The sequence below is a fragment of the Erigeron canadensis genome, chromosome 1, assembly GCF_010389155.1.
Source record: "Erigeron canadensis isolate Cc75 chromosome 1, C_canadensis_v1, whole genome shotgun sequence".
In the NCBI taxonomy this organism is placed as follows: Eukaryota; Viridiplantae; Streptophyta; class Magnoliopsida; order Asterales; family Asteraceae; genus Erigeron; species Erigeron canadensis.
The window spans coordinates 24028381-24100469 of NC_057761.1; the positions used below are offsets into that span (position 1 = coordinate 24028381).

The window sequence follows — 72089 nt, forward strand, 5'->3', positions numbered from 1 at the left end:
GCCCAAAGCACATCGTTTCAATGGTTGAAGAATATTGTGTTGGACGTTTCAAGATCGTCGACCAAGAAAAAGATCATCATCATCTGGCAGAAAAGTTGAGGCAATTCGATTCCGAATTTGTCCGAGATAAATCATTATCCGTTCTTATTCTTCTTTGCAGTGTACATTTTTCCCCTTCTAGTTTTCTTTTTATATATATATATATACTACTATATATCTTTATTTTTCTTATGAATATGTTGGTTGTTTAATTTGCGGGAGATTTACATATATGTCTCATTTTAAACACATAATTACATATATGTCCAAAACATGCTTTAAAAGCATTGTATTTATGCATTAAAACTTGCACTTAAGACATATATGTAATTATGTCTTTAAAATGGGACATATATGTAATATTTCCATTAATTTGCTTCACAATATATATTCTCTTCTCATGTGGGGCCGCTTTCCAATTGAAGATCAAAAGCCTCATGAACGTGGGGCATAATGCTATCGCGGAGATGCATGATGGGGAGTTTGCTGTCAAGATCCCTTATCCTATTAAAAGATCTAGACTCTTATGCTATGATAAGTCATAATTGGATATGTATTAAATGGTCTAAAATGATTATATAGATTAATTTTCTATTAGAATAGACTTACATTTATATATGTTATGTGTATTTCAGGTTTGAACTAAAATGATGAAATATGGCTTAAAATGGTGATAAGTGGATCAAAAGTCGATAGATGACGTACAAGTCTTTGAAGTATAAACCATGTACAATCATAGTGAAAAACTAATTCCATGGTTCCTGGTGGTTTACGAGAATTCAAGACAACAAAATACCAAAGATATAATTAATCATTCACTATTTGGGATCATATTTCTTAATGGGCTACATCACATGAAAGACTAAAGCTTAAGCCCACTTCAAAGTTTGTTTAAGGCGACTGGACATCAACAAAGAAAGGCCCAATTCAATTTTAGTAATTCATTATGGTTGTTTTAGTTTTGTCGGTGGGACTTGGAATGTATGTAGAAAACAAGAAAGCTAGCCTATATATATATATTTTATTTTATGCACTCATGAAGGGGGTTTGACAAGTGCCAGGGCTTTTCATTAAATTCGAAGAGGGATTTTATTCGAGAGATCGCATATTAATTCGTAGCAATTAATTACGGAGGGTTTTAAAGTTCGCAGCAGCTCGTTATTGAAGGAGTTGACATATATCACATATTCTAAGTCGACACATATTTGTGAGCGAACGAAAAGAAAGAGCGGACGAACAGAAGCAACTTATTCGACATCACCATGCAACAACGAATTTCTACATCAAACCATGGTGACTTGAAGATGACTATGTCCAGCTAAGGTTTTTGCAATCTCTCCCGATGAACAATTGTTAGTTAATTTTATTTGATGAACTTTACTTTCAGTCTAGTAAACATTGTTCTTTTTAGATTATAATTCGTATGACTGATTGAGTATTTATTCACTTTTATTTTATTTGGATTTTCGTAAGACAACTTATTGCGAGTTAATGATTTGTGCCGAGTGCACCTAGTTTAGGGATTAAGACAGGTCATATAATTAACATAGGTTGTGCCCAAAACTATTCTTGTCAAGTAATAAAATTATGTCTATGTAATTTAGAATAAATACTCGGTAAAGTTTATTAAGTAAATTAACGCAACTTTTGGGATTCGGGAGGGATGCACTTTTTATTATTGTTTAGAAGTTCTCTTTTTAATTGTCTTGTTTTATTAGTTAACTTTTTATTATTGTTTAGAAGTTCTCTTTTTAATTGTCTTGTTTTATTAGTTAAGTCTAGTTAATTAATTTTATCTTTGCTTTAGTTAATTAAAATTACTTTTAGTATTGTCTTTAAAATTTACATAAATTGTTAAAACTTGCCTATAACCACAGACGCTCCTCGTGGGAACGATACCCACTTACCCTATCTAGTATAAGGTATTTAGGTTTATTTTTGATTGATACTTCGACGTCGATCAAATTTTGGGGCGCTTGTAGTTCAAGTTTTATTTTTCTTTATTAATCTTTTCTAGTTAGTTATTTTTATTTACTTTTAAAATTTGAAAAAACCAAAAAAAATTATAAAACCCAAAAATAAAAAAAGATTTTTCCTTTTTATTTTAGTTTATTTCCTGCATTTATTATTTCTTGTCCTATTTTACGCGTTTGTTTTTGTTTTTGTTGGTTTCAGTTACTTTTAGTGCATGCATACAAGAAATTCCAGTAAGATTTCACCATTGTTACACGATCCATAGATTGAGAAAACTGCTAGAGCAAACAGAAAGACGGCAAAAGCATCAAGTAGTGAAACTATTGAAAATTCACTGGATGCAAAGGAGTCACAGTTTGATTTCAAGGATTTAGAAGATTCATCATCTGACGAAGACATGGGAGATCAAGAAGCACGTGGAGTGGATTCATACTATCGGGCGGGAGTATACACGGATGCATCACCAATTGCTTATTCGGCTTCTACTGCTAACAATGCCAACCGGAGGTTTGAAGCTCGACCTCAACTGATTAGCATTTTACCTGCTTTTCGAGGGACTGCGTCGGAGGAACCATATGAGCATCTTACAGAGTTTGTGGAGATTTGTGCTACTAATCAAGTTAATGGGTTCACCGAGGATGAGGTAAGGTTACGTCTTTTTCCTTATTCACTTAAAGATAAAGCAAAAAGATGGTTTTTGTCATTAAGGGCGGGGAGCAGTAGAACTTGGGCGGAAATGAAAAAACAATTTCTTGAAGAATTTTATCCAATAAGTAAAACTTCTGATGTTCGAAACCAGATAAAATCTTTTAGACATTTGCCTAATGAACTTTTTCATGAAGTTTTTGAATGTTTTAAGGAATTGTTAAGGTCATGTCCTCATCATGAAGTGCCAATGTGGGAGCTTGTCAAAATTTTTTATGATGGTCTTGATTCAGCAAATAGACAACTCCTACTCGCTGCCAGTGGTGGCGTATTTTTAACTCGCACTAGTGAAGAGGAATGGACATTTTTTGAGAAACTAAGTAAGGGTTCCAAAACCCAAGCTTCAGTTGATCGACGATCATCTAGTACTGCTCCTGTACATGCTGTCTCTAATTCAGGAAATTTTGATAATAGTATTCTCAATGCACTTAATAAGAAACTTGATCTTGTACTCCAAAATTTCGAGAGTGGTAGTGCTAATGTTTTGCAGGTACAAGGTGTGTGTGCATCATGTGGAGATCTGGATCACTTTGCTAACTCATGTCCCATATCCATGCCACCCATTATGGAAGAGCAAGTGAATGAAGTGCAAGGTAGGAAATATGATCCATATTCCAACACTTATAATCCGGGTTGGAGGGATCATCCAAATTTCAGATGGAATGGTGATAATGCAATGAACTCTCATAATCTTAACCAAACAAATCAGCAGTTCACCCAACCACAAAGACCCTTTCAACAAAGGTCTCAACAAAAATTTCAAAATCAGGTTAACTTTCAGAGGCAACCTCAGCAATATGGTCAACAACAATACCCAAACCAAGCACATCCATATCAGAACCAAAGTCAAGGGACATTCCAAGGGAAATATCATAATCAAAATGCTAATCAATCATCTAGCATAGAATCACAAATGCAGTTGTTCATGAAAGATATCAGAAAGAAGACTGAAGTCTGGGATTCGCTAATTCACAGTAGTAAACAACAAATTGAGACAAATTCCAAATCTATTGCTGCTTTAGAAAGACAAGTAGGTCAACTTGCTGAGCAATTGGGAAGGAGAGAAGATGGGAGGCTTCCAAGCTACACAGATTTAAATCCAGCACACAAGCCTCAAGGTCAGGGACATGTAAACATGATTAGCTCACTTCGGAATGGTAAAGTGTATGACAACAAGATTTAAATCCCAGACATGCCTACAAACAGGTATGATCAAGGTAAGTTTTTTTTCTTCTAGTAATAATGATGATGATTTGGAAAATGATGACGGGTTTCCACTTGAACATGGGGAGGGTAATGAACATAATGAAACTTGTGTGAAATCTCCTATTAAGCCAAAAGTTGGGGAGGATGATGTGGATGTTAACACCACACCGTTCCCCGCAGCTTTAAAGGCACCAGTCTCCTCTCCTTATGGGAAGAAAGGACTAAAATCTGATGATATGTGAGAAATTTTCAAACAAGTTAGAATTAATCTTCCATTAATTGATGCAATTAAGCAAATTCCAGCTTATGCAAATTTTTTGAAAGACTTGTGCACCCAAAAACGGAAACTTAAGTCATCATTGCCCAAAAAGGTGAAATTAACCGAACAAGTTAGTGTTGTTATATCTGGCTCACTTCCACCTAAGTTGAAAGATCCAGGAACGCCTCTTATTTCTGTAACTGTTGATAACGTTTTTATCAAAAAGGCGTTGATGGATTTTGGTGCAAGCATCAATATACTTCCATCTAGTCTAGTTGATCGGTATGAGTTAGGTACTTTAAAACAAACTGATATTATTATTCAACTTGCCGATCGGTCAACAAGGATTCCAAGAGGTATTTTAGAGGATGTGATTGTGAAAGTAGAAGACTTTTATTATCCAGTTGATTTTATTGTTATGGATACTGAGGCATCGTATAGGGATACCTCACCGACGATCATTTTGGGTCGTCCATTCTTGGCTACAATTGATGCATGCATTAATTGTAGAACAGGGGCCATAGATATTTCTTTTGGTAACAAGAAGCTAAGAATCAGTATTTTTAATACATTATCGGCTTCTATTACTAATGATTGTTATGCTATTGATGCTATTGATGAACAGGTCCAAAAGCATGTAACTCGTATGCTTAAGGACGATGTTTTTGAGTGTTTTTATGCAGATGATGAAGATTTGCTAGAGGTGGAGGAGGTGAATGCTATTGAGAAAGCAGTTGCTAGCACAGTGGATTCTCAAATGCCACCATGGTCCTACAAATTCGAGTCATTATCTCATAGCATCGACACAGCCACCAAGCCATCATTGGAGACACCTCCTATTCTTGAGCTTAAACCTTTACCTTCTCATTTGAAATATGCTTTTCTTGGTCCTAATAAAAGCTTACCAGTTATTATTGCTTCCGATCTTTCAGGACTGCAGGTGGAGGCATTAATGGAGGTGCTTGGCAAGTACAAAGCTGCTGTTGGATGGACCATTGCTGACTTAAAGGGGATAAGCCCATCATTGTGTATGCACAGGATTGTAACGGACCCAGATGTTAAGCCATCTCGCGATGGTCAAAGGCGGTTGAATCCCAATATGCGAGATGTGGTAAAAAAGGAAGTGTTAAAATGGCTGGATGCAGGTATTATCTTTCCCATTTCGGACAGTCAATGGGTCAGTCCGACTCAGACTGTTCCGAAGAAATCTGGCATCACCATTGTTGAAATGGAAGATGGAGAGCAGATTACTACCCGTCCCGTCACGGGATGGAGGGTTTGTATAGATTATAGGAAGTTGAATCTTGCTACTTCTAAGGACCATTTTCCATTATCCTTTATTGACCAAATTGTAGAGAAATTAGCTGGCCAAAAGTTTTATTGCCTTTTGGATGGGTATTCAGGTTACAATCAAATACCCATTCATCCTAATGACCAGGCCAAAGCCACCTTTACTTGTCCATATGGCACCTACGCTTTACGAAGGATGCCATTTGGTTTATGCAACGCACCCGCTACTTTTCAACGTTGTATGATGAGTATTTTTTCTGACATGGTGGGTGATTCTTTAGAAATTTTTATGGATAATTTTTCTATATTTAGTCAATCTTTTGAAGCATGTCTTGGTCAATTAGAAAAGGTTTTAAAAAGATGTACCAAGACAAACCTTGTTTTGAGCTGGGAGAAAAGTCATTTTATGGTTAGGGAAGGGGTTGTGTTAGGGCATGTTGTTTCTGAACGTGGTTTTGAGGTAGACCGGGCCAAAGTACAACTCATTTCCACTCTTCCACCACCGACCAATATTAAGGGTGTCCGTTCATTCTTAGGACATGCAGGTTTTCATAGGCGATTCATTAAGGACTTTAGTGCTATTTCTAAACCCTTGTGTAGTTTACTTTTAAAGGATGCACCATTTATTTTTGATGAATCTTGTCTTAAAGCATATCACTTGTTGAAGCAAAAGCTGACCGAGGCCTCAATTTTGCAATCACCGGATTGGACAAAACCTTTTGAAATTATGTGTGATGCAAGTGATTATGCAGCGGGGGCGGTTTTGGGACAACGGGTTGACAAGAAGCCCGTTGTGATTTATTATGCAAGTAAAACTTTTTCTGAAGCTCAATTGAATTATACAACAACTGAAAAAGAATTACTTGCTGTTGTTTTTGCTTTAGATAAATTTCGGTCTTATATTTGGAGGTCTAAAGTTATTGTATTTTCTGATCATAGTGCTTTAAAACATCTATTGGAAAAGAAAGATGCAAAACCCAGATTGATTCGGTGGATTCTTTTGTTACAGGAATTTAACCTAGAGATCCGTGATAAAAAAGGTTGTGAAAATGTTGTTGCGGATCATCGGTCTAGGATTCCTCCACCGCCGTTTGACCCCACTGAATTGATTCAAGAAAACTTTCCAGATGAAAGTTAATTTAATGTTTCTAATCTACCTTGGTATGCTCACATTGTTAATTATTTGGCTACGCAAAGATTACCAGAGCATTGGACCAAGCAGAAAAAGGATTACTTTTTCTCTCAGATGAAGTACTATATTTGGGAGGATCCGCAGCTTTACAAGATGTGCCCGGACCAGGTAATTCGTAGATGTGTACCCGATCATGAGCACAATGATATTCTTGCACATTGTCATTCTTTTGCATGTGGTGGTCATTTTAGTGCAAGAAAAATAGGGCATAAGGTACTTCAATCTGGTTTTTTTTGGCCAACTATTTTTAGAGATGCCCATTTATTTGTTAAAGCATGTGTTAGGTGTCAAAAGGTTGGTGGGATATCTAGACGTGACATGATGCCCTTGAACCCTATACTTGTTTGTGATATTTTTGATGTCTGGGGCATTGACTTTATGGGTCCCTTTCCTACTTCCTTTGGGTTTGAATATATTTTAGTGGTAGTTGGCTATGTTTCTAAATGGGTGGAGGCTAAAGCTACTAGGACTAATGATCATAGTGTAGTGCTTAAATTTGTTAAGAAAAACATATTTGCTAGACATGGAATTCCCAAAGCTATTATTAGTGATGGTGGATCTCATTTTAAGAACTTAAATTTGGAAAATTACTTAAGCACTATGGTGTGAATCACAGAATTGCTACACCTTATCATCCACAAACAAGTGGACAAGTTGAAGTGTCAAATAGGGAAATTAAAAGGATTTTGGAAAAAATCGTTCGACCCGACCGCAAGGATTGGTCACAACGATTGGATGATGCTCTATGGGCATATCGAACGGCATTTAAAACCCCTATTGGCATGTCACCTTATCGACTTGTTTATGGTAAAGCTTGTCATTTACCTGTTGAACTTGAGCATCGTGCAGAGTGGGCTATTAAGCAGGTAAACATGGACTTGGATGAAGCTGGAGTGGCAAGGAAACTTCAATTGTCAGAGTTAGAGGAGATGAGACGAGAAGCTTATGAAAGTTCTAAGATTTACAAGGATAAAACCAAGGCTTTTCATGATCGACACATAGTGAGGAAGTCATTTCAGGTTGGTCAAAAGGTATGGTTATTTAATTCTCGTTTAAAGTTGTTTGCAGGTAAGCTGAAGAGTAAATGGACCGGGCCGTTTATTGTCACCAAAGTTACTCCTCATGGAGCAGTGGAGATTAAGAATTTGGATGGTGGCGAGCCATTTTTGGTCAATGGTCAACGGTTGAAGTTATGTTTTGAATTGGAGAAAAGTGCAGCTATGACTATGGATGTGGTACATTTTGTGCCATCTCAATCTATCAATTAGGCTCCAATCAGGTATCGTCAGGCTAATGACGTTAAACTAAGCGCTGAATGGGAGGCAACCCATTAATTTAGTTAGATTTTGTGTCTTTTATTTTAAGTATTTTTTTTCTTAGTTATGTCACAAATAATACAATTGTTCATCATGTTTGACCAACTTTGACAAAGGTCAAAGTTGGGGAGGGGTTTGTATTAATTTGTTTTTTGTGTCAATCCCCGGGAGAGTGAAAGAAATGGATTTTTGATTAATAGACTTATCTCTAGTTTTGAGCATTGAGGGCAATGCTTGGCTCAAAGTTGGGGAGGGGAGTCAAATTTATTGTTTTTGTTGTTTGTTCAAGTATGAGCAGGTTCAAAAGAAGAAAAGATGGATGGTGCAATAGAAGAAAAATCAAGAAGGTTGATATGCATTTTCAAGTCAACCAAGCATCAGATGCATCATCTAAACCCGGGAAGTTTCGTTTTTCTTATACTTTTATTTATTTTCCCTATTTTTCCATAGTTTTAATTTATTTCATTATACAACTTACATGGAAAGGGAAGTAAATAGGAAAAACTGGGTAATTTTGAACTTTTGCAATGTTTGTCTTCATAGTTTGATTACTTTTTTGCAACATAGGTATAATATTAGTAAGTAATTGAACTAATTCCTTTTGGTACAAATTTTTAATCGGTAAATGTAATCTCAAATGATTGATAGGGAGATCCCTTCTGGATTGATAACATGACTAGCATACTTATATCCCAAAACACCAATTATGTGAGCTCTTGATCCATTTATAGATATGCTAGGTGTTTACGGATTTGGATTGATTGGCCTTGTAAATTTGTCCCTCTCATAGGCTTTTGAATTTATTTAAGAGTAAGGGTTCTACTAAGAACTTTGAACTATGATGTGCAAGTTTGAGGTTGGTTTTTCCATTTCCGGCTTACTTTCTTCTTTGATATGAGTGTGCCGGTGATTGCATTGATTCTAGAACTTGTCCTAGTTGATCATTTTGAGACCGCAGTGAGATCACTTTGGTGATATAGGTATGACTAGAAGACGTAGAGGCAATTTAGGATTAACCCTTTCTTTGAATTTCACCCTTTGTTTTGTTTTGTTATGTGCTTGTTTTTAGTAGCTAACTACACTGGTTAGTGAACCACCCTTGTGAAACCTTTGTTACACTCATTTTTAGTGTAAGATACAATTAGAAAACCTGTTGAACCTAGCCTATTTCTTTTGTTTTAACTCCACCCAAATATTTCACCTATCCTAGCCATACCGATAGTCGAAATCCATGGTGGGTCATTGGTTGCTTATGCTAGTTGGATGGTTTGGGTTTGTTAAGTTGTGTCAGTTTGATATATTCGCGACTTTTTGAGAATAGGTTGAGGTGTCATAAAGTTTGATCAAGTCTAGATCATTCAAACTAGTGAAAGTATGATTTGTTAATGCATTGTAAAGTTCAAATGAAATACCAATTAGACAGGGTAAAAATAGTTAAAAAATAAAAAAAAGGGGAATAAAACAGGAAAACAGAAGAAAAAAAAAAGTAAAAAATGAGAAAAAATGAACTTGGACTGTCAATTGGTATTTCTTACATTTAAGTCAAATTATTGTAAGTTGGTATGTTAGTTAAAGCCAACAATGGTATGTTATAGTTGTTTAAGTCGTCTTGAATGTAATACACCACAATGGTGTCAGTTTTTATCGGTCTGTTGAGTTGTATTGCCGGGATAATGTTTTATTGGGTTTATGGATAAAATGGCAACTAATGACACGGGTTGTGTTGGACTAGACTATGTTTTGAAATTTTGAATTTCTATTTTATTTTATATTTTACAACAATTTTCCCAAATATTCCATACCCTTATTTTTAATGACCATTTTCACAACATTACAACCCTTTAAAAGTCCTCTTCTGATGGTTGTACCTGGTGCTTACACCACGTCGGTGGAGATTTGATTCTAGAACAAGCCTATGGTAAAATAGTATGCATCATACTAGGCGTTGAATGATTATTCATCATACAACCCAATAGTTTGTTAGTTGGAATGTGATAGTGAGATATGTTTCGTTTCATTTGAGCGGTGCTTAGTCGTGTTTTATCGAGGCTTGAGAATCATTTGAGTATTCACAAACATTTCAGTTTTCACTTAAGATTAAAACTGCCTAATCATTTTAATTGTTTTCAACTTAATGGTTTAGCTTCTTTTCGTTAATTGTCACGTTTTTCATGCTTGTGTACCGAAAGGATAATTGATTTTGAAAGATGGATTTGCTTGAGGGCAAACAAAGCTTAAGTTGAGGAGATTTGATAAGTCATAATTGGATATATATTAAATGGTCTAAAATGATTATATAGATTAATTTTCTATTAGAATAGACTTACATTTATATATGTTATGTGTATTTCAGGTTTGAACTAAAATGATGAAATATGGCTTAAAATGGTGATAAGTGGATCAAAAGTCGATAGATGACATACAAGTCTTTGAAGTATAAACCATGTACAATCATAGTGAAAAACTAATTCCATGGTTCCTGGTGGTTTATGAGAATTCAAGACAACAAAATACCAAAGATATAATTAATCATTCACTATTTGGGATCATATTTCTTAATGGGCTACATCACATGAAAGACTAAAGCTTAAGCCCACTTCAAAGTTTGTTTAAGGCGACTGGACATCAACAAAGAAAGGGCCCAATTCAATTTTAGTAATTCATTATGGTTGTTTTGGTTTTGTCGGTGGGACGTGGAATGTACGTAGAAAACAAGAAAGCTAGCCTATATATATATATATTTTATTTTATGCACTCCTGAAGGGGGGGTCGACAAGTGCCAGGTCTTTTCATTAAATTCGAAGAGGGATTTTATTCGAGAGATCGCATATTAATTCGTAGCAATTAATTACGGAGGGTTTTAAAGTTCGCAACAACTCATTATTGAAGGAGTCGACATATATCACATATTCTAAGTCTGACACATATTTGTAAGCGAACAAAAAGAAAGAGCGGACGAACACAAGCAACTTATTCGACATCACCATGCAACAACGAATTTCTACATCAAACCGTGGTGACTTGAAGATGACTATGTCCGGCTAAGGTTTTTGCAATCTCTCCCGATGAACAATTGTTAGTTAATTTTATTTGATGAACTTTACTTTCAGTCTAGTAAACATTGTTCTTTTTAGATTATAATTCGTATGACTGATTGAGTATTTATTCACTTTTATTTGATTTGGATTTTCGTAAGACAACTTATTGCGAGTTAATGATTTATGCCGAGTCCACCTAGTTTAGGGATTAAGACAGACCATATAATTAACATAGGTTGTGCCCAAAACTATTCTTGTCAAGTAATAAAATTATGTCTATGTAATTTAGAATAAATAGTCGGTAAAGTTTATTAAGTAAATTAACGCAACTTTTGGGATTCGGGAGTGATGCACTTTTTATTATTGTTTAGAAGTTCTCTTTTTAATTGTCTTGTTTTATTAGTTAAGTCTAGTTAATTAATTTTATCTTTGCTTTAGTTAATTAAAATTACTTTTAGTATTGTCTTTAAAATTCACATAAATTGTTAAAACTTGACTATAACCACAGACGCCCCTCGTGGGAACGATACCCACTTACCCTATCTAGTATAAAGTATTTAGGTTTATTTTTGATTGATACTTCGACGTCGATCATGCTACGTCATGGAACTTGGACGGTGGAAGGAATTCCTTTTCCACATGGATGTGTCTGATAGTTCTTCTAATAACGACTAATCGTTTTTTAATCTAGCTAGCATATATGGAACTATATATTTTGGAAGTATGTTTATTTTGAAACTATGTATTTTGGGAATGTTAATGTCATTTCTATATCCCTCAAACACCATTCAATTATCCAAAAAAATGGGTGTATAAAAATGCAAAATCACCATTTAAAGTCATTTGTTTTTTCTCAAATGCTCTGGTAACAAACTATTAACATCCAACACTTTTAGTGACACGCTTCTGAAATCCAACATTCTGTGACCATCTAGGTGCGCACTAACTAACCACGTATTTGACTTTGGCCCGTCTATGAATCCTTTCTAGAGTAATGATGACTAACTTCCTTTGTTCTACTGATGTTAAAATTCCTTTATATATTGAATTTGGGTCAAACGGAGTTAGCTCTCTAAATGAACAATTGACCTAAAAAATATGTTATATCTCTTAGTTTTCATTTTTCATTCCATCGTTGTTGGGTTTAATCTTACTATGATGAACATAATCACAGGTAATATATGAATATACTTTCTATTAGATCGTAACTTGCAATATTTGTTCACACAAAATTACATACGTTCGACCCCTATATATACAAACCAAACAGACTCCATGAAAGGTTGTGTTGTTTCCAAACCGGTGCCTATTCCCCAATATGTGACAATAACTGACTAATAACCGACACCCCTTCTTGCTTGTGTCTATTGCTAAGAGTCATACCCTTTATTTATTTACATAATACATACTAGACTTTCTAACTTAACATATCTAAACCAAAGATTTGATTTAATGTTCAATACTCCCCCTTAAACTAAACTTTGGTTTAAGGCAGGTCTTCAATCTTGCTTGGATCTTGCTTTTTACAGCAAGGTTGAATCTTCATCGGAGTGATAAACGAGGTGTGATACTTCATTCTTGTCTTTCTCCTTCCATTTGGTACATTCGTAAGCAAGGTGACCAAATTCACCACAATTATAGCATCTCATTTTATTCTTGCCTTGTTCTCCTTGCTTCGTATCTCTTCCTCGTCCCTTTCCTACTTTGTTAAAGTTTCTCCCTCTTCCTTGATTGCTTGAACTTGCCATCAAAAGTTTGTCTTGATAATTTTCTTCATGTTCGTCTTGACTTTTGAGTCGTTCTTCAAAAGCAATTAGTTTTCCAACGGCTTCTTCAAACAACATTTTGTCCAAATCTTCACATTGTTCAATAGACGCCACGATAGGTAGAAACTTCTTTGGAACAGAGTTAAGTAGTTTCCTTACTAGCACCTTATCTTTCAAAGTTTCACCAAGGCCCTTAAACTTGGCTTTTATACTACTTAACTTTCCTTCATAATCGCTTACTTTTTCATTTGCCTTCATCCTTAGCGTCTCTAGTTCAATCCTCAAGGTTTGCAGTCGTGCCTTTTGAACTAGATCCGCACCCAGATACTTGACTTTGATCGAATCCCATACTTCCTTTGCACTTTCGTATTGTGCAACTTGCGTTAAGACATCTTGTGGCAATGTTTGAAAGACCATTGCCTTGGTTATATTTTCTTTCTTCTCATCCACATTATCTTCGGTACTGATTTCAAACAAACCATGAGCCTTTAAGATTGTTTCCATCATGATTGCCCATGTTGTGTAGTTTGTTTTGGTCAGTTTCGGGCATTGAAGTGCTATGTTTTGCTCTCGAGTTGGTGTAGATGATTCTCCCGTTGTTATGCTTGTTGCCTTCTTACTTTATTTCTTTCTTACTTGTGATCGTACGGTCGATTCTTACTTGCTTTGAAACTCGAAAGTTTCTCTTACTTTGATCAAAGTTGGTCTTTCTTACTTACTGTGAAACATTAAAGTGTCTCTTTGACCAAAAATGATCTTTCTTACTTACTTTGCAACACTAGCGTTTTTTTCTAATGTACTTTGAAAATACTAGAGTTTGCACTTACTTACTTACTTTGGAAACACTAACGTTTTTCTTACTTACTTACTTTGGAAACATTAGAGTTTTCTTACTTACTTTGAAACGCGAAGGTTTCGTCAAACAATAGGTTCCTAAAAACGATAAGTTTCTTCTAACTGTGAACCACAAGGGTTCGATCTTACTTCTTACTTTTTGAACCACGAAGGTTCGGTCTTACTTCTTACTTTGTGAACCACGAAGGTTCGGTCTTACTTCTAGTTTTGTATATTCCTAATTTAAAGGAATGATTTTCTTCCCTTAAATAAAAATTATAGAATAACTTTAATCTTACTCTCTTACTTTTTGACTAAGCCCAAGCAATTGGATGTTATAAGAAAAAAATAATTTTTAAATAAATCTCCTTTTATTAAGGATAACTTAATTAGTAAAATCCTTCAAACTTATATAATTAAGAATGAGTTTGAGTAAAGGAAGACTTATTCAATATTGTGGTATGTCCTTTTGGTGGCAGTAACAAACGTGTCCCTTCTTATTCTTTTGACTTTCTGGTTCTTACAAAAATTAGGGCAATTTAATACCGGGGGGTGTTATTTGTACCCAAAAGTCAATTCATTTTTCAATTTAAATATAATTTCTGACAACTTTTACTTTGGCAGGTTATTTTACTTTTTCAATTTTATTAAACATAAAATATTTTATTATCTTTTTAATTTATTTTTCTATATACTTGTTAAAAAATATAATTACAATCTTGAAACAATAAAATACAGTTTGAGACTTGAGAGATGACTTCAAAATTTTTAACAGCCTAAGTTTTATACCAATCCCTTTAGTCAAATTATTGAAAACATAATTTTGTTAAAAAGAGATTTAATTTAATTGAAATCTTGAAACAATACAATACAGTTAGTAAAAAGAATTAAATACAAAGATTAACCAACAAATAAAATACACTATAAATAATGAATTACAACTATTATTTCTACAGAACAAATTAATAGTAACAATTCTGGCAAGCATAAATTTCCCGGCGAAATTTCGGCAAACATACTTTTTCCGGCAAAAACGTAAAGAAACATAAATTTTCCGGTGCAAATTCCGCCAGAAAATTCCGGCAAGCATCTATTCCCAACGATATAAAACTTGATCCTTATATATATTTATCTAAATACATATATTCATATATGTAATAAACTTACTAAAAATCGGCCGCCCCTTGTGACAACCTCTGGCCGCCCCCTGTGACCACCTCCAACCGCCACTATCAATTCTGAAAAACCAGCGACCACCACCATCCACAGCCACTTTCATCAACCATCACCGACCACCGCCACTTTCATCAACCACCACCGACCACCGCCATTTTCATCAACCACCACCAACCACTGCCTGTTTCAGATCTAAACCGCCGCCATCTTCAACAACCACCCCGTTTCAGATCTAAACTGCCGCCATCTTCAGCAACCACCCCGTTTCAGATCTAAACCGCCGCCATCTTCAGCAACCACCACCAACAACCGCCGCTTTCAGATCTAAACCACAGCCAAGACCAACCGCCAGTTTACGAATCTAAAATTAATCACCACCAACCGCCGGATGGAGGATTAAAAAGAGGGGCGGCAGTGGTTAGAGAAGAGAGAGGGTGGTGGCCATTGAAAAAGAAATAACAGGATGTTTTTTGGGGGGAGGGAGGAGAGACGTCTGGTTTATTAAAGATGGAGGATTTTTTTGAGGATGTTTTTTGAGAATGGAGGATGTTTTTTGAGAATGGGGAATATCTATTTTTAAGGGATATGGGAAGGTTGGGAGGTGTGAAGGGATGTAAACTGATTTTTAAATCGTCATTTTAGTAAACTGATTTTTTTTTTTTTTTTTGTCAAACTCATTTTGTAGTAAATTGATTTTTATATGTCATGTTACTCTAAATATGGACATATATTTTATACGTCATTTTTTACTCATTTTTAGTAAACTGATTTTTATATGTCAAACTCATTTTTTAGCATCCATTTTTTACTCTAAATATGGACACATTTTTGATATGTCATTTTTAGAGTCGCTTTTTAGGGGTTAAACTTTTATTAATTATTTTTAAGGGCTAAACTTTTTTTTATAAAATTATACTATTGTTATAATTTTTACAATAAGTTATATTATATTGTTTTTTTTCCAGATGTTTGATTCTACCGAATATGACTCGAGCAGTGAAGATGATTTTTTTATGAGAACACCCGAATTTGTCACTAATGAGGTATAACTTTTATAAAAAACTTTTATTATTTTATGTTTTAGTTTTGTTTGTAAATTTATTATTATTATATGCATTTATTATCATTATTTTCATATGTTTATATTAAAATTTTATTATTAAATGCATTTGTTATAATAATAACTGTTTTAAAGTTTATTATATTTTATTTAAAATGTAATTTTTATTATTTTTAAAATTCTCAAAATTTAAAAGTAACACGTATAACTCGTTTGTAGGTGTTCGGATCTCGTGAAGAATTAGTCGATTGGGTACAAAAGTTGGCATACTCAATTGGTGTTGTCATCGTAACAAAAGGTCAAATCCAAGACCTTGTGGTTTCGTGTATAGGGTTGTACTCAAATGTCAACGTGGCGGCAAATAACAATATAAGGATTCAAGTAAAGATACTGGCACCAGGAAAACTAATTGTCCATTCGAATTAGAAGGAAGATATTCAGATGAATATGATTGTTGGATTTTAAGGGTGATATGTGATGAACACAACCATCGACCTATATTGTTTATGGAGGGTCATCCATATGCAAAGCGACTTTCCGCGGATGAATTTAATTATGTTGCAGATTTAACAAGGATGCATGTGCCACCACGTAATATTCTATCGCTACTTAAGAAGCGAAATTTAAGTAATGCGTCTACTCCCAGGACTATTTACAACGCACGCAATAAAATTCGCATGGTTGAGTATGGTGGAAAATCTCAAATGCAGGTTCTCATGTCCCTATTGCATTCTAACAATTATGTATACGAATTTACTACAACTGAGTCAAATGAGTTGGATAATTTATTTTTCATTCATCCAACATCATTTGATATTTGGCTTGCATTTCCACATGTGTTGATTATCGATGCCACGTACAAAACGAACCCTTATAATATGCCTTTCGTTGAGATTGTTGGCGTAACTTCAACCAGCAATACATTTTCAATAGCTTTTGCTTTTATCCATAGCGAAAAGACAACTAACTATAAATGGGTCTTAGATTGTCTAAAGCTGACACTAGACGAGTGCATGGTCCCACGGGTTATAGTTACAGATAAGGAGATGGCACTAGTGAATGCATGCAATGAAGTTTTTCCCGATGCCGCTCAGTTACTTTGCAGGTACCACATTATTTTATTTAGTTTTATTAGTTTTATTTATTTATTTTAATATACTTACTAAAATAAAATTTAAATTTACTTTATAAGTGGCATATTGAGCAGAATATAATTGGAAGGTGTAGGCAATCTTTTAAGTCATTACATGATTGGGAAGAATTTTTTTCGTTATGGAAGCTACTAATAAAATCTACAACGTTGGAATCCTACACACACAATTATGACAAACTTGAGTCATTGTTGATCAACTATCCACGTATGTCTACTATTTTTATATTTCTATTTCATATATATGATTTATTTATATATACATAATATATATATATATATATATATATCTTACAAGTTTACTTTGAATTTCAGGTGTTTTAAATTATATAAATAAAAGTTGGTTAAACAAATATAAGGAAATGTTTGTGTCTGTTTGGATTGATCAACATCTCAACTTTGGAAATAACACAACTAACAAGGTAGAGAGCCAACATGCAAAGCTAAAGATATATATGGACAAGAATGCAAAATGTAGTTTGGATAGACTTCTAGGTTGTATTGACGAAATTGTGAAGTCGCAACTAACATTAATCAAAGAAAGCTTGGAAAATAGTAGAGTCGTTCGCATTCATAAGCATAATCTTCGATGTTTCAAACTATTGCGTGGTTTTGTTTCAAATGAAGCTCTCAAAATAGTTCTTGAGGATCGTAAGCGATGGAAGGATCATAAGGGAGACTGTGGTTGTCGACTTCGCACTGCTTATGGGTTACCATGTGCGTGCGAACTTTCCATGCATATAAGTTCACGTAAGTACTCTCATTTACATGCAATTTATTGTTTTAAACTAATTATTACAAAATTTTAAATGAAGTAATACTTAATTATATATAAATATAGGTCAATATATTACTTTGGATTCGATTGACATTTTTTTGGAGGAAGCTAGATCTTTCACCATCATCTACGCAAAAAGACGATGTTAACTATGATGATGTACTGCAACATTTTAAAGAAAACTACAACAAGCAGTTCAAAGTTGGGAAAAAAAGTTGGTTAAGAAAGTTGATGAATATTTTCAATCCAGATACAACTGACATTCGGGAACCTCGAGTTCAAAATAAAACTCGTGGACGACCAAAGAAATCGCAACAAAAAAAACGTACCGAGTTTTGTTCAACGATATTTAGTTGTTCAACCATGCCCGATTTTGTTGAGCCGATTAGGGAGCCTGCCAGACAAAGTACATTTGAATTTGACTTGAACAAGGAGCCAAATATAGATTTGAATGAGGTCCCATATGAGTTTCAGGGTCCACACATGTTGGACTTAAATAAAGCGTCACTGAAGTGTGGTTCAAATTTAATGGACGATATTCCACAAGTATTTCATCCATACATTACGAATATACAAAATGTTTTCGGTGATGGAAACTGTGGATATCGAGCATTAGTTGTTGGTCTTGGACTTAATGAAGACAATTTTTATGAGTACATTCGGCAACAAATGAGAGAAGAGTTGCAAAATCGATATGATTTATACTCGAGGATTTTCGTTATCGACATAAATTCAATGTATCAAGACCTGTGTTTCTTTGGTTCCCCTTGTCCACCGGAACATTGGATGAAAATGCCCGAGGCAGGTGTTTTAATTGCTAATAAGTTTGGTGTGATCGTCCATTCTTTAGACAAGAGAGGCAGTACGACGATTTTTCCGTTTTGGTGTGGTCCGGAAGATGTTCAACATCACAGACCTCTTACAATTGCCCTTGTAAATGGAGAATCACATTTTGTCATGGTGGGGTTACAAGGCGAGTACCCAATGCCCGTTATCACGCCATATTGGACATTTCACCATGGCCCGTGTGCAGCCGGATGGGAAATCATGTATAGGTCGCGTCTAGATCTATATATCAGTCTTTGTCGTCGTGAGAGTGGTGTTATTAATATATTTGATTAATTAAGTTAATGTTTTTGTACTTTTATTATTTTATTACTAGAAATTTAAAATAAACCTTTGCATTTTGTTAATTATTTTAGTGTTTGTACTTTTATCTTGTTATTATTAGAGATTAAAATAAACTTTACATTTTTATATTTTCATATTATCATGTTGATACATAAATTATGAAAAAAAAATGAAACATTAAAATATTAATATTGGTTAAAGATAAATAAAAACATAATCATTACTTTAAAAAAACATAATCATTACTTTTTATTATATCTAACTAAAAAATTAATAAAAGTTAATAATTATTATGAAAAGTTAGTCAAAGGTTGAATTTTGGATACAAATGATTTTTTTTATGGGTCTAATTATCAAGCCCCTTTAATACCCCCTTTTCTTCTCTGATGGCCGACACCCAAAAAGTTCAACACAAATCTCGCTTCTGTAAGACACAGTCACGAAATCTTTCTTCTTTCTCCTTTCTTCGATTTGTCAAAACAGCCCAAATCCGTCAATGATTTCTTTCTTCTTTCTCTTACTGATCGGATGACGGTTTTGTGGTAGTGATGTTTATGATAATAATTTCGTTCGGGTTTTCGGAGATGGTTGCGATTCCTGATTTAGAGAAACGTGCAATTCCCTTTAAATCGAATCTGGCTCTCATACCAAATGTTGGATTTAATCTTACTATGATGGACAAAATCACAGGTAATATATGAATATACTTTCTATTAGATCGTAACTTGCAATATTTGTTCACACGAAATTACATACGTTCGACCCCTATATATACAAACCAAACAAACACCATAAAAATTTTCTTAGCAACGAATACGTTTTGAACCCTTTCGAGTGAGAGCTCAGGAATATGATTCCCAGAGATAATTTCAATCTCAAGAAGGCAACTCATCTCCTTAGCAAGAAAGGTTGTGTTGTTTCCAAACCGGTGCCTATTCCCTAATATCTGACAATAACCGACTAATAACCGACACCCCTTTGATGAATGGGCGTGTCTCTTGCTTGTGTCTATTGCTAAGAGTCATACCCTTTATTTATTTACTAAATACATACTAGACTTTCTAACTTAATGTATCTAAACCAAAGATTTGGTTTAACGTTCAATAATCGTTTGTACAGAGATAGGAAGGACAAATGCAGTCAGATACACTAAGATGATACAGAACTCCTTTGAATGCTGCAATAAAGATTAGCAGATGACAGAGCTTCCTTAACTTCATTTTTATCAAATTATTCCTATCCCGTGTTACAGAGTTGCAAAGCCATGAGAATCTGAGATAACTTTATATCGCCATAAGAATTAAACATTTAGTCTCATAATCCGAGAGAAGATGACATATAGACTGGCAAGGAGAGTTCATCACAAAAACAATTCTGACTGCTGACTGATCTGATAGCAGATTAGAACAGAGTACTGCAATTATGTTCTGGCAATCCAAAAAGGGAAATCACTAGTGAAGAAGATATGCAGAATTGATAACGGACATTATATTAGCTGAAAACGAATACAATCATAAAGGAACAAATGATCTAAATCCTCCAACACAACGAGATATTAGACTATTGACCCGACAAACCGATATTAAGATCATGTAACATATTTCAGGGGCGATTGATCCAAATAAATAAAAACAGCAATTAAGCAAATTAAATCTTCTTCCCTGCTGACATCAAATTCTTCTTAAGCATTTTCTTTTCCCTTTTTTGGTCATCAGATTGATAGTTACTTTGTTGCCTCCTCCATCAGATACCTTTTATGTTTCTCAACTCTTTTGTCATCAGATTTGTCGACTTCTCAATCTTCATCAGATACCTTTTATGTTTCTTAAGCAAATCTCTCCTCGCTTCGTCCTCGAGTATGTTTTCACCTGTATGGTCAGCTTCAACTTTAAGGATATCTTTGTCCTCTACAAAGGCTTTTCCAAAATGCGACGATACTTCATAATCTCATAGAGGTGGAGCGTGAAGCCCCTGTTGCATTTGTTGTTTAGTATATGAACTGATCGACCATTGACGAAAAGAATGAAAATGTGTATGGATTCTTCCAAGATTCTTCGTATACATTCTCGGCCTCCTTTCCATTCATTTCCCCTATCATCGCTCTTCAACAACAACAGCCTCAATTCGTTAATAATAATAATAATAATAATAGAGTGATTGAACCGAGATGAATTGCAAAAACAAAACATTATTATCAATCTATATATAGTAGTCGTATATATAGAAATTACTACAATAATACTAGCTAGATACTCACAATTCTTCCTTGTTCAAGTATGTAGAACAGCCACCGGCCATTTCGTATTCTTTCTTCCCTTAAGAATCTTACATTATCGTTAAGTCTACAGAGAAACAAACAAACACTGATATAGAGTAACTGTACTTGAAACAAATATTGTACAACTAAAACTAATTTGAATTATGAAAGTGATAGAAGGAAAGGACGAATAGACTCTCACTCTTGGATAGCGAAGATCGCCGCTGTTATGCACACAAGTCTGCAATCAATTCAAAATTCATAACCCCCACAACAATTAGAATTAGGCAAGCATGCTTACATTCAAAAGAAGAAATTATAGGGGCAAGGCTAACTTTTCATGAATAGTTAGAGTTGAAAACTGATCAGTCTCCATTTTCTCTATTATTTGAATGAACAACCCCACATGGATTTTTTTTTCCCCTGCTACAACCATGCAACAAATCAATTTGTTAATAATCATAAAAAAAAAAAAAAATTGTATTATTTGGGGGTGTTATTACTTTGTGCGAAACTTGGCATGACGAGCTAGATAAAGCATATCTTGGTGAACTTGTTTTATATCTTTCACCAGCCGTCTCCGGTGTCCCTTCATATCAAGTTTTGATGATTTCTTTTGCAATTAAGCTACAATCAATCAATCAAATTGTTTTCGAGATTAATATTAACAACAACAACAATAACAATTCGGAGGGAATTGAACTACAAAAACAAAGAGAAAAAATATTAGTTGATGTCAGAATGAGTGGCGCTATTTTTAAGTTCACGCACCCCTGTATATACTGATAGCATATCTTTCATCAGCCGGTACAAGTCCTTTTCGTCTGTACGTAAACTGTATTTATCTCGTTCTTCAGTACTTTCATATCTCCCATGAGATGAACGTTGGATCCTTCATTTTGCAACCTAAATTCAATCAATCGATTTGTTAAAAAAAATTTTATATACATATACATATATATATATATATATATATATGAAAATGGAGTATGTAGCTGTTAGATACCCAAGTTTTGGTGTAGAACCCCTCATATACCAATATTTTAATATATATATATATATATACATGCTTGGGCCTCATGCTTTTCATGGATTAAAAAAAACATGTGAGGGGTTCTAAACCCAAGTTGGGTATCTAACAGCCACATACTCCATACCCTCATATATATATATATAGGGTAGAGATCCAGAAAGAAGGTTCTTAAGGAGTGAAGGGACAGAAGGTTCGTTTTTTATTTTTTTTAGCTTGTTTTTTTGATTATTTTTCTTTTTCTCACTTTTTTTAATTAATTCAATCCATATAAAAATTTAAAAAAATATATAAAAATAAAAAATTTCTAACCCGAGTTAGTGAGTTATATATGTAAGGGTACGGTACGGGTTTTGCCCTTAAGGATATTAATAAGGAGTAGCTGGTGGGAGTGATTGGTCATAGAGGGTGATAAGTCATAGGGGTGATCGGTGATGTGGTGATCTACCTAACGGGCTTCGCCCTTAGCTATTATGGCTCCGCCATAAACCGAGAGGCTTCGCCTATAGCTTACGGGCTACGCCCTTTGAAAAAAAAAAAAAAATTTTTTTAAATTTTAAAATTTTTATATGGAATAAGTTAATTAAAGAGAGAATGAAAAAAAGTGGAAAAAAGGAAAAATGTTTAAAAAACAAGTTTAAAAAAATCAAAAACTAATCTTCTCACCCTTCTCTCCTTAAGGTACCTTCTCATTTGATCTCTATCCTATATATATATATATAATCAAATACCATGAGCCGATGGTACTAGGTATTCCAACCTAGCTAATGCCGTCTGGAAATTATCAAAATCCATCTATACCCGATGACGACGACATTAATTAGTACTCGTATAAAAAAATAATTATACCTCTAATATAACAACAACAATTGAGATGAAAGTATTACTATCTGTGTTTGGAGCCAACTGACATTGATATACAAAAAAAAAAAAAAACACAAAAACTAACCGACTTCGTGAAAAGGTATGCTGGCGGGACAAATAGAGACACAAACACTGAATAAATACACCGTAAAGAAAGAAACCGGGTATCATTATATATTAGGTAAATTACACTTTTAATCCTTGAAGTTGACGTATATTAGGTAAATTATACTTTTAATCCTTGAAGCTCGACCCCAGTCCCCTTGGACCCCGCTCCCAGGGACGCTGCCCTCGGACCCAGTACCTTAGGTCATAATAAATTCAAATAGGCGTGCACTTCGCACCTCCAATCCTATATGATGTATTATTATGACGTCACTGATCAAACAAGTTAAACCCAATTACACTAAAATATATCCAACATGGCTAACTTTTGCTTATAAGTTGCTTGTCTTTCCATAATCAATCAATTAATCATCAAACCAGATTTATCTCGAGAGATGATGGTCTGTTTTTCTTCTTCTCCTTTTCCGAGTAAGGAAAAGAGAGATTCATGATCACCACCGTCTATGATACTTCCAGTCATCTGGTCAGGATCAAAACTGATGAACTATGGTAGCTCTATAAACTTGAGTTCATCTTCAGCAACATTGACCATTAGGTGATCTTTGTGTCGTTCCTTTTCGGACATAGTGATTTGCATACCTTTTTTTTATCATTATTATCAAATTTGATCTTGAATTCGTCTTCATTAGCATATGGATCGAATTCTGAATCTAGAAGTATCCCTTCATATCTATACACAAATTGAAAAATAGCGATACCTAATACATAAAAACAACGTTTTTAGCTGTACACTACCAATTTTTAACCATACACCACCAAACATGCTTTAAGATGTTCTACAAACAACTTAAAACATGTAAAATGGTGTAAGCCTCATAAATAGTGGTATACATAATACTTGCAAGAAAGGAAGATAAAGGTGTGTGAGGTAAAAAAAAATAATAATACTATAGGTGAATTGAACTCTGGCCTTTTATCATTGAGAAATTACCGCTACTACTCTACCCACATAAGGACGACCACATATATTTGAGTACAAAGAAGATGATTTAGGATTAAATTGTTGAGATTTTCTTACCAATAATCGAAGAATGTCTTTTACAGATTTCGATATTTTATTGATGAGCGTCCTTTCTTATATCCCTTTTATCGATACATGTGATTATGTGAATAATAATAATAAATAATAAAAAATACATCTAACATATAGATATAGAGATATCGAGTTAGGGAGTCTTTTTCCACAAAGCCATCCGTAATCCGTACAATAATAGTTATCTTTCATAAATGAAAACCCGAATGTAATTAAATAATTAAAAAAATCAATTAATTTGTCTTGTCCTTCAAGAAAACTTGAATCCATATAATAAATTATTATTAAGGACTAAACATAAAACGGATCCAATTGCGCGCCACCTAGCTAGCTAGGTTCTTGGAAATCATTATTAATCTAAAATCTAATAATAATTAAAAGCGTGGGAATGGCTTGTTCTAGGTTTGTATTGACTAAACTTGTTGCTTCCACCAGATCCATCGTCGCTCCATTCCGTGGTGCAGCAATGGCAACTAACATTCGTCGTGGTTTTGCGACTACTTCCATCCGAGGTAATTACTTACTTAGGGCGGTTTTGGCATTCCGTTGTCAAAATTAATTTTGTGTTTCGGGCAAACACTTTTACTAATTATTTGTATTACGCAAATTCAATTCAAATGGGGGCAGTGGGAAGTTTTGTCCCTTGAGTAAGGTCTTCGGTTCAAGCTTCGAGCTATTCCTTGAAATTAATTACAATTAGCTATCACCGATAAGCTAACCCCTTTATTATCATCTAAAAAAATGCATCAATGTTTCAATGCTATACAAAATTGCAATTTTATGAAATTTGTTGATTAAAAATCTGATTGTTTACATTTTTATTGTTGTTACCATTTCATCGTTTCTTAAAATAATAACATTCTTAGTTAGTTGATTACAACACTATATATATTCAGGTTTTAGGTAAAATAAAACAACTATTAAAGTAAAACAAATAAAACAATAGGTCTTGCTTCATTGAAAATCATCGTGCATCAATTGCTTCGTGAATCTTCGTGCATCAATTTAATCATGATCTAAGGGTCAAGATCTTGTCTTATTTGTTTTACTTTAATACTTTACAATATAACCCCTATATATTCAACCGTTCTATTATTTGATGAATGAACATTATTGTTTTCAGATATATATGCTGAACCTATGTTAGGCCCGATGTTACGCGGTGTACCTCATACCTTGTTGTATACAACCCATTTGAGTACTCCTGGTGAAGAAGAACTATGTCCTAACCTATTATCGCTGATAAAAAGAAACAACCAAGCGCTTAAGTTTTCCGTACATCTTCCTGGAAACGAGAGGATGAGCCTTAATAAGGCCGGAATATCGATATGTCTAGATTTGGGACTGGATTATCATAATGATGGTACTTTTGATGATCAAATGGTGGAAACCAAAATTATCAGTAAAAACAAGGCGTTTTTCATCAAAGGGTACGTGCAGAATGACGACACCCGTAACTACTACTATGCCAGGATTAATTTACCTGATCTGACCGACGAATTGTCTGACTCTATCAAAACAAAGATTAAAGATGGATTTATGAATGTAACCATTCCATGGCAGATCGAACCGGCCACTTGACTCTGACTCAAGAGTGTAGATGTCACTAATTAATTATGCTTGTTCCCTTGTTATTTGCTATTTTATGATTAAGTTACTTTTAGTTGATTAACGAGATTTTAGACCCGTGTCTAACACTGGACACGGGATTTACGATATTATCAATATTAATTTTTCATATATTTAAGTCATAAAAGCTTATAATTTTGAAAATATATGGTTCCAAGTGTTATACTTTGCAAGTTGTAGTACCATAATCACAGGTTTGTCACTGTCATTATTAGTTGAGACATATTGATGAAATTGTTTTCCGTATTCATTCCATAAGGCACATGCTATAATAATTTCTCTATCATACAATTTTTTGAAACCAGTTTTACTGATAATGTGATATTATTATGAAAGATAATTAAAATTTAAAATATAAACATACTTGTGATCCTGTAGTTGACATTCAAGTATATGTATTTGATCATGATACGGGTCTATAACACGAATAGCTTTAATTCCAATCATCTGTTCTATGATAATTAGATAACAATTATGATTGTTTTCATATTCTTTGATAACAATTAGGACTTTTGATTTGAGTGATCATTGTAACTTTAAACATTAATACACAAAGTTAATATATAAAAAAGGATAAAACTATGTACCTTTTTTATTAAGAAATTATGTTGAAATTTTTTAAATAATTATAAATTTTAAAAAATTCTTTCAAGTTGATGGCTAAAAATAAATATGAATTAAGTATTCAGGGCTAAAAAGTGTAAATTATTGATGGAAAACAAAAAAGTGTAATATAATAATATATTTGGATAATAATTATTAAAATTTTTAATTTATAGTTTATCTACATAATGACATAAACAAGAGTCAATTTGATGAAATCGAACGATTTGATTGGTTAATAAATCATTAGTTCAACTGTCTTATATTATATTAAGATTAAGATAGTCTACCGGATCGGGCAGTTCTATCCGGGCCCGCCGATACAGTAGTCACTCAATGGCTATATATGCTCCAATGCACAAATCTACCAATATATATATATATATATATAACAAGGTCATAAATTCATTCCTAAACAAATAGGAACTCTTAGATGAATTCCATCTTTGATTTAGAACTATTAGATCAAATTTAATTATCGTTAATTAATGACAATAATAATACTTTTACTTTATATATTTTGTCAAAATATACCCTTTTTAATTATGTTAACATACCATAAATAATAACATCATAATAAAAATAATAATTTTATAAAAAGATTACTTCGGGAGTCATAGTCTCATAGATCGATCGATTAGTAACATAATGAAGTAATATATATTCATAATTAAATAATTAAGGTGTACATTGGTAGATATCATAAATAATTATGCCAACGTATAGTGTTTTCTTTATCTACTAACCAATCAACCCGGATTCAATCCGAGAAGTTATAACTATATTTCGTTATACATACAAAATAATATTTGTTATAAGAGGCAAACATTTATCTTAACATTATCAAACATTGAATTCAATAATGAACAAATTATCATAACTATAAATTTAGGTGTTGACATATGCATATTAATTTCAAAATAAATTTTTACTTGGAGATAAATATATGAAATATCCTTTATTTTAATTTATAAATATTTTGTCAATTCTTAAATGGAAATTTTAAACTATGATGACTAAATAAAATAATGCTAAATTAGAATAATTATATTTATGTAATATAACATCATCTTTAATTATGTAAAATATAGGGAAGAATTACAATATGACACATAAGATTTTTTCTTCTGGAAACAATCTTTTTTTATTAATAATAGAGATTATGTCAAGGTATACATGTTTAATTAAGTGCTAGAGGTGTCTAGCATGTAATGATATAGTCTAATAAATTATTAGGAGTGGAATCCGTTAGGTATATCATCCTATTATCGATTACCCCTTATGATATATCACTTTCTATAACCTTTTAGTCTATCACTCCCATCAGCTACCTCTTATTAGTATCCTTATATCTTATATGAATAGTTCACTAACTCAGATTAGAGAATTTTTCTTAACTTTATTTTAAAAATTTTTATAGATCGAATTAATTAAAAAAAAAGAGATGAAAAAGGTGAAAAAAATAAAAAAGACAAGTTACCTTTCTCTTCTTAAGGACCTTCTATCTTGATCACTTCACTATATATATATATAGGTTGAGTATTGTAAAACAAGTATTAAAGTAAAACAAATAGGACAAGATCTTGACCCTTAGATCATTGTTAAATTGATGCACGAAGATTCACGAAGCAATTAATGTCCGACGATTTTTATGATGCATAGTGATTTTCAGTAAAGAGAGACCTATTGTTTTATTTGTTTTACTTTAATACTTGTTTTATTTTACCCAAAACCTATATATATATATATAGGATAAAATGGTCTTAACTATTTTATGTAGAAATAAGGACCATTAAAGATTTAACTTTTAATTCGAGCCTTTAGTCAAAATGATAATGTTATTTTTTACTTTTATTGGTCAATTATAACATTCGCCTTTATACTTTGAATATTTAGACCAAAGTTTTAACTATATTTTATTTTTTTAAAATGTAAAATATAATCTTTGCTACGTGTAATGATCTTTTGACATTTGCATAAAGAGAATTTTTTGATAGTGATCTTTGTACTATTGGTCCCCTATAACTAACAACAAACTTTTTCAAGGCCAATTAGAGAGAGAACAAGCTAAACGTAAATCCAAACAGACTTCTACACCAACTTTGTTTTCTATTTTTGTTCTTCGTTTTCAATTTAGATCAAATGTTATGATATACATTAATGCATCTTAAATAATCACTTCTTAACTTATTACATCAATATATGTGAATATTAGGTGAGATTCAAGATGATCTAACTTAAGATAGTTTACCTAACTTAAAGCTTACTCAGTTTACAACTAAAGACTATAACATTCTTTTACATATTTGTTATCAACAAATCTAATCAATTACACTAGGACTTTAACATGTATATCGTACTAAACAAGTTTGATATATAAAATTTTTTGAATAGTGATATCATCATGATTAAACTTATCTTATCCACTATGCTATAAACATGTTATTATTAAAGCTTAATACATGTATCTCACGTATTACGTGGGAAAATAATCTAAAGGTTCATTCTATTTTCATAAATTTTTATTAATATGAGTAGTATCAAACTATCAAACTTTGGAGCTTATTGCTTGTTAGGCCAACTCGTTGCTTGCCGTCATTTATATATGTTTTTAATGCTATTTTAAGCTTGAGGGAGAAGATGTTAATCTTAAAGCAGCAATCAAAGAAACTAAATTCGAGAAGAAGCACGGGTTTTGGGTATACCCAACGGGAAACCTGAAACCTGACTTTTTGAACAGAGTTCAGATCCGGCTAGGTCTGCCGATTGGGTACGGGGATGGTTTTAATGTTTTTGCAAGTTCGGGTATGAAGATGGTTTTCAAATGAAAACCCGCAAACCTGAGATGTATAGCCAAAACCTGTCCCGAATCCATATATCGGCCCATATATAATCTTTATCTTTATCTTTACTTCTTTATAAAACAAACCACCTCTCCCCGTTTAAAATTTTTAATCTTTAAAACCCCAAAATACCCTTAACTTTTAACATATTCTCAACTCACAAGCTCCATCTACCCAAAAGACCATTTAGATATTTTACAACTCCTATCTACCTAAACTGTATATTTTTTTTATTCACTAATTAAATATTTCCACCTGGTGTATATAATATCATTAATAAACTATTTACAACCGACATTACTTAACTTTTAAGATGCATGACTACACTACCTCCGTTTATATCAATTATATTTACATTAATAATTATATCGTTACAGCTACCGCCCCTGCCACCTCTGCTGCAATGCGTGGATACCCTTCTCATATTAGCTAATGAGTACTCAGGGACGGCACTACAATGGGGGCAGTATGGGCAACTGCCCCATTCCAATTTTGGTACAATGTAATTTTTTAGAGATATATTTGTAGTTTTGTTCCTAAATAAATAAACAGAAAATACATTATACATACAAATGTCATCATCGTCGCCATAAGCCTCTTCTTTGAAAGTATGCTACTTATGTTGGAAGCATTAGTTTTGACATAAAATCTTCTATTGATAAAGTAAAAATCTCCAGTTATTTTGATTTTTAACGAAGTTGAAGAAAGTGTTTTATTTGTTTGGGTAATTGTATCATACATTGATAAATAGTATAGTTGTATGTGAAAATGTTATTTTATTTTCAAGTTATTATATAATAGTAATCATAATAGTCGGGTCAAAATTTATGTAGAGGCTAAATTGTAAATAATTGATTTCGATGTACTTATTTATGTTGTTTAATATAACGTAACTCCTCCATTATCACATGCTCTAAAATTGCAAAGACCAATGTTCAAGTTAAAGATAGATGTTCTCATAACTGGCACCTAGACGAAATTATTTTAAGGGTCCATTTTTTCTAATTCTCCGGTGAGAGTTAACTTTTGTTTAAAAAAATTTTTCCACTTAAAGATGACTCTAATAAATATAATAAAAGACTTTTAAATTTGTCCCTTCACAAAAAAATTTCTGGCTCCATACCTGTGAGTACTCGTAATATTTAGTCATGAGTTCTCGTTACCATCTATACTTAATGGTAGTATTTGATCTAAATGTTGGTTCTTCATCCACATGTGTCGATGATGTAAGAAAATAAATGTACATGTAGAAAAGAGAACCTAGAGAGATGACATGCTAAATATATTTGTAAATATGAAACAGATTTAGAAAAACACACTTTCTTACCATCACTACGACCTTCTCTTTTATCTCATAAGTCATAATCCATCATCTATAAAAAAATTCATTGTTTACTTGAGATGAAAACCCTTTCAACTTTTACGAAATTAGAAATGGAAAATGAAAACATTTTCGAGAACTACAACATACGAGTATATGACTATGAAATAATTTTCCTTTATTTGATAAATGTCAAAAGGAAAGAAGAATGCTTGAAAGGGATGGATTTTAAAAAACGATATATAAGCTAGGGCGTATTTAGTTGAAGAAAAACATCTATGTTTTTCTTTTTTGTTTTTTAAGAAAATATGGAAAACAAAAACACGATTAAATCATAGTTTTCTTAATTTTTCAAAAAAACAGAAAATACTGTTTTCAACTTTTTTTAATGAAAAATTAAAAAACATTTTTTGTTATTATTTCCACTTTTTATTTTCCAAGTCTTAAAAACCTCAAATAATATTAACACGGCCTCTACGCCCCCATTCCTACCCCGACCACCCCTCATCCTTGTCCCCGTCAAACCCCGGCCTTGTCTAAGTCCCAACCTCTCACTTAACCAAATATATTAAATTAAACATGTTTTTTAATATGAAAAATGAAAATACATTTTTTAGTTTTGAACTAGTTTTTAAGATTGTTATTTATTTTTTAATATGTAAAACTCTTTTATTTTCTAAAAAATTAGAATACAAAACTTAGAAAACATTTTTCAGAACACGTGGTTTTCAAGTTTCGGTTATCCCCGATGTTGACAATATTTTTATGCCATTTAATTTTTTAAGATAACTGTAGCTTCATGCATGGAAATCCAAGAGTATAATAAAAAGATCAATTAATATGTCTTGTCCTTCAAGAAAACTTGAATCTATTTAAATAATTATTAAGGGCAAAACTAAGAACGGATCCAATTATTAGGTTTTTGGAAATCAATATTAATCTAATAATATTAATAATAATCAATATTAATCTATTTAAATAATTATGGCTTGTTCTAGGTTTGCATTGAATAAACTACTTGTTGCTTCCACCACATCATTTGTTCCATTCCGTGCAGCAGCAACGGCAACTAACAATCGTCGTGGTCTTTCTACTTCCGTCCGCGGTAATTACATAGGGAGATTTTGGCATTGCGTATTCCAAATGAGATTTTCGTTTTCAAAACTCCGGTTTAAAAAAATATATCATTACTTAGTTTTTTCAAAACTTTGTTTTCTCTCTTTACAATACTGTTGTTACTATTTCTGAAAAATACAATTAGTTGATTAAAACGAGTATATATAGTTAACAGAATTAATTGTTAGAATGTTAATGGTATTTATTTTTTCAGATATATATGATGAACCTATGTTAGGCCTGATGTTACGTAAAGTACCTCATACATTGTTGTATACAACCAAGTTGATTCCTGGTCAAGAAGAAGTATGTCCTAACCTATTATCGCTGATGAGAAACGATGCAAAGCTTAAGTTTTCCCTACATGTCCCTGGAAACGAGACGATCAGCTATTTGAAGGGGAGCAGGATAGGCATACGTCTAGATTTGGGACTGGATATGCGCCAGCGCCACAGTGATAGTTTTGATGATCAGATGGTGGAAACCAAAATTCAGAGTGACGTGTTTTTCATCAAAGGCTACGTGCAGAAATCCGACATTCGTAACTACTACTATGCCAGGATTGATATACCATATATGACAACCAATGTAGCGGTGACCAACTCTATCCAAACAGAGATTAAAGATGGAATTATGAATGTAACCCTTCCAATGCCAATCATACGAGGACTAATTTGACTCGAGCTGACTCAAGAGTAAACTACTAGTAGAAGTCGCTGTATTCCTTTTTTGAGATCGTATTACCTATCAAATTAGATATGATCAAGTTATATCGATCTTATTCCTTTTTCGAAATCATAATAGTTATATCTTCTCCTTTCTCTTTGTTTGCTTACTATTTGCTATTCTATGATCTAAGTTACTTATTTCAGTTTTAATGCATAGCCTACTTTAGTAAATCTATCTATCTTTCTATATATAAATAACTACATAACCCAACTATATACAACTCCCAATGCTGATCTGAACCTATGTGAATATTGAGACAAAGAAAACAATGTCATTAAGTTTAACATCTGAGTAAAAAAATATGGCTCCAGGCCGGGTAATTAAACAGGGGAAACCTCCAGTAATACTCATGTAAGGCATAGTGGGCGTCTATTCGTTCAGCCAAGATACTAAACTGATCTGCCTTCAAGAGCATACACAATCCAATTACCCGAACCAGCCTGAATAATCTTTAGACAAAGAGATGGGAAAATGTATGCAATTTGATCTTAAGTAATCTCGGACACTATAAAGTAAGCAATCCATTCAGATCCCATTTTATGAATATCTCAATAGTTACATAAGTACACACTAACACACAGTACTCAGAGCCAAAATTACAAACTTGCACCACAGTAGGTATTTATCATATAAAATTTATCAATTTTTTTTTCCAAATTTTGTGGCACAGAATCACTGTAGATGATATAATTACAAGTAAAGAAGACAATAAACAAGATCTAAATAGACTATCAAGAGAAGGGGTCACAAATGGGACACATACAGGGACGACATTAGGCATAGCAAAAATGTCCTTTCTTGTAGTGTAACCGGGAAGACACATTTGAGGCAACCCCTTTCCATCAACTACCTGTCATTAATCAAGTTTTAAATTTTTAATGACTGGCAAACGCACGGATTGGGTCATCCATGCTCCTGATTCCAGACACGAGTATATGCACTAACTAAACGTAATGATCCAGGTGGTGACAACGAGATAACAAACAAACTATTATTCAAATGGATGCAACAAATTACATTAAGGGTGATGGAATGGCAAATTAAATGCAACGAAAACCAAAGTGTATATTTAAAAGATCTTAGACCATCAAAAGTTCCTAATTCAACCATAGTTTCCACAACAGGTTTTCAAAAACTAACAGATTTTCTCATAATTAGCAGTAAACAAAAGCTGATATACAGAAGTTAACTTGCTTGTAATTTGCCAGCTGCCTTTCTATAATCAGTCAATCCATCATCAAACGAGATTTACCTGGAAAGCTGGTGGTCCTTTCTTCTTTTCCTTCTTCTTCCCCTTCTCCTTTTCCGAGTAAGGAAAAGAGAGATTAATATCACCACTGTCTATGATTCTTCCAGTCACCTGGTCAGGATCATAACTGATGAACTGTGGCAGGTCTATTACCTGCACAATTTGGTAATCTTCTGGTTTCTCTGTTGTCCTAATTACAGCTACTTCATCTTCAACAACAAAGACCATCAGGTGTCCTTTGCATCGGTTTTTTTCAGACACATACACAGTAATTTGCATACCTTTTTTATCAAACTTGATCTTGAATTTGTCTTCATTACCATATGGATCCAAGTCTGACTCTAGAAGTATCTCCTTAGATCTCCTAATAAAGTCAAAAATAGTGATACCTGATACATAAAAAGATACATAAAAAAGGTGTGAGGTTTATGACGAACAAAAATATTATATAAGCCCGGTGGAACTCTTGATGGGCGGGCAGGGTAGGTCTGCAAGCCTCTTAAATATTTGAGCTTACAATTTAAATTTTTTTGCATTTACGAGTACGAATTCCTTTTTTTTTTTTTTGTCTTCTAGAAATAAAAAGCAAGGGCAATTTGAGGGAATAGGAAAACATTCTAGTGAAATATTCAGTAATGAATATTCATCAATTTTTTTCATGATTTAGCCATTATATTCAAGTAGCTAATTAAAGTGATGCCACCATGGTCCTGATGACAAACCCGGAATGAACGAGAACCAAAAGTGACCAGAAAAAGTGAACCGGGGACTGACCCATGTTTCACTATGTAGGGTTTAGTCCGGTGTAGAGGTCGGCTAGATTAATCAATGATAGGCCCGAAGCTGGAACCAATTTTGCATAAATGCTTTCCCTGATTCATCTTATCTTAAGCACGGTTGATCTCGGGATTTAACCTTAAGAACCAGGATTTTTGGTCCAAGATCAGTCAAGGCTAAGAGATAATCACAGGGCTAAAGATGTTTGAGCATATGATCTGCACATTCTCCTCACCGCTAACATAATGGAGTTTGAATTACTAGACCAAAACAATACTTGTATACACCAGCTAATTTTTAAAAGTTATGTAAACCAAGAACAACATGAAAACTAAGCCCCTGGACCGGACATGATGTAATTTTTTTAGCTACGTATGTATTTATGTGGTGTATAAATATGTACATACTAGCATATTATCCGCTCAATGCAGCGAGATTAAATATTTTTGGATGTTGTTTGGTTCGTTGCAGACTTGCAAAACGGGTATAAGAGTATTGAACATAATGTGAATCAAGAAAAACATGAAAGCCTAGCTAGTATGAGTAGTCGTTGTCTAAACTGGATCTTGCTACATCCCAAATGAATAGGAATCTCAATGGAAAACTTCAAATTCCCAATTACTTGGTTTAATGTCCTTCACTGATTACCTCAGTGGTTGGACACCTGGACTTCTGTCCAAGAGGTCAGAGGTTCGATACTCTCAGCCTGTGATTGCCCGCCAGGATTCTGTCCTGGCTTTCGTGGAGCTTTTACCGGGTGGGGAGGGCGGGGGGGGGGGGGGGGGAGGGGATTGGGTAGGTCCACGGCATCCAGTCCGGATACCCGTGATCCGGCCCTTGTTGTTCTAAAAAAATAATTAAAAAAATAGTAATAATAACATTTTTGAAAATAACATTAAAATTAATTACAACTTACAACAGACCTATAAGGGGTTCAATGGAATTAGCATGAAGCGATGCACGATACAGACCTGGATATCAATACGAAAAAGTTAATAAATTAAGAGTGCTAAGCATATCCGTCTTACTTTCATTTGGCCTACAAAGGGTGTTTGACTTATAGCTTACTTTATGTCTTATTCGGTTATTTGGGTTGGGTTTATCATTGATAAGCTGGCTCATCACAGGCTTAAAATTGACAAAAATGATGAGTCCAAAAAGATAAACCACAAAAAGCAATCTTATAAAAAAATTAAGTCAAAATATGGGGGTATCAAATAAACCAACCCAAAACTAATGGAAGACCACATATGTGAATTCCTTTTCTTTTTAAATAAACCAAATGAAAATAAGTCAATAAGCCCTACAAATAAGCTAAACCCATACAACCCCCAAAAAAGAATGAAATATTTTGGTGAAAACTAAAAATTAACCATCCAAACTTGGGTACAGTGACATCCTGCGGGATAACTTTATCCAATATGCATTCAGCAATTCAATTAAGCAGGAAGGATCTTCTTTTTTCCAATATGTATTCAGCACTTCAGCTATTTGTCTCATGGAGAGCGACCCAAATACATCTGAGTATATCATATTAACAATCAAATTAATACTTAAATATATTAAGACTCAAAAAAAATTACTAGAAGAAAAATCCAAACCTATCACACTTGAAGCCTTGGCAACAGGTAAAGTTACTGGATTCATCATGATATCTTCTATTTTATCCGATAACTTAGTAACCAATTCTGTAACCAATATTATTAGTTTTATAATGTAATAAAATCAGGCAAAAAGAAATTACTCCTTCGCATGAAACAAAAGAAGGAAAAAAAAAAACCTTTCGACAATGGCGTAAATAATCTCAAGAAACCTTTCCACATAATTGAGTTCTCATCGACACAGGGACGGCTGTTTATCGTTGAGAAATAACGGTTACTACCAACACAGGGACGCCTCCATATTGTTGAGTAGTACAAAGAAGTTGATTTAGGGGTAAATTGTTGAGATTTTCTTACTGATAATAGAAGAATGTCTTTTACAGATTTCGACATTTTATTAATTAACGTCATTCTTAATTATATTCTTTTTATACAGATACCAAAAACTAACAGATATATAGATACAGAAAAATCAACCTATATAAGGGTAACTATTTTCTTTTCCTACAAGCCATCCACAGTCCGTACCAAAACTCCCTCTCTTTTTTCTTTTCTTTTTTTGGGTAGACGGAACCCAATCTAATTTGGCCCATCAATGAAATTTCGTTGCATTTAGCATTTACAGAGGTTTACAAGAAAAAAAAAAATCTAAGAGGGAACACAATGTAAAAATCAATAAAACAAAAATAACAAAATATATAAATTAAACTATAAATATAAAAACTACAAATATAAAAACTGAACAATAAATTGAAGTATTTAGTTCTAAATATTGTGAAGTATTATGCTTTTATCATAATATTTGATGTACGTGTAACTTCAAAATAACATATATTTGTTTTTAATTGTGTCATATTACATACTTATTCTATGGATCCAAAATATAGAAAATCCGAAACTTATAATCTTTCACATGTAATTTTGATAAAACATGGGTTATAGGGATCGACACGACTAACCTATTTATTAACTGAGTTGAGTTTGGAATCAATTTTTGATATCTAAATGAGCCGGGTTTGAGTTAAGGTATTTGTAATTGTAACGATAAAGACGTAATAGAATGTTATACATATGAAGTCGTTGTAAGTTGTTAATTTTGCAATTCCATGTATTAAATATTTGTTCCAACTTCCTTACCTCCATGTATTATATATTTGGTTAACATATTAAGCCGTTATAAGTTGTTAATTTTGAAAAATATGTTTACTGTGAAAGAAATAGAATGTTTTGTTAAACACAAACTGCATGAGGACTAAACTATGAAAAACTTGTATTTTTTATATCAAAAGCTCACCCCTAAGAAAAAAACAACTAATTTATACACGTTAATGACAACTCTAAAAATAAAAAGATCGAATTGTCTTGCCCTTCAAGAAAACTTGAATCTATCAACGCAAAACAAACAATGGATCCAATTGTTAGGTTCATGGAAATCATTATTAATCTAACAATAGTAAACCATTAGGTTAATAGCTCAATAGGAAGGGAGTCTTTCCATAAGGATTTGGGTTTGAAGAGACTCACGTTCAAGTCTTAGAGTGCAATTAATAAACTACATAACCCAACTATTTACAACTCCCAAGCCTGATCCGAACCTACTCGAATCAGCTATCCCGGACCAACCTATGTGAATTTTGCAACAAAGAAAACAATGCCATTAAGTTTAACATCCGAGTAAAAAAAGATGGCTCAACGTCCCCAGGTAATCAAACAGGGGAAACCTCCTGAAATACTCATGTAAAGCATAGTGGGCGTCTATTCGTTCAGTCAAGATAATATTTTCATGTTTCAGATCCTAGTCATGTATTTATAACTAGCATGGAATTGTCTGGATAACTAAGGGTGGTTACAAAGGTTCACTATGTTCTTTTTGAAAACGCTAATGTGATCTTATTAAAAGACCAAATGGGTCTACAAATTACAAAAGCTAGGTACAAGTCTTTGAGAAAGAGAAGGGTCAAGAGGCCATTTCAACATGTCCCCCATTAGGTCCACCGAAGATAGAAGTGAGATCAGAGATCCATTTTTCCCAATTCAGTTAATAAGTTTGAGCTGTATTGAATCAATGGGAGGGAGATTCTTTGGGTACTAACAAAGACATCTTCATCTTAAGACTTTTTTGATCTAAGTCTTATATGAATGCACGGAGTTTCGTCACTTCCAAGCATTCCATAACACCACGAGAAGCAAACCATGAAAGGCCTTTTCCCTTCTTTTCCCATTAATGTGAGCCGCGTTTCCACGTGTAATGTCTTCAATGGAGATGGAAGTAGCAGGCGCATTCAAGTTCCGCAAAGCCCAAATTTTACGCCATATTGGGGAGCTTTTTGCACATAAATGTAAGACGCGGTCAGTGTCTCCACTAGACCAGTTGCAGAGCACAAGATAGAGTCCACAGTCACCCCACCATTACAAAGATTAAGCGAGGCTGGATAACATTCTGAGAAGCCCTCTAAGCAAAGACATTAACTTGTCGGGAACCAACATGTTCCAGAGAAGACGACTGCCCCAACCTGCATCAGATATTCAGATAGCAGCCCAGAAGTGTTGGGAATCAATGGCATCCATTTATCTGCAAAAAGACCTAAAGCTGCTTTGGTTTGTGGAATTTTGAGGGATTTCATGGGATTTTGAATTGAATTTCATGAAACCCCATGTTTGGTTTACAAAAGCTAGGAAATTATAATTTCATGGGAATCCTTAAAAATCCCATGCACGAGGGATTTAACAAATCCTCCCAAGTCCTAACCCCGTAGGATGTTGAAAATATTAAGACCAAGGATTTTCATTGCCAATTTAGAAAAACAACAATTGATTTACTCATCTCTGCTAACCCTAATTGAATTTCCTTTCATCCCTACCAGGTCAATTGTTGCAATGTACTACTGTCCTCCATTACTCCACCCATTACATCCCTATATTTCTAATCGTCAACCATTCATTGTTTCTATCAGAACTAGCGTCGGTAAATTGTTGAAATATCATCAAACTTCTTAAATAAATGACATCTGCTAATCAAAAAGTCGAAACGTAGTTCAGTCCATCCAAATGTTGAGTTTGTACGTTAGGAAACTAAGAAAATCTTGGCCCAAAAAGATGTTTCTATATCAAACATTCAGCACAATACTAAACTGAACTATTTTCAAGAGCATACAAACAACCCAAACCAGCCTGAGCAATCTGGACAAACAGAGGGTAAAACACACGGCGTTTTATCTTAAGTAATCTCGGACACTATAATTACGCAATTTATTCAGATCCCATTTCATGATATCTCAATAGTTACATAACTACACATTACTCGGAACCAAAATTACAAACTTGCACCACAGTAGCTATTTATCATATAAAATTCATCAATATAGATCTTTTCAAAACTTTTGTTGCACATAATTACTATAGATGATACTTACAAGTAAAGAGTACGATGAACAAGATCTAAAATAGTTTGAAACAAACCTCACAATTCAAATTCATCTTCATACTTCAAAATCTCGACAGCAGCTTCCTCTTCTTCATCATCAATCGCAAAGTAAGGGTTATGAGCCTTTGGCCTAAAATTATATCCCGTAAACACATAAAACGCCAATGTAGCCATTTCAGCCGCCAACACACTCGTCCACGCATACTTATAAGACGTAATCGTCTCCAACACATAAACCGCCACCCTTGTGAAATATATATAACATATCACGACAACATAGTACTGCCTAAACAACGTCAACTTCATCAAATTCACAGCCGCCTTCCCATCAGTCATCGCAGCTTCCCTCAAATTCTTAATAGACCAAATAATCGGAAACAAAACCGCACAACAACAAACTATATCCACCAACAAAAACACTTGCCTCCACGTATACGAGTCCTCCCCAAATGGACCCGTCTCATCAATCACCACTTGTGCAACGTTCGCAACAACTTGTAACGGAATAACTATCATCAAAACCTTCTTTTCCCTATCTTGTAAATACGGTTTCAAAAACGACCAACCCGTCCCAATCAAAACAATCAAAGTAAACAATGTAATCCCTTTCAAGAAACTAAATATATAAAACAAAACATCCCAACCATGAGCCGTCCCGGTTTTCTTAATATATGATTTATCCTCGGTTTCACACAACAAGTTCAATCCTTTTAGTATCAATACAGCCAACATAAAAACATGAATCCGAAAAACCGACGATTTCCTAATGTAAAGAACATAAACCCATATTCCACATAGCAACACATACATCAAAAAAAACAAGAAATATATAAGGGGTAAATTTGTTTTACCAGCAGACAAATAATCACGGCGGTAATTATTTTTCACATCAAGATTATACATAACAGAAACAACATCAACAGAAACTTTAAATTTACCATTTTCACAGTTAGCGAAAACGAGGGTAAATTGATTAGCATCAGTAATATTGAAAACGACGTCGTATGAAGGGGTAGTTGTAGTGGGTTTAAGATGGTTAAAAGTGAAAATTGTTTTTACAGCGGTTGAATCAAGTGGGCAAGAAATTTGATTGGATTGAAGTTGTTGGATGACGTTGACAATTGAGTCACGGGTACAGAGGAAAAACCCGATTCGGGAAAGGTCGGGTTCGGGTGGGGAGAATTGGATATGGGTTAAGTTGAGGTGGAGACGGCCGGTATGGGTGAACCCGAATTCGGAAATGGGGATTGTGGAGCGGGTGTCGGATTGGATATGGGTTGAGTGGATTTCGGAGGTGGTTAGTGGGATTAGGAAGAGAAGGAGGAGGAGCGAGATGAGGATCTGGAGGGGGGATTTGATTGGGGGCATTTTTTGAGATGAAAATAATTGGGGTTTCAGGGGATGGGGGGCATGGAAATATAAATGAGAAGGTGAAACAAGAAAATTGGGGGAAACAAGAAAAATGGATGTTGTAAACGACGACCTCAAAGACTGACTTTTTCTATACTCCAACCACAACGATCTAAAAAGGAATTTGGAACTAAAAATACGAGTAATATTCCTAAGTTAGAAAGTATCTAGTTAACTAATTACTTTGAATTAAAAACGAGCATGGTTCATGTTTAATGCGGTGGCAAATTGGTGATGATTGTGGTTTTATGGCGTCAACGGATGGTGACGATGGTGACGGCATCAATAGGTATAGGTAAAGGTATTTGATTTAAGGAAGTTAGTATAGATATTTTATATTATAATAGACTGATGGTGTTATTTTAATATTAAGGGTCGATGATGATTAATTTATTAAAAGTATTTTGGTCAATTCGTATGTCTCATTTTTTCTAAAGTTTCAATATGAACTTATAACTTTTATATAGTAATATAGTAGTATAGATACGTTCATACAAACTATTGTTATACTCGGTCATTGGCTGCGGATAACAATAGAACATAGACTTAAATGCGATTCATTAATTTTAACACGTCAACTTTTATTATACTGGACAAAAAAATACGCATAGTTGAATAATGGGTGATGACTTGTACACCAACGGTTTTTGACCGTACACACCAAATGTGCTTTAAAGTGTTATACAGTACAATATTATATAACATTTTTGGTGATGTGTGGTCAAAATCTAGTGGTGTATCAATCACTTCCCTTAAATAATAGAACGTAAATCTTAAAACACAAAATTTTGTTGGCGAAATAAAAAACTTCAAACTATCTTATGAGATAAATAAGAGGTTAAAAACTTAAATGGTTTTAAATTTAATGCACCATGAATTTTCAAAAATAATACTTTAGTGATAAAAATAAAATAAATTCTTCAAAGATTTAGTGTTTAAAGTGGATACAGTAAAACATTACATCCTAAAAGTAATGATATATGAATATAAGTTTAAAATTAAAAACTCAAAAAAGACGAGCTAAGATATGTACAACTAGGTAGCTCGAGTTGTCCAATGGGCGGCATCGGCTTTTGAAAATATCTGCGTTATCAAATTGAAAGAACTCAACTCGACTCGACCCATTTTTTTTTATTACGAGTCGACTTTATTTTACCAATCCATACTTAGAAAAATTTTAGACAAAATAAGGTGAAAAACCCGAAATGTTCAAATTCAAAATCTAACAAATTAGAACACCTTAATATGTTATAATAAACATATCCTATAAGTTTCAGACCTTGAAAACATCGGATGAAGCTCGGAAAAATTTTGCTCGAAAACAGAGAAACTGTGGCAGCAAGCACGGCCGACCGTGCTTTGCGTCCGTGCTCTCAGAAACTGAACACCAAGAGGAAATACTGCAGACGCTGAGCACGGTCAGCCGTGTCTGCGTCTGTACTCTTACTGCACACACCAAACATCAAATTTGACTATTAACTCAATTTGCAACCTTTTCTAAACTCAAACACAAGTTCCATCACACATCAAATCTGATTTCAAACCTTCACATGACATAATTTACAACATAAATCAAGTGGCCATTTGATCATACATCATTTACCCAAGTTAACGTTTATACAAAATAACCATACTTTTTTTTAATCAAAAGCGCAAACCATGACCATAATTTGCAGAAATTTACTAAGAAACAAGACTACCAAAAAAAATCAAGAGCATCATGAGCCATATGAGGTAGGATATCTAAGTGTCTAAACAAAAGATCCATTCTTTCAAGAATGGACAATACCTCCCAGTCTTCTAATCAACCTTTCTTCTACTAACTTCAAATCACCAATACTAGTTCCTACTTCCGGAACCACCTATAAAAAGGGAATCAACTAATACATAAGCGAATGCTTAGTGAATATACTTGCATACATTTATGAACACGAAGGAGGGCAACGCACAAAGGACTATTATATGTAACCTATGACACCGTCGTGCCATACTTACATATTCACCTTTGTACTTTAACGCTATACATGGATCCATATAAGCCAAACAACATAATCAATATCACATATCGGGATTCTTAGGTCCCGGAGGTTCTTAGGCCTCATACACAAGGGGTTCTTAGGCCCCACTAATCACATATCAGGATTCTTATGTCCCGGAGGTTCTTAGGCCTCATAAACAATGCCCCACATGGGCTTAACGCCGAACCAATTACCATGCTTGGAACATTCACATCTCATGGTAATTGGCCCAACGTATACATAAAGGTATGCAAGAATACTCACCTCCTTCTTGACTCGAATCAACAACTCAAAATAACCGCAAATGCACAAATTCAAGCTTTCAGCCTATCATCATATCATAGTATGCATATAAGATAACATTCACTCTTTTGGCTAGCTCAACTTAGCCATACTACAATGTCACTAGCATTCCTAATCCATACCCATCTTATTTTGTCATTGAGTTGCATTTCTTTTTCAAAAATTCACTTGACAACTCTATTCATCACTTTCATCATAATATGATTTGACTAGTAATAATCATCATTTTCTCAAAATCAATCTTTTCATGTTAACACATATATTCTTAGCTAAATTCATTATGCAACTCAAATAACAAACTAGGTTATACAAGAAATTAGGGAAAATTGTACACAAGTCACATTCTAGCAAAATCCCCAAATTTGGGTATCTCAAGAACCCTAATTTCTCAAAATAATCAAAACTAAGTTAATGGAAATCAATACCTCAATAATGGAAGATAAAAAATTAGAGTTTCCAATCACAATTCTTTCCCCTTTCTTTCTTCTAAATTTTGGCCACCACCACACAAGCCCTCAAATTTTCAATATCTAGTATGATTATTATTATTAATTCACTAGAAGAATTCTTTGATTGATTTTGATTAATTGCATGAGTGAGATTGAGTTACTTGAAATGCAATGAGATGAAGGTTGAAGAAGGTTGTAGAGAGTATAATGGAATTATGAATCATTAGAAGAAAATTGGCTGGCACAATATCGGGTTGCCACGCCCCTTTTCAAATTTTTGTGGTAAAATACCCACTATCCATTAAAGTTCCAACTAAATTAATCTCATATCCAAAAATAAAATGCTAGGAAATTATTTTAATGTCAAAACTATAAAAAGAGGTTAATTTCTTTACCTTAAAAACTTTGGGGTGTTACAACTCTCCCCCACTTGAAACGGATCACGACCTCGTGATCCAAGCCATATGTAAAGATGGATAGTAAACGAGGACATCATGCTTGGATTCCCACGTGCAATCGGACATCCTTCCATGCTTCCACAAAATTTTATAGGTCCTCACCGTTTTATTTTGAACCCTCCTAAGTTCTTCTTCTACTATGGCAATGGGCTCCTCAACATCGTTTAACTTATTGTCGACTTCAATTTCATTCAAAGGCACATAAGTAAATTCATTGGCAAGACATTTTCTAAGATATGATACATGAAAAGTAGGATGAATTCCAGAAAGTTCATCGGGCAACTCCAAACGATAAGCAACTTTGCCGACCTTAGCTAAAATTTTGAAAGGACCGATAAAACGAGGACTTAGCTTTCCACGTTTCCGAAATCGTAAGACACCCTTCCATGGAGAGACTTTTAACAAAACACGGTCACCAACATTGAATTCAATCGGTCTCCTTCTTTTATCCGCATACGACTTTTGTCGATCTTGAGCCGCTTTGAGTCTTTCTTTAATTATATCAATCTTTTCAATGGTTTTCAATACCACCTCCGTGCCTCCTATCTCACGTTGTCCCACTTCTCCCCAACAAATAGGAGATCTACATTTCCTCCCATACAACATCTCATAAGGTGGCATTTGGATACTTGAATGATAGCTATTATTATAAGAAAATTCTACCAAAGGCAAGTGAATATCCCATGTGCCACCAAAATCAATTATACATGCCCGTAGCATGTCTTCAAGTGTTTGAATGGTTCTCTCACTTTGACCATCTGTTTGGGGGTGATAAGCGGTGCTAAAGTTAAGCTTGGTGCCCATTTCATCATGAAATTTTCTCCAAAAGTGAGAAGTGAACCGAGTATCTCTATCCGACACAATGGAGATTGGAACTCCATGTCTTGCTACAACTTCCTTTACATAGATCTTTGCCAACACCTCGGATGATGATGCTTCTCGAATGGGGAGGAATAAGGCACTTTTTGTCAATCTATCGACTATTACCCAAATTGTATCGAATTGATTTCTAGGCGTTTTGGGCAATTTAGTGATGAAGTCCATGGTGATATGCTCCCATTTCCACTTTGGGATTTCCAAGGGTTGCATCATACCACATGGCTTTTGGTGCTCGGCCTTCACTTGAGCACATGTCAAACACTTCTCTACATACTTCACCACATCACGCTTCACTCCAGGCCACCAATACTCTACCTTTAAGTCATGGTACATTTTGGTAGCACCGGGGTGAATAGAGTACTTGGATTTGTGAGCCTCATCAAGTAAAACTTGTTTCAACTCACAAGTAAATGGAATCCAAATCCTCCCAAAATGTAAGGTAAGACCACGAGAATCCTTGGTAAAATATTGGATTTGACCTTGAATTCTTTCTTTCTTAGGATCTCGTAGCAAAGCCTTTTCTTGAGCTTCCTTAATTTGATCAAAGAAATCATTAGTGATCAAGACCCACAAGGGAGAAACAATTAAAGAATGATGGGAACTCTTTCGACTCAAGGCATCCGCTACGACATTAGCCTTCCCGGGATGATACAAGATTTCACACGTAATCTTTCAAAAGATCTAGCCATCTTCGTTGGCGATTGTTAAGATCTCTTTGTTCAAAGAAGTACTTGAGACTTTTATGATCGGAATATATGGTAAATTTGACTCCATAAAGGTAATTGCGCCAAATTTTTAAAGCAAAGACAACCGCCGCTAACTCCAAATCATGAGTAGGATATCGTTTTTCATGTTCTTTCAATTGTCTTGAAGCATAGGCGATTACTTTACCTCGTTGCATAAGAACACAACCAAGACCATTAGATGATGCATCACAATACACCACCATGTCTTCTAAGCCATCGTGCAAAACAAGAACCGGTGCTTGACTTAGTTTCTCTCGAAGTTGTTGAAAGGCCAATTCTTGCTCACTTTTCCATTCAAACTTAATATTCTTTCGAGTCAACTTGGTCAAAGGAGAAGCTATTTTAGAGAAATCATGAATAAAACGACGGTAATAGCCCGCTAGACCAAGAAAACTTCTAATCTCCGATGGATTCTTAGGTTGCTCCCACTTCATCACCGCACTAATCTTGGCCGGGTCTACCATAATTCCTTCACTATTAACAACATGGCCAAGAAATTGTACTTCTCTTAGCCAAAATTCACATTTGGAGAATTTGGCATAGAGTTTTTCTTTGCGTAATGTTTCCAACACCTCCTGCAAATGAACTTCATGATCGGACGAATTTTTGGAATAAATGAGAATATCATCAATGAAGATGATCACGGATTTATCAAGCATGGGACGACAAACACGGTTCATAAGGTCCATGAATGCCGCGGGAGCATTTGTGAGACCAAAAGGCATTACAACAAATTCAAAATGACCATAGCGAGTACGAAAAGCGGTTTTAGGAATATCTTCATCACGCACTTTCAGTTGATGATAGCCCGAACGAAGATCTATCTTGGAAAAATACGAAGCTCCTTGAAGTTGGTCAAATAGATCATTGATTCTCGGTAACGGGTATTTATTCTTGATAGTTACTTTGTTAAGTTCCCGATAATTGATACACATGCGCATACTTCCATCTTTCTTTTTAACAAAGAGAACAGGTGCACCCCAAGGAGAATTACTAGGGCGAATGAACCCTTTTTCAAGCAATTCTTGGAGTTGCTTCATCATCTCTTGCATCTCCGTTGGAGCTAAACGATAGGAAGATTTAGCAATGGGGGTAGCCCCCGGAATAAGATCAATAGAGAATTCAACTTGGCGTACGGGAGGAATACCCGGCAAGTCTTCGGGGAAAACATCGGTAAATTCTCGAACAATTAGGATTTCCTCAATAGATAGGGACTTCTTCTCAACATCAACAACGTGAGCAAGGTAGGCTTGACAACCATGAGTCAAATAACGTTGAGCACGAGCAAAAGTACAAACGGATATTGAATGTTTCTTCCTATCACCATACACAACCAACTCCTCACCCTTTGGTGTCTTCAATCGAATGCCCTTTTCATCGCACACGATGTTAGCATTATGAGTACTTAACCAATCCATCCCTAAAATAATGTCAAACTCACCCAAGGGAAAAGGAATCAAATTGGCTTGAAAAATATCCAAGTCAATTTTAATCTCACAATCATAAAACACATCATCAACCAATTCAACTTTACCATTTCCTACTTCAACTTGTAAGGGAGCATCTAATTTAGATTTAGGACGTGGAATAGCACATGTAATTCTAGTAGCAACAAAAGATCTATTAGCTCCGGAATCAAATAAAGTTCGCATGGGAACTCCATGCACTAGAAATGTACCTGTCACAACTTCATTGTTCTCCCTTGCTTGCTCCACCGTTAATTGAAAAGATCTTCCCCTTTGATTCCCTTGAGTTTGAGCATTCCTTCTTTCCGCCTCTTTTCGTCTTTCCTCGAGTCTTTCCTCTTCAGTCAACTTAGGACAGGAACTCTTCATATGACCCTCTTCATAACACTTGAAGCATATGACAGGCTTATGAAGTTTTGACTTGCATTCCCGGCTCGTGTGCCCCGGTTTCCCGCCTCGTGTGCCCCGGTTTCCCGCAAGTATAACAACCCTTCTCCGTTGCCCTACACACCCCAAGATGATTCTTCTTGCATTGACGGCAAAAAGGGATGTTTCTTCTAGTAGAGTTATTACCGGAACTACCCTTTTGTTTGAACCGCTTATTTGGAGAATTAGTGTCCTCGTGCTTCCTTTTTAGTTCACCTTCATCAACCCTTGATTGTTCAATTTCATGATCTCTAGCCACATCTGCCAACATGGAGAAAGACTCCATTTGACGTAGGCTTATCGTCTCCCTCAAGCTCTTCTTCAACTTCAAGTAAAATTGCTCTTTTAGCAATTAATCATTTTCAAGAAATTCCGGACAAAATTGTGTTTTATCCAAGAATTGAGCGCGAAATTCATTCAAGCTTAAATTACCTTGACAATCATTGAGAAATTCACTTCTCAATTTTGTTACTTCGGCCTCCGACCTAAATTCCTTGAAAAACATCGCTTTGAATTCGGGCCACTCCACATGATCCAAAGCTTCTTTCTTTATAGCCAACAACCCATCCCATCATCTCTTCCCGCTATTTCGGAGCATGCCCACTGCAAATACTACCTTAAGATGTGAAGGACATTGGCTAGTACGGAAGGCTCCTTCCATCTCTGAGATCCACCTCGTGCAAACTATGGGATCATGGTCACCGTGATACTCGGGTGGGTGACATACTTCAAAATCCCTAAAAGTGAACTTTTTCTTGTAACCCTTCTCCCCCGTCACTTCTACTTCTCTTTCATCATCGGTCTTTTTACCTTTGTCTTTGCCATCCCGTTTCTCAAATTCTCGTTGCACATTTATTGCCACCTCTTCTCGAATCATTTGAGCTATATGGTTGTTCATAGCTCCTTCCATAGTATCGTTCAACTTTTTGAGTAAAATGGGGGTATACTTCTCTAATGCCCTCCCGATTTGATCCGAGATATCCATACTATCCTCGACGAAAATGGGTTGTTCTTCTTCGTTATGTTGATCAGCCATACTATAATAAGAGAAGATAAATTGATTCAATCACATAACCTACTCCTACTTTACGAACTATAAGTCATAACCTATAACTTTATACTAGACCGTTCCAAAGTTTGATGCGGTTAGTTTATAAAGTTGTTAGTACTTCAACCACAATAAGGCCGGCTTCTTATTGTGCTTTAATACTAGCAAGTTTATAAGCTAACATCATCAAACACTCTTTCAGGTCCCATATAAAATTACCGAACACCTAAGGTCAAGTCATGTCTAAGGTTTAAGTCTAGGCATTCACTAAACGAGGGAATACCTAAATCCCTTAAACCTCGGCTCTGATACCACTTGAAAGAAATCAACTCGACTCGACCATTTTTCTTTTATTACGAGTCGACTTTATTTTACCAATCCATACTTAGAAAAATTTTAGACAAAATAAGGTGAAAAACTCGAAATGTTCAAATTCAAAATCTAACAAACTAGAACACCTTAATATGTTATAATAAACATATCCTATAAGTTTCAGACCTTGAAAACATCAGATGAAGCTCGGAAAAATTTTGCTCGAAAACAGAGAAACTGCGGCAGCAAGCACGGTCGACCGTGCTTTGCGTCCGTGCTCTCGGAAACTGAACACCAAAAGGAAATACTAGAGACGCTGAGCACGATCAGCCGTGTCTGCGTCTGTACTCTTACTGCACACACCAAACATCAAATTTGACTATTAACTCAATTCACTAGCCTTAGTGAATAAACAACTAAAGACTATCACATACAATTATACATACAATTATACAATTATACGTAAGCGACTAAACTTGCATACAATTATACATACGTAAGCGAATGCTTAGTGAATAAACTTGCATACAATTATACATACGAAGGAGGGCAAAAACACAAAAGACTATCGCATGTAGCCAATGATACCGTCATATCATCACTTGCATACTCACTTTTGCGCTAACAAAACATACATGGATCCATATACGCTAAACAATAGGTTCTTAGGCCTCAAAGGTTCTTAGGCCATTATCTCATCTCAATTATGGGGTTCTTAGGATCCGGCCTCAAATTAGGCCCTAACGCCGAATCGATTACCACACATGGAATCCACCATCGTATGGTAATCGACCCAACGCATATATAAGAGTATGAAAGAGTGCTCACCTCCTCCGCGACTAACAACAAACGAGAATGCCACAACAAGTGCAAAGTTTTCAACCTAACAAATCAACACAATATGCATAAGACTTTATTCACAAAACTTGGCTAGCTCACCTAGCCACTAACAATTCACTAGCATTCTTATCCATCCAACTCATTCTCTTTGAGTTGGCTCAAACCCAATTTCTTTTAACAAAACTCTATCTTTCAAAATGATCAATCACAATTATCTATCATTTTGCTACAAATCTCATTTTACCACCAACATGTGGCCATTTCATCTAGTTGCTCAAAATTACCAAATTCTCATTCACTAGCCTTTTCCAAACCCAAAACCCAACCCATTTGTCATTGAGTTACTTCCACCTTTAACAACAAAATTAGGTAGTTCATCTTACCTTTTTCAACCACATTTCAATAACTAGCAAAAATTTCATCTTTTCTTGCAAACTCAAAATATTACTTTGAATTTATCAATTTCATAATCAAACACATCATATAACTCAATGACAACTAGGTTAACTAAGGAATTGGGGAGAATATAACCATAATTCATCTTCTAGCAAAAACTCCCAAATTGGTTCACTTCATGAACCCTAAAATCAAGATAATCAAAACTAGGTTAATGAAATCAATACCTCAAGAATAGAAGATAAAGATTTAGTTTTCCAAGTCACAATTTCTTCCCCTTTTCTTCCCTAATTTCGGCCACCACCACCACATACATAATCCCTAACTTTTCAACTTAGGATGATTATTATTGTTATTTAGGAAGGATTTGATTAATTAAGATAAACACTCTTGAGAAATTGAAATCACACTTTCTAATCTCTTCCCCTTTTCCTTCTTGAATTTGACCCCTTTACCACCACCACACACTAGTAGTTCAATCTTTGAAACTAGAAGAATAATGGAAGATTATTATTATGGTTGAATGATTCTTGAATTTATGAAGAAAATTGCTTTGATTGGAAGAACAATGATGAAAATGAAAGAAGAAGCATGAAAGACTAGTAGGTGAAACTATGACTCACAAAAGGGGTTTGGCTGGCAAAATATGGGTATGCCACGCCTCTTTCAATTTTGGTGGGTATTTTTACCCGCTATCCGCTAAAGTTCCAACTAAATTAACCCCCGATTCAAAAATAAAATATTAGGAACTTATTTTAATGTCAAAACTACAAAAAGGGTTAATTTATTTATCTTTAGAAAAACTTTCGGTGTTACAGGGCGGTGTTCCCTTAGGTACCGGACCGGTACCAATTCGCTCCCCGCCCCACTCCGTCCACCCTAATAGGGTAATCTTGACTCTTAAATGAAAATCAAAGGTTAAGATTCAAAGATTTTCATTCAAGGGTCAAGATTTTCCAAACTTGCTCAAGTTGGGGATATAACTTGAGAGAATCTCCTTTCTATAATTTAATTATAACAAATTTATTTATGACACCAGGCAATAACTTACTAATGAAATTTTGAACATTCGTTTTCTCTTTTGTGTCCCCAATAAAAAAATTTTGTTATGTTTTTCCATAAATAGTCCATGTGACTAGAGATATAACTATCCCTAATGAATTGTTGAAAAGCACTGCATCCAGTCCTCAAACAAAAAGGAAATTTGAGGTTGAGGGCTTTGAAACTCATGTGATGTTCAAGACATTGTCTTCAAAGGCTCGTCTAGATGTTTCCACAATGAAGATACCCAAATTGGAAAAGCTTTATATTGAAGCCTAGATCAATCATGCTGCTCTGTCCAAGTTATTGCGATTTTCCTTGAATTCAATTTAGATACTCTTGAACAAGTTCTCTTTTTCGCTTGCTTTGGTTTTGTTTTGTTTCATGAAAGTGGTTTTTTAACGTAACAAAACTATTGATTTTGTTATCTTAGAGGCAAGGATGTAGTACCACAAATTGACTATTTGACAAGTTTTTGGCAACTTTGTAGCCAATGAGAGCTTGACACATGTTTTTGCGAAAATGAAGCCAAAACTTGTCGATTCTTGCCAAAAGCTATGGTGTAGTTTCAAAACTTGTCAATTATTACAAAAAAAGAAAGTTAACTAATAAACCCTAAACTTTCATTAATTATAAAAACAGAATACCGATAAATAATAATAATAAAATGTGTTTTGTTTAATTTTATTTGATAATATGTATATGTATGTTGTATATGTAGAAGTTGAGAGGGGAAAATTTAAAAAAAAAATCACAAACGCTCCAACGTTCACTTTTCTATATAAAAAAAAAAGTTCACGTGGCACTTGTCCAACGTCCTCTAGCATCAGCCAGAACTAACCGATCCAACTTGTCGATGTAACTTGTTAAAACTTGTTGATGCATGTGCTACAACCTTGCGAAATAGCCAATGCTAACCGATCCACTTTGCCGATAAAACTTTCCGACTAGACCCTTGCTCCTAATATCCTAATATCGTTATATTTTAAAAGAATAAATGGTCGTTGATATTTATAATATTGTCGGATGTCTTATGTTGTGATGTTGTATATTGCTTTTATGCGGTTTTGAAAACTAACCACGACTCGTGCATTTCTAAACATACATTGCGTGAACATATTGAAAAGTGAAAACCATTAGTTTTTTACATGTGTAACTTTCCCATTTGAAAAGAAAATAACACATCTGGATTACAAAAAATCATACTCATACCAAATATTCAACAAAACTTAACCTCAGTACCTTATTTTTGAAAAAAAACTAAACAATGTCAATGAAGTTGCCACCAAAATGTGTATGGCGCCCCTGTTTCAGGATATGAGAGACACTCCCATTTGTATGATCATTGTACTTTTGTATCAGATGCAACATTACAAGTTATTTTCATGTTTTAATTATGCCATTTAGCCGTTTCTACTAATTTAGAGGTTTTAAAAGTTTTAACTCACCATTATCAAATGATTATATATATATATATATATATACCCACACTAATACACTTACATCTCATCTGCCTTTCAGTATAACTTGACACAATAATCCCATTGTATACAAACATATGTGCCGTGAAGCAAGACGCCATAGACAGAAGTAATTGCTCACATTTAAGAGACGAAGGTCTTTTTATTTATACGGTATTACTCCGTATAAATATTTTATAACTTATGTTGTCTGAGTTTTCACATTTAACATTTACATAATTGCTATAATTATATATAAGAAATATTTTAATACTACTTGACTATTACCCGGGTGCTTAATCTAGTTTAATATATAGGAAAAATACATAAAAAAGTAACCTATTTACCTAAAATTCATAAAAAGGGGAACTTATTTTGTTTTCGTTTATTTAAACGATACCGTTTTCATAAATTTCATAATAAGGGAAAGATCGTTAGTTTTAGACGCCAGTCAGCCGTTAACATCGTTAGTCTGCTTACGTGGCATTACTAAAACAACTATTCATCTTCTTCTCCCCCTTTCCACTCTATCCGCCGGCAACCAACCCCCCTACCATCTCTTCCTCGCCGGAAAACAGATCCGGCAGCCACCACAAACAACTTTCTAAGGTTTTCTTCAACTCTAGACTCCAAATACTCCATCACCACCACTGCTTTGCCGCTGTTGCTTCTGTTCGACTTCTAGTCGCCACCACTCGACTCCATAATCGTCCAGGAGGGTAAGGAACAAGTGAGAAACGTTTTTAGGGTTTGCGACATGAAAACTAAGCATGGACAGATCTGTAACGACCTGTTTGGAAGCTTGAACGTTCCTCCTTCTTCCTGGACCGTCGTGGGGTGGTGATGGTACGGCGGTACGTGGCTGCGACGGGAAGAAAAAAGAGAAGAAAAAGAGAAAACATTAGGTTTTTAAATAGAAAAAAATGGCTTTTGTTTTAAAAGATTATGGAGTCGAGTGGTGGCGGCTGGAAGTCGAACAGAAGCAACAGTGGTGGTTATGGAGTATTTGGAGTCTAGAGTTGAAGAAAATCCTAGATGGTTGTTTGTGGTGGCTGTCGGATCTGTTTTCCGGCGAGGGAGAGGTGGCAGACGACGGTGGTGCTGCAGGGGTGGGGCAGGGGGGGGGGGGCAGATGGAGTAGAAAGGGGGAGAAGAAGATGAATAGTTGTTTTAGTTATGCCACGTAAGGAATCTAACGATGTTAACGGCTGACTGGCGTCTAAAACTAACGATCTTTCCCTTATTAGGAAATTTATGAAAACTCTATCTTTTAAATAAACGAAAACAAAATAGGTTTTCATTTTTAAGAATTTTAAATAAATAGGTTACTTTTTTTATGTATTTTTCCCTAATATATACACATACTATATACACTTCAATATATATAAAAGGTAAGTTGGAGGATGACATGTGTAGTTGTGTCACCAAATAAAATAACAAATAATTAATTATTTAAATACTAGTATTAATACCCGTACGTGATGCATGGTTTGACTCATAAATATTATATTTCCTAATAGTATTATGGATCCATTTGTTATGTAAATAATAACACAGCTTAATATAAGTAATTAAAAAATATATAAAATAGTTCTAGAAAATATGTTAAACCTTTTTATCAATAAAGATAAACTCAGTTGTATGACAGTATGAGGCAAAAATAGATTGGAAAAAAAAGTGTTTCTCACATTCAAATTATGCACAAACAAATAAAATAATCAATTTCTTTGGAAGTGATCCTTTACCAAAAGGTCGATAATAACCAATGTGTCATCAGTTGTATCATATTAAACCTCTAACACTATAGAAAAATTATAATATAATAAAAAACAAACATGAAGATTATCAGATTAAACCTTGAGCACTATTGAAATTTAGATATAAACCCACTTGTCACATCTAAACTCTAGTAAATAATAACCTACAATTATATATGATATTACTAAACAAACTAATGTCTCAAGCATCAACTAATATTTAAGAAAATAGAAACGGAAAACCAGTGATTTTTTAATCGTTATTCAAATTTGAAACTTCTTGAAACTTGAAAGTATATATAGGCATGGGAAAAAAAGAGTTGGATACAAAGAATGATATAATTGTATGCAGTATTGAGTTAGTATTAGTATACGAATATACTCTGTAATTTACATGGAAAAGTATTATTATTAGTTTAATCTATTTAATTACAAATATAGTGTGTTATTATAAAGAATTCATTTATCTTAATGTATTAGTTTACGGATTCCATATCTAACATATTATTTAATTCATATATCTTTTAATAACTACAGTATTATTTAAAGTTTTTTAATGAATATGATTAAAAATACACTTGTCACTCTAATATAACTTTGTGATGTTGATCAATAAATGCTACAATTCTGTTTTAGTTTATTGGTAGATATCTAAAGAAGTTTTTGGAATTCCATTCCAATACATATATTTGTTTGTTACCACTAATGTAACGTGTGATAAGACGAAAATACTTTTTTCGTTACCAAAAACATGTGGTAATGTTAAAAACAAAAGCCAAACATAAAAAGTTAACCTCTATTTTATTTTTTTTTCTCTTTTGTTTGACGTATTTGTTATGTTGTTGAAGATCACATGTATATAATACTACGAAAAGTTAGATTAAAAAACATGATGTAAAATAAATATATAACTTATTAACATTGATTTTTTTTTTCAAATTATTATAAACTATTTAGGTACACGGCTAATAATTCCTAGGTTACTCCGTTGAGTAGTCGGGAAAAAGTTAAGTAAATGGTTGTCCAACTAGGACAGATAAAGGAAGCGCTTGTCTCGTAATCTTCCATTGCTGATCGGTCTCCAAAGTTTTATTGAACACCGTAGATGAAAAGATTTACTAGTCCCCTCAACGCATTCTGCCTCTGAATATGGTGATGACAGGGAATATAAGACTATCTACAACAAGGTCATCCATAGAAGATTTGTGGGGACATAGAGGGTGTTTGTAAGAAGAGTATTGTTGTGGGTTATGAGGTGGAAGATATCCATCCTTGGGTGTTTGTGGGGAAAGATGGGAAATGATGAAGATTTAAAAAGCAAATTGTTTGATAGATGTTGAAATTATTTAGTTATTTGCAAGAAGAATGCATTTATTAATGTTATGGATAAAAGTGTTTGTGGAAAGGTAGGATGGAAAGCTGACATGACATGCTGATTAAAGATATTTGTTAGAAGGACATCTTGAGTTGTTGCGAACAGTCTAATTAAGAAGAATTGTTTTTGAAAAACAAGTACATATGAAGTTGAGATATGTGGAAGAAGAAAGAGAAGCCACACAATGATTATGTACATATTCATTATGTATTACTATTTTATTTAGGGAAAAACTCATTAAAAAGTAATCTTTCTGCACAAAATTTCTAATAAAATGAACCTAATTAATTTTCATCTATTAAAAGGATCTCATTTATATCTATAACTAAGAGAGGATAGTCCAAATCCTATGTGGTTATCCTCGTTATATTTCAAATAAGCATTTTGCATACGTGTCAATTTTCTAACTATTTCTCATTTAATTTCCTATTAATTTTATTTTAACTAAACTTATTTTAATCCTAATCACCAATAAATATAAATATTATAAAAATTAATATCAATTATCCTTAGTTAATTTAAAAGTTTATTTTTTGTTATCTACGAAGTTACTATCATATAACAAATTAACAATTAATGGATATTCTATTCTTTCGGTTTATTGTTCGAGTATAATAATTCTTCATGTATTGAGTTTATTTCACTTTAATTAATTTTGGTTATGCTTGGTAATCCGTCGGAAAATACCGACAGTTTACCGACAGATAGTATGGCTGTCGGCATTTGGTCGTTAATTTCCGACAGTTTACCGACGGAAGATTTTAGTCTGTCGGGATTCGATCGGAAATGTTTATTATTATAAAAAACTGAATTCTATTGGAATTTACATCGGTAATCTGTTGGTAATTTCCGACCGATTTCCGACTGAAGATACTAACTGTCGGTATTTGGTCGGAAAAACTTTTCGGGAAAAAAAAAAGTTATTTAAATGATTCTGTCGGTATTTTCCGACAGAATACCGACGAATATTAAAAAAATAAAATAATATACATTCCGTCGGTATTCTGTCGGGAATCTGCGAAATAGCGACAGAATGCTGACAGAATTCCGACGGATTTCCGACCAATTTCCGACAGAATATTTTAATTAGTTTAATTTACCATTTTTTAGTAAAAAGTAATGACTAAATGCTAAAGATATCAGAGATTTATTAACATTCCAATTAATATATATAGTATTATGAGTATGTGGTACAATTAGAGATTTATCTTGTAAATTTTTATTTCTTTATTTATACATATAATTATTCATATGCATGATCCTAAAATGAAACAATACGTATATACCGTTTGTATCTTGGATAAAGTTGTAACATCTTCTTATCACATATGTTTAGTGTGCCATAAAGGGTGATCTTGTTATCAATACGTCAAAAGTTGAAACAGTTAACCAAATCTCAACTCCATAAGGTATTGGTGGTATTAACTAACATATATTGATTGTCCGAGCTGTTCTATATGGAACGAATAGTTTGGTCCAAAGGATCACATTGTATTATTCGTTAATTTGGTCTGATAAACCTAAGTCTTACTATGAATAATTATTATTTGTTTTAAACTCAATTAATTAGTCATAAACTTAAGTTTTGAGTTGAATCTATATGTTAATCATGAATACTACATGTACGTGGAATTTAAAGGAATTATTCAACCACACGCCTCATCCTTTATCATCATCTAAACTATCTTTAAATTTACACTTTTTTAATTTCAGTTATATTGAAAACGTGAAGCAGCAAGAACTAACTAAAAAAGAAAGTGACAACAATAACAATAATTTAAAACTAATAAAGGCTAATGTGATAGGATTTATGACTCGAAAAGTAAGATAAAACTTATACAGCTAACAAAAAATTTTTGAAATAAACATTTATCAATTTATATTTATATATTTTGAGATACATCTCTATATATAATAAAAGAAGATTTTGCGTACATCATTATTTATAAAGACAAATTTACTTCATATTGTTAGAAAATTTCTTATAATTTTTTTCTTTTATACTTAAATGATTTATGACATCATTTATTAGTTAATTTTTAAAATTTTTTAATTCTTTTATTAAAACACAAGAAATTAGATATAGCTAATTAGTATATGCATTAATCACAAATGTTAACTATAATACGTAGTACATCATAAATAATTTTTAAACATTTTTCAATAGATCAAAACAATTTTTTTCTTGATTTGTCCGCGTAGTACGCAGGTTATTAAGCTAGTGTAAAAAATAAAATAAAATGAATAGATATAAAAAAAATTGACAAGTAGATTACTTATTTGAAATAATCAAATCATCAATTTAAAATTATTAAGATACATTTAAAAGGATAAAGTGAATTAAGTTAGAAAAAAAAAGCACAAAGTGGGATTCGAACTCACTACCTTTGATTAACAATACATTTGAAGGGTTGTAACTCTTTACATGTAATGTTTTGGTCAAAACTAAAAACAGGTCCTGGAACTATGGTTAGAGGGCTTTCAAATGGTATAAGGTTTGCAAGAAATGGATGTGGCTAGGTCGTTCAAAAATGGCTCACAAAACAGCAGCTGGTGGCTGATTTTTACAGCCACAAATGCATAAATTGTTGTTTTTGAAAGCCCATAACTTTTTCTCAATTGTGTTTTGGCGCAAACTGAAAATATACATTGAAGTATGATATAATGTCTTTAAAATGAACCAAATTTGGCTGAAAACGGGGGTGCTTAAGGAGTCGAAAAATGAGACACAAAACAGCCCCCTGGGCTGATTTTTCCGAAATGTCTAGCAGTTATAAATAGGTCTGGCTGTTTTAAGGGGCTGTAAACTCAAGTATTCTGCAGTTCAAGTATTCTGTGTTTAGGTGGCACATTTGACAGGTCGGTTTGGTTGAATATTGGGTCAAATCATTCATAAAAAAAACAAACAGAATGGTGTAGGATGTATTATTGTTTTATTTTTCTTCTTCATTCAAACATTATTTGAGTCAAGAGAAATTGATATGTGAATTGTTCTCATGTTTTCTTTTCATAAATGTCTATAGATTATTAATTAACAAAGATGTAAAACACGGTGTTTCTACTGCAGTCAAAATTTGAATGGGCTCCAGAACATGACACTAAAGTTGAGGCAAATTGGAAATTTCTTTTGAAGAAACGGTACCGTGATCTCATGAAGGAGGCTCGGGAGGATGCTTTCAGGTTAGCTAGAGAAAATGGTGTGATTGTCGGGAATGATTGGAGTGTGCTTAAGCCATATCATCCAGCATGGATTGATGCACGAAACTGGGCTTCCATGATTGATGATTGTTGGAATACAGAAAGATGGCAACGCAACTCAGCTAAGAACAAGGTTAACAGGAGTACATTAGTAGATGAAAAGATGGCTGGTCATTCTGGAGGTTCCCGTAGCATGATCCATACCCAACTATTTTTGGTAACTTTTATTATATTAGTTAAATTTCTCCTATTTAATTTATCTATGTTTTATAAACTCAATTACAATTCTTGTAGGAAAAGGAAAAAGGTGGTCCAGTGCCTTTCATAACAGTCTATGAAACCTTTTTCACAAAGAGAAAGAGAGAGCCATCTGACCCACAAGAGTTTACCAATCCAAAAGCTAAGAATGTTCTGGTAACCTGTCTTCTGATTAACTAGAGTCTTAAATAAGTTATTAAATTTAGTTGGTTAATTTGTGTTACTAAATACTATATATAGGAAGAGTATAATCGACTTATGGAAGAGGAATTTGGGTCTGATAAGAATGAGCACCCTAATGATATTGTGCCAACTCTTTGGGAGAAGGCATGTGGGGGGATGAAAAAGGGAAACTTGTTTGGGGTGACCAAAGACATATTGGCTATGGCTGGAGGGGCGTTGAAGAATTGTAGTCAGTATGGAAGTCAAACTGAAGAGGTTAGTTATTTGCTCTTGTCTACCTTGCTAGCAAATGTTTGTCTGATGTAAGTTTAGTGTTGGGTAATTCAAAGTTAATACTACTAGTCAAGTTATTAGTTTCATAGTACACTAACTACTCATTTAATACCCACTACACTAAAATCACCACAATTTGCTTCTGTTGCTATTTGTTGCTACTTAATCCTATTATGTTGTTATCATTTTGCTATTTTATTGTTGCTATTTTGAGTAGTGTTGTGTTCCTGCTGCTGCGTGTCTCTGTCCTAAAGGAACCCTTCAAAAAATGTAGGAGGCTAACAAAAATATATATTCCCCAAAGCTAATATGAGTGAAGAGATCGAGACAGTGAGAAATGTGATAGGTTTTATGTTGGAGGTATTTGATATACATAGCTTTGGACTATTTGTTATTAGTAGATACATGTCAATAAGGCTGGAATTCGATATACATAGCTTTGGACTATACTGTTTATATTTGAGGAGTTATAATAATTGAAAGTCTTATTCTGTTTATGTACCTTAGCATTTAGTTTTGTTGGACATATTCTCTTTATATATGTGATTGAGTCACCCTTTATATCCATTTTATATATTTGACTTTAGAATTTAGGTGCATCGAGCCTCTACTAAGTAACCTGCTTGAACTTAGAATATATTACACACGGATAGAAATGGTCATAGACTGTATACACATGCATTTTATGAGGTCAAAAGTCAAAACATGTCACTTTTACAACTGTAAACATGTATTTATGTATGTCTTAAATTTCACTCACAGGTAGAAAGTTTGAAGGAAGAATTAAGAAGGCAGAAGAGGGTAGCCGAGAAAGCCGAACAGGAATCTGCAGAATTGAAGATCAAGGTCGCCGAGTTGCAAGAACGAGATCAAGCAAGAGAACTAAAGATGTCAAGCTTGGAAGATCAGATGAAACTTGTTACTCAATTTATGAAAAGCCAAGGTGCCATAAATTAGTTAGTATGAATATAATCTAGCCTCGTTTATTTTTGGAACAAAGATATCTTTTGGATAAGCCATGGTGCCACAAATTAGCTAGTATCAACGTTATTTAGCATCATTTATTTTTGGAACTAAGCTATCTTTTGGATTTAGATCTCATTGTATTTTGAACAAGTATCATTTGGCGACTTATGTATCTTGGTATGTGAAATGGAAATGGGGCGTATTTGTTATGATATTTTAAATATTCAGGTTGATGTTGGTTTATTTAAACTACAGGGAAAGGCAATAAAAAAAACTGTCAGAAAATTGGAAACTCAGCTTTATATATCCGACAGATTTCATATCTACTAATTTCTGTCGGAAAGGCAATAAAAAATCTGTCGGAAAAGTTTCCACTTTTCTGTCGGAAATTCTGTCGGAACACAATCTGGCGGAAATTGTGTCGGAATTTTCTGTCGGTAAGTTGTCGGTAATGTAAACTAACCCTTTTACATGTTTTGTCGGAATTCTGTCACAATTCTGTCACTAATCCCCGACGGAATTTTAAGAATTATTAAATTCATACGCTGACAGACTCCCGACAGAAATCTGTCGGAAACACTTCCCGACAGATTTATTTCCGTCGGAAACGAGTTACCCACGCATATGTTCCCGACGAACAGTATTCGTCGGAAATCTGTCGGTAAGGCGGTTTACCGACAGATTTCCGACGGAATTTTCTGTCGGAATATTCCAGTTTTGTAGTAGTGTTCCTTCATCTTTGGTGAAGCTATCCTCTTGTGATCCGATCGAACTCATGCAGATACAAGCAATCAGGATTGGTACAACATGTGGTAGAATTATATTCATTAAAATTGATTTTTGATATGAAATTGATAGGATGATAAGCTAAGATATTATAAGGCATTAAATATGTATATTGCAAAACCAGATGATAATTAATTGATAGCTAGTACTTACAACAAATTTATATACCAAAAAGCCTAAGCAAGACATGTAGTGGTCTTGATAATAAAGAGACAAAATTCTCATGTTTAGTAGCTTCTAATTGCATTAAAGCATATTAATTGGATGTTGAATAGTTCACGTAAGTAACTACGAATGACGTGACATGGTGACATGACATTTAACAGAGGACAAACGTTAAAAAACTAACGACATTTTCTTTATTGGAAATTTTTTAGAAACTAAATAAGGTTTTAATAGAGAAAAACTAAATAAGTTCCATTTTTTAAGAATTTTATTTAAAAAGGTTATCTTTTTATGGATTTTTTCCCGTTTATTTATTATATAAAACCATATATTATTCTATGATACTAAGACCATCTTTAACGCCAGTGTATTACCCGGCGTTTTCACTCCAATACGCCGAGATTCCGGCGTAGTGCGTTAAGGTCGACAGTGTATTGCTCGGCGTTTTCGTTCGAAGTGGTGGCCACCACTCTGATTTGTTCAGCGTATTTGATTGTTCATTGTTTCTTCGTTTCTCTTTTCTTTTTCTTTTTCCTGGAACGTGGATGGGATTAAAAATGGGAAGATCTATTATTTGGTGGGAGCTTTTTGGATTACTGTAGCCATCAATATATTTATTTCTTGTTGTTGTAGTTGGAATTTAGAGGAAGATGAAATGTTGTAGATATACATATTTAAGTCAATTTTCTTTTCACCCCTTGAACTATCTTTATGCTTACAAAATAGTAGTTTTATTAGTTTGGAAATTTCTTTTTAAGCCTTATTATTTTTAAACGTTATTCTTTCTTGTAAAAGACATGTATTTTAGTTTGTGTCAGGTTTATTTTATTGATAAATTTTTAATTAGTATGTTCTAAAATTAATATAATATATTTTAAATTTAATATAAAGAATGATGTGGCACTAATAAAACCGTGACTTCAGTGTGAGGGTTAATGTTAAAACTGGTTCAGTGTGGTGAGTCAGTGTAGTGTATTGCTGATGTGACATCAATAAACTGAGTTTTAGTGTGATGGGTTAAAGATGGTCTAATATATAGAAAATTTACTGCAACACTCTTTCTTTCTCACACACAATTCTCTCTCATTTAGTCATTTCATTTACCACAATAGCATTACCACAATCTCATCATCCAATGACTCCTTGTCATGTCCACATAAACCATGAAAATTCATCTACTACTTTTATCTGTACCACTTCTTCTGTTTCTACTTAGAAAAGTTGAACTAGACTAGTAGAAACAACAAGCTCAAGCCAATTTTTTAATAAGCTACATCATACTAGCTTATAGTTAAAGTGTATAGTTGTATTAGTTTTCGTAAATACAGTTATTTGTTTTTGTTAATATCTCATATTCTTAACAAATTAGATAATTGTTTTCATAAAAGGGATAAGATAATGGTTTTTCGGACACATTAGTTAAGTATTTTTTACCGAAAAAGTGATGCATATATATGCAATAAAGAATTTGAACCGTACCGTACCTCACGAGGTCTTATTTATTTATAAACACCTACTTAACTTAATTCTATGTAAATTTAATTCTATGTAGCTATTCCAAAAAAAAAAAAAAACCCGTAATTCTATGTAAATTTAGCACATCAACATCATCATCATATACATAATAGAATAATGGTATAACATAGAATACAATATCAATATGTCAAAGTCTATAAATTAATGGCGTACTTAATCCCCACTCCAACACACGAGTAATGATACAAGTTACATACGTTACATATATATATATATCTATTAGGGCAGAGGTGTAGTCGGCAACAAGCATCAACAAAAACATCGGCTAGTTTCGTATGTTTGGCAAGGCTATAGCACATGCATTGGCTAGTTTTGGCAAGTTTAATCGGCAAGTTTTGGCAAGCTACATTGGCTAGTTTTGGCGATGCTAGAGAACGTTGGGAACGTTATCGGCAAATTTTTTTTTTTTGTCCTTTTCCTTTAAAGTTTTGACAAGTTACATCGGTAAGTTTTGGCAAGAATTGGCAAAATTTGACACTACACCACAACTTTTGGCTAGTTTTTTACAAGGATTTGGCAAAACCACATGGCGTCGTATGATTGGTTAAACACTTACCAATTTGTCAAGGATTTGACACTACACCCTTGCCCCTAGTAACGCAATTGAACAAAAATAAAACCATCTTCTTTGATACCACTTATCGTTTTTGGGAATGTTTATGAAATTTTGTATTTTTAGCGTTATCTTTATGTTTTAGTGTAGTTCAAAATTTATTAGTCACCCAACAAACCACACATTATTCGGTAGAGGGGGCACTAATATTCTTTGTAACAATTTCTTTGATAAGAAATGAGGTGTTGCACGTAATTTACATGAAACAATTTCATTATAACAAATCATACACACTACGAGACTAATCAATTAATCATTGTTTAATTTATCCTATCAAAGTTTCAGTTGGTCAAAAGTCTATTAAGAGAAATTCAGCAAGAATTTGAAAGAGTAATAAACAATATGTAGATAAGGTTATATGCCTCTTAAAAATACAAAAGTACAACTAATTATTCATTTTTCTATCAAGCAAAAGTCAACTATCACTACTACACGCTATATTTCTTAAATACATAAAAATTAATCTACCATATATTTCGTTCCTTTGTTTTCCCTAGCTAACCCCGATTGCACTGCTACACGTTAATTAGCAGCCCAAAACATACTACTTGTGGACTCTATAAATAAAACCACTTGGGATGAAACTCACCAAAACATGATGAGGAACTCTCAACTAGCCTTTATTACCTTGTTCTTGGTTTTTCTAACACTTTCATTTTCCTGAGATGAAACTTACCAAAACATGAGAAACTTTCAACTAACATCTTTCTTGTTCTTCTTGGTTTTTCTAACACTTTCATTTCCTGTTTCATGGGGAGCATTATCTTCGATTCTTAATGTCACACCTGACGGTGGAGATTTCATAAGTTGTGTTGAATCAACCTCCGATAATTTTACTGCCATATCTCGGCTCATTTATACCCCAGTCAACTCTTCTTTCTTACCCATTTGGGAAGCTAGACTCAGAAACCTTAGATTCAATAAATCCTCCATTCCTAAACCTTCAATCATTGTGACTCCGGACAACGAATTCCAAGTCCGGACTACTCTTTTATGTAGCAAGCGGTACAGATACGAGCTCAGAGTCAGGTGCGGTGGCCATGACTTTGAGGGCGTTTCGTCCACTGCTGATGTTCCATTTGTGATGCTTGATCTCAATAGAATGAGATCGGTAGATGTTGATGTTGGAAACAAAACCGCATGGGTCCAAGGTGGCGCGGTGCTTGGTGAAGTCTACTACGCTATTCGTAACAAGACCAATAGCTTGTACTTTCCAGGTGGTATTTGCTCTACAGTGGGAGTTGGAGGGTTCTTAGGTGGAGGTGGTTATGGAAACCTTATTAGAAAATATGGTACTGGTGCTGATAATGTTATTGATGCTCGATTAATGAACGTCGACGGTGTTATTTTAAATAGGAAGTCGATGGGTGAAGATTTGTTTTGGGCGATTCGTGGTGGTGGAGCTTCTAGCTTCGGAATCATTCTGGCATGGAAACTAAGGTTAGTTTCCGTGCCAGAACTAGTAACTGTTTTCTTAGTGACCAGAGCTTTAGAAGAAGGTGCAACAGAAATCTTACATAAATTTCAATATGCGATACCAAATGGTGATCGTAATTTAAGCATAAGAGTTACGATATCTAGTGCCTTTATTGGCAATACAACCACGAAAACCATAAATATTATGTTTCTAGGGTTATATCAAGGTAAAATTGACACGTTGCTTCCGTTGATGAACAATACGCTCCCGGAGCTTAAACTCACACGAGGAGATTGTGAAGAAGTGACAATGGCCCAAGCATCAATTGTATTTAATGGCTTACCAAGCAACACCCAACTTGAATTTCTTCGGTCTCGAGTTACCAACATTCCGTTGAACACTAAAAACAAGCTAGACTATGTACGAACACCGATACCCATACACGGGCTTAAAAAGATTTGGACAAAGCTATTTGAAAACGACGTTGGAAGAGGGACTCTTATCATGCACCCTTTAGGTGGTAGGAATGATGAGATTTCAGAGACCGCAATTCCCTACCCTCATAGAACCGGGGTGTTGTATCAGTTTCACCAATATGTCAATATTTCTGATCAAGCATCCGACACAACACCAACATCACTCCGGCGTATAAACTGGTTAAGATCCTTCAATGATTTGATAGCGCCCTATGTGTCAAGGAACCCAAGGGAGGCATATTCCAACTACAAAGATCTTGATTTGGGTTTTGAAGCCGGTTCTTATGAACAAGCAAGATCTTGGGGAGAGAGATACTGGAAAAGACACAACTTTAAGAAGTTGATTAGCATCAAAGCAATGGCTGATCCTGAGAACTTCTTTAGATATCCACAAAGCATACCGGTTTTCCCAACTTATTAATCGGGGAAGCGATGAAGGAACCTGATGCAACTCTTTGAGAAAAGATATATATATATATGCTCATAGAACAACCTACCAGTTCTATGTTGTTTTCCCTTATGATTTTTTATGCATATATATGAATAAATAATAAGCAACAAAAGTTTTAAGGTTCAATTTATGTTTAATCTTTTATCTGTTAAAAAAAATGAATTGTATTATGATTTTTGTGATAATTTTATGTAACACCCCGGGATAGAACCTCAAATATCACTGAAATTATATAGCACACAGTGGAATTATCATAGAATATATATTACACGAAAATAAAGGATTCGGAGAATCCAAACCAACATTTAAAGTGCAAGATACTAAGTACACAAGAAACCATGAATGAGACTAAAAACAAGACATTACAACTAACATCATAAGTAACTAAACAAGAACCCTAAATGGACAACGGATCACGAATCCATGGGAGTCCCAAGTCAAGCTCTAGTGGAGACGCCAAGTAGCCAATCAATGCTCCAACTTCACAAGAATACCTGAAAAGTGCACTAAACAAGGTCAACACTAGGTTGGTGAGTTCGTAGTGATGGATCACATGAAGCCATCGTCAATAATCACAATACATCTAAGGAAGATCAAGCATACCAGTAGCCTTTACGTGCCACTCTATCAAAACATCAAGATTTCAAAAAAAGATAAACAAGTGTGTAATGGTAAACACATATAATGCCAATGCCAAATAGGAATCATATGCATATCAATGTCATAATGCGTATGCTATGCAAGCCAATGTCGTGATGCGAATGATAAGCATGCCAAACAAGAATACGTATGATATGTATGGCCATCATGCCATCTATGCAACGATACTCACATGTCATCACCATGACCAATGTGGCATCTCAAAAACGTCGGCGAATATACGTCTATAAACCCGGATGACCAACACCAGTGTATACGTCTATACCTGGATAAACACATTTGTCTCAACAGACAACCAAATCATCTCAAAGCAACCAACACAACGCAACCCCAACAGTTCATCAATCTGACATCCAATAACCACATTAACCAAACATATGCATAATCCAACAAACAATCCGTCAATCATCAAACAAACCAAAACTATACGTACATACACTTAAGAGGATTCTACTTTCAATGAGTTATCGATGTTTGTATACAGGGTATACCAGCGGCTAACCCTCCACATCTCCAACTCCTTGAAGGTATAACCGACTTTCATGTAGGTACATCTATCCTAAATATTCATCATATCACAATCAAAAGCGCAATCCATCAACAGTTACAAGCTGGTTATCAATCAAACCACAACTCGAAGCATCATCCAATCACACAATATACAATCATAAACGTATGCATCATGAATCAAATAAACAAACAAAACATCAATAAGTCAATCAAACAATCAAACACGTATAGGTGCGCTTTCCAGCCCGAATCTCAATTGAGTAGGGAGCTACGGAACTCACCTTGGCTTCCAAGCTACGATAACGAGTTAATGAAAAGTTACAAACGCTCAACAACCGCTACGAGTCCGCAACCTAGCAATAAATATCATATTATCATCAAAGTCAACTCTATAGTCCTAAAAAATTTGGTTTAGTAAGATTAAGGTCGAGTCACAACTCTTAGACGTCTAACCGCTTTCCCGCGTAAGAACAAGACACATTCAACTCGACATTTTTAGAAATGGAGAAAGATTCATGAAAAATGAATGTTACTACAAGAAAGTAGACTCTTATACGATTCCAACGATAGATCATATGACTCGATTGGACTTACGGATCAAAAGTTATAAGCGTTTGAAGTTGACAAAGGTTCTCAGTTCAGCAGTTTTTCACTGCGGCGTAGTGAGCCTTATCTGCAGCCAAACAACATCAGGTTTCGAGCTATAACATCCCAAAACTCCATTTTTGACTTAGTGATCAACCCAAGGACCTTTCCAACTCGTTTTTAAGCATAAATACACATATATAAACATAAACCAACATAACCCACTTCACAAATCCAATCCAAACACTCGATCCAAGCTTGATTTTTGGATTTAATTCCTTAAAAACCCTAGAAAACTCAAAAACGATTTTTAACTCAAATTGTAACCCGAATTCGTTTGCAATCAACTAGAAACATGTAAATAAACATGAAATGATAATTATGGGATGAATTTAACTTACCTAAACCTTCACCAAGTGCTCAAACCCGAATTTGACCCGAAAGTGGGCGATTTCCTACACTTCGAAACCCGACTTTTGATATGATGATAAGGAGATGATGAGGATTATTATTCTTGTTTTTAATCTTGCTTAAGCTTCATTTAAGGTGATAGAAATCTAGAGAGAGAGAGAGAAGTGTGTGTGTGTGTTCTTGTAAGAATTCAAGAGAGAGGGAGGAAATGGAGAATGAATGGATGGGAGGGAGGATAAGGGGGTGAGGTTGGGTCATGGGTCATGGGTTGACCCGCTTCACACATTACTAGCTCAAATAAAACATTGTCCTTTTGTCGTCTAAAATCATACCATCCAACGAGTGGTCAAGTGACCCATTAAACGTTTTGCCCATCATTTAATCTCAAAGGAGCTAAATCATTCTTTATTTAAATTTACTAAGCATTTTACATAAAAATCAAAGGGTCAAAATTTACGGATGTTACATTTTACAATAAACCAAAGCCCCTTTTTATACAAGAGGTTCATATGTTAAATAAGGAAATAAAATCAAGTTTTCAATTATTGGTTTGTTGTCAAAGAAAAAGATCTCCCCTTAATGTTCTTATTCTAACATTATCACACAATTAAAACACAGGATTAAGACTTTGGATATAATGACCTATACATGCATGACCAACTGTCTATAACGCTTAATAAACAACCATGGTTATAATGACCTATACATGACTAACTGTTTATAACGCTTACTAAACAACCATGAGTTTTATTACATGTACTTGTTTAAGCACGTTTATATTCATACTTATTACTCATAAATTACGTATAGTAAAAATAGTCATTAAAGTTGAGGTAAATGATTACATATTATAAAATATGCGTTGATATATATTCAACTGTAAAACCTGCTTAAACTCATAATGAGTATATTCACGTTGATCGATCAAGCTTGGGGTTGGTGGCCCATTGGTAAGGTTTTTGACCTTGGAGGGATCCACCTGGGTTCGAGTCCCACTTCCCACATTCGTGGGGTGGATTAATAGGGGTTTTTGGAGAGTCCTGGTTTCCAGAAATACGTGTAATTTAGTAGTAGGAGTAGGATATAATGCCGTTCAAAAAAAATAAACCATCGTATAATATTAGTCATTCGAACATGAACATTGAGGTCTTAGTTATGGAATGATATATTACAAATAATTTATAAATTATTCATTCGTGTAATACGTGGGTAATGTATAAGTTTCAAGTTTACAACTAACAAAAAATTACATTAAAGTATTATAAAATAATTTTAAAAAATTCAAAAAATAAAAAAAATAAAATAATTAAAATACCGACCTGTATAGAATATAGTGAAAATACAGGACAAATGACCAAGATAGTTTTCACGAAGTACTTGGTATTTAAAACACTACTTAAATTAGCTACACTATCCCTTTTACATTAATAACGACACCACTACCGCCACCGCCGTCGTCACTTCCGCCGCATTACGTGGGTATCTCTTTAGTAATGTTATATTAAGAGATGGAGGTTAATAATTTAACTGAAAAATTTATATAGAGTAGAAAATATACACTCTCTTTCTCATTATATGTGTCCAGTTTTAAATTTTTAATTTGACCTTAAAAAACTTTGATTGTGTTATATATTACATAATGAAAATTATATCAATGAAAAACACAGTAATTCAATCATATAACTTTCTTAAAATATTATGTAGTATATACAGAGTTATTAATTTTAAAACATTTTAAAGGGGCCAATATAATAGGACAGAGGAAGTTTTTATTTAGAAATTCAGATATATTTATTTATGACATTCAGATAATTGGGAATGGTATAGCCGAACACAAGACTTATTATATGCGGGGTATGAAAAAAGATAACAAAGACAAACTTGGAAGAATTGGCTTTTGTTATCCGCATGTAAATTCATGGACGCGGTTCGAGTCTCCTGCGTGTTGTCAGCTTACGTGACAACGTTTAAGAGAGTAACAATGTGAGATCGCCACGTAGGAAAAAGATGATGTGGCGAGCAAAGAACCATTCCACGTACGCACTTTGAGATAGAGAATTATATATATATATAGAGAGAGAGATTGTAATCATATAGAAAAGAGGTATAACTCTCACATCATGGACAAGCAAGAATCCTACGAGGTGACTCGTTTTTTGCACTAAAGTAAGTTTATTAATTTTGCCCTAAATTTTTTGAAATTAGTTTAGGGTTTATGTAATTGAAATATTTAATTGTTGATAAAAGTTGGCTTTTCATTTAGGGCAAAAACGAGTATGGTAAAAATCTACCTTTATATATTGATGAAAAAATTCTAAGTTATTAAAACATGGAGTTAGCTCTCGGGTCAGGCCCAGGTTAACCCGTGACAAACTTGTAAACCCGAGAAGCTTATGATAATCTGTTATGGAATGGTTGCCTAGCTAAAATCCAACCCTACAACCCGCACATAGATACTCATCATTATAATAGTGATAAATAATCTTATCTTATCTTAATTTTATCTTAATCTTAATATATACTATAAGACAGTTGAACTAATTACTTGTTAACCAATCAAATCGCTCAATTTCATCAAATTAACTATCACTTATGTTTCATTTAGATTAACTATAAATAAAAAATTCTAATAATCATTATCTAAATATATTATAATATTAGTATTTATATTCATTTGTAGAAAAAATCTTATTAATTTACACTTTTTTGTTTTCCAACAATAATTTACACTTTTTACCCCCTAAATACTTAATTTTTATATATTTTTACCCATCAACTTGAGATGATTTTTTAAAAAAGTTTAAAAGTGTATTTATATTTACTTTTCTAAAGTTACAATTATTACTCCAATCAAGAGTCTTAATTGTTATTAAAATTTATGAAAACAATCTTAATTGTTATATAATTATCGTAGGACATGATTGAAATAAACACATTCGTGTTATGGGTCATCATCGTGATCAAATACGTATACTTGAATGTCAATTGTTACTCAAATCAAGAGTCCTAATTGTTATCAAACTTTATGAAAACAATCTTAATTGTTATATAATTATCATAGGATAAGTGATTGAAATAAACCTATTCGTGTTATGGATCATCATCATGATCAAATACATATACTTGAATGTCAAGTAGAAGATCACAATTATTTTTATATTTTAATTCTTAATTATCTTTTATAATAATATCACATTATTAGTATAGTACAACTTGTTTTAAAAATTCCATAATAGATAAATTATTGTAGTATGTGCCTTGTGGTATCACTACGACAAATAAATTTATCAATATGTCTCAGCTAATAATGATGTCAATTAGATGGTTTTGGAACTGAATAATTGTTTATTGATTATCTAATCGATTACAATTGAGGAGGATATATCCTCTATTTATACAAAAAACAATTATCTAAATAAGGTAATAAAATCTTGGTTAAGAAACCGACCCTAACTCTACGTCCTTAAAAGACTCAAATTGTGTGTGCTCTAAGCCTTGATCTATTTTAGGGAAGTGATGATCTTCTATTCTGATCCCATTGTCTAACACTCCCCCTCAAGTTGTGTGAGTCCACCTACACAAGATGTAACACGAGAACAAGATATAGCAATATATAAAATAGGTTAACAATAAACACAAGTATATCAAGTAACCCGACTGGCAAGTGGTTCGAATCTAGACAAAGACTAGTTATGAACCAC

General features: G+C 33.9%; 3 protein-coding genes across 3 annotated transcripts; 1 reads left to right on the plus strand and 2 right to left on the minus strand.

Annotated features, from left to right (window-relative positions):
• Window positions 1-12542: 12542 nt before the first annotated feature.
• Window positions 12543-13289, minus strand: LOC122587705. Its single transcript, XM_043759871.1, has one exon. The coding sequence runs from the start codon at window positions 13287-13289 to the stop codon at window positions 12543-12545; it is 747 nt and encodes a 248-aa protein (XP_043615806.1).
• A 26013-nt stretch (window positions 13290-39302) lies between these two features.
• LOC122581251 (protein CANDIDATE G-PROTEIN COUPLED RECEPTOR 7-like) lies at window positions 39303-40983 on the minus strand. Its single transcript, XM_043753439.1, has one exon. It carries the CDS (start codon window positions 40882-40884, stop codon window positions 39553-39555), a length of 1332 nt encoding a protein of 443 aa, XP_043609374.1. The 5' UTR covers window positions 40885-40983; the 3' UTR covers window positions 39303-39552.
• Window positions 40984-64560: 23577 nt separating this feature from the next.
• LOC122586155 (tetrahydrocannabinolic acid synthase-like) lies at window positions 64561-66192 on the plus strand. The gene has a single exon (XM_043758264.1). The coding sequence runs from the start codon at window positions 64561-64563 to the stop codon at window positions 66190-66192; it is 1632 nt and encodes a 543-aa protein (XP_043614199.1).
• Window positions 66193-72089: the final 5897 nt, after the last annotated feature.

Excerpts from the sequence above, each read along its gene's own strand:
- LOC122581251 (XM_043753439.1), bottom strand. The coding sequence starts at position 40,884 with ATGCCCCCAATCAAATCCCCCCTCCAGATCCTCATCTCGCTCCTCCTC.
- LOC122587705 (XM_043759871.1), bottom strand. The coding sequence starts at position 13,289 with ATGGAAACAATCTTAAAGGCTCATGGTTTGTTTGAAATCAGTACCGAA.
- LOC122586155 (XM_043758264.1), top strand. The coding sequence starts at position 64,561 with ATGAGAAACTTTCAACTAACATCTTTCTTGTTCTTCTTGGTTTTTCTA.